A 72,089-nucleotide genomic window follows, 5' to 3' on the forward strand; every position below is an offset into this window, starting at 1 on the left:
TGCTCTGGCGTGCACACCTTGCAAGGTTAAGAGGTTAGGACATGGTTTTGCCTTCTTCCAAAGTGTGTTCAGGAACTTAGCTGAAGCCTGACACTATTCAAATATCCCAAGACAGAAAGCAAATATTTGTTTGCCCTTTCGTTCCTATTGCCGTCACACTAATGTTTCATTTTTAGTCAGACATTTTATCAGAGAAGGATTTCCAGTTTTCTTCTAGACAACGAAAGCTCCCCCATCTCTCCATAATAAACTGACTTTATATAGACATGAGAGATCTGTAACATGATCCATCTTCCTTACTTTTTCTCCCTCCCTTGCCACTTCCTTACTTACAGCTCTTTGCTTTTTTATGAAATAGATAGAAAAGGTTTAAGTCATCTGAAGTAGGCTGATGACCAGCACGATCACTGCTTTACAACTTATCTACTAAACAGCTTCTGTTGTTCTCTTTCCTCATTCGCCTGGGTCAAGACTGCTCACAGGAGAAGCATGAGGCTGCACAAAGTAGAGGGAAGTGTGCTAACAGACATGTCCTCAGTGCTTGACAACATCAGGAGATGTTTGCTAGGCAAAATGGATATTTATTATTTCTGCAGAGACCCTGCAACTGCGTGTAGACATGCACAGAGAGAGTGACTCCTCAGCAAACCTCCAGAATTACTTCCTGAAAGATGTGTGCCTCCTCCTAAGTCACACAAGAATGGTTAAATCACTGCTTTGAACAATTGTAGCTTGACTGTGCTTTACAGGATCAATTGCCACTGAGGTAAGTGGATATTAGTATGTCTGTGAACCTACAGTTGTGGCTTCAACCAGTATCCTTTTTTAATATTTTGAAGTCATATACTTCAAATGACTTGTTTTTCAAACCAGTTCCCCTACTTCTTGTTTTCATTATCTTGATTATGAACTTGATTTAACCTTGTTGCTATCTTCATTCATGGCATGGAAACCTTTTCACTCTGTTTTTTTTTCCAAATACGTGTTTATTCTGTCCCACTTCCCTCATGTCAGGCTCACTCATGGATATTTGTGCTCTTTCTAGGTCTTCCTAGCATCTAGACTTTGCATTGCATTTCACAACATGCTTTCTGTTCACTACCACTCTTCAGTTTTCCTTCATCCACTGCCTGGAGTCTGTAGCTCACACATTTAGCTAGCCTGACTGTTGCATTTTCCCATCAGGTTGTGAGTTCTTTGCTGCTGCATTCAGACCTGCTCAGCTCTGCAGAATGACCCTTTCATACATTTCTGTAAACTATCTTAAAACTGACCCTTGCCCGTAAAATTCCCTGGCTAGTCAGAGAAATGCCTTTACTCCTCAGGACGAGGTATGCCTCCACCTCAGGCTACCTCTGAGGTCTGACGGAAAGATTGCTTGCTCCCTTTCAACAGGTTATTATCTTGCATGCACTGCACATCCCTCCCTTGGCAGTGGGGGACATACTCCTTGTTTCTGGAGAGGAGGGCAGCTGTGGATTGGTTTTACTGTCTGTAACACTCTATCTTCATTGGATTGCCTGGAGAGTCTCAAAGTTTTACCTATGGCGGTGTAACACGTCCAGAAAAAGTTCCTGACTTGGAGACCAGCAGACACAGAACAACCCATGCCTGTACCACTGAAGTCTCCTAGGCTTGAGATGGGGTGGGCACATCCCCACCTGCTGGTGATAGTCCTGGCCGGTGTTCACTTCCAGACTCTGCCTGGAAGTTGTTCAGTAGAGTAGTGGGCTGCTTGGGCCAAAACCATGCCACACACCAGTCTGTCAATTTAACAATGTAGACAAATATGTCCCAGCGTTCAAGAACATTCAAGACCCGCCTGGACAAGGTCCTCTACAGCCTACTGTAGGTGACCCTGCTTCGGCAGGAGGGTTGGACTAGATTATCCCCAGAGGTCCCTTCCAGCCCCTACCATTCTGCGATTCTGTGATTCTGTGATTCTGTAATTCTGTGATTCTGATACTGTTGAATTTAGTAATAGAGCCTGATAATTCTTGTAGGACCTTGCAGCTTTAAGAACTCTTATCTTTATCTTCAGATGTTTATGGAGTCTTTTCAGGATCTCCGGCATGGTGGTTTATAGGCCTCTCATCTGGGTTTCACGTTTTACTTCCCCTCTTAATACAAAGGTCATCAGTTATCATCTCTGTATTTAGGAGATCCAGGAGACACAACTGTTCGTTTGATTACATAGCAACATGGGGCCTTGCCCTCCTTCTAGTATATCCAGTAGCACCTCCCACTTTGGGCAGACACCAGTGAAACACTGCCATCCAGCAGAGCATGCTGAGGAGGCTGGGCGTGTTCTTATATCCTGACAAGTTTACTAACTGTATTAACACTGCTGTCTACAGCAACTTTAAGCCAATTCAGATTTGCTTACCTGCAACTTTCTTATGCTGCAGTGCTACCTTACCTTTGTCGTCCTGACAGCTCCTTTTCCACTGATACCAGCAGATCAAATGCATCCAGCCATTTCACCAGGCTCGAACTGCACTATTTCTGACTCAAATTTGTCCCATAGATGCCCATTGCTTTGAAAAATACATTTGTAGACAGAGACCATTCTGACACTGAGACTATTTCTGGTGTCATATTCCCTGGTGTCCCACAGTAGCTAATAATTCTGCATGTCAACCAGTATAAATGACAAGCTACAACATGTCTTGTTTCCTGGGCTTTTTTTTTTTTTTTGACAGTCTGTATTTTCCTTTTGGCTTTTATCTGTGATCCTCAGGCTTTGACCATGTGTCTCCAATAGAATTTTGCTCTTCATTATGACTGATCCACTGTTTAGCTGCGATTAGGCTGGTTTGGATGCTCATGTACCAAGAGAAGGGCTGGCATCCTTCATCAGCATCTATGCAGTGAGATCATTAGAATGTGCTATAATCACAGAATCATGCCACTGATCTTTCCTGATCTCTAGAAATCTCCGTATCTTTACAACCAGTCTATAGGATCATCTAGTTTTTCTGCCTGGAGTACCTGGGTGCTGGGATATAAAAGATGTTTGTGTGATGCTGAGTTGTTCCCTGTGGTAAATCTTCCATCTCTGAACAGATAGACAGGGTGTCAAAAAACAGTTAAACTATATTAGTGCAGTACTCTACTGCAGATAACTAGTCCTGCTGAGAACTATACTACACTTGATGTTCCCACAGCCTCCATGGCCCTGCATGTGTGCCTGGAATCTCTTTTCTGCCTTTCATGGTGCACTGTTAATGTACTCACTGGACCATCCTCAATCAATTTGCTTGTCATGTGTGTCCCATTACTTTAGTTAGGTACTTGTATTCTTATTCTGCACAATGGCTCTCCTTGCATTGATGCTTTCCTCACAGATGCTTTTTGTACTTACTATTTGATAGAATTTTTATAGAATCATAGAATCAATAAGGTTGGAAAATACCTCTAAGATCATCAAGTCCAACTGTCACCCTAACACCACCATGCCTACTAAATCATGTCCCAAAGTGCCACATCTACACTTTTAACACCTCAGTGATGAAGCTTGTAGACTCTTCATCCTTATTAACACACTTATGGGGAGTTTTGATCTGGAAATTGATGAACCCTGGTGATCAGGATCATTTCATGGTATCTGTTTGCTGTACTTGTAGGTGGTGCTGTGCTACCTTGTTAATTGTTGTTGCGTTATCTGTGCAACATTTCACATCACAGACCTTGTAGGAGAAGAAAATGCCCTCCTTAATCTGCCACTGGCTGTGCATGATGCAGTGCCAGGTTTTCACAATATCTGCTGTCTTATTCCTTAAAGAAAGAACAACAAACTCAATACCTAGCCGCTTCAGTCCCAGCATAAAGGAATTAACAAGAGAAAGGTGTAAACCCCTAACACACAGTAGAAGATGTGTGATGTTGTTCAGCAGAGTTCTGTTCTCTACAAGAGGAACTTTCAACACACAAATATACCTCCATGTACGTCAGAATTCTGATATCAGATGGTTGTAAATGATTGCAAATGTTGACTTTACTAAAGTCTCGTCTCAGATGTCCTGTATACCCAGTACTTCCCCTCTATGAAGGCTACTTGGGAACAAACACTTTCTGAAAATCAGAGTTTGTTTTGGTGCCTGTCAGTGGATTTTATGAGCTTGGTTCTTAGCACCATTTCTTCTGCTCAGTGATGTATGCAGAAGTCCTATGGGGCAGCTGGGATGTCAGGTTCCGTTTCTGCTGTGGCAGTTTATAATTAAGTGCATTTTCATGCAGATCATTTTTCTTTGGGCACAATCTGTTTCAGGCGTAATCGCTCCTCAGAAATCAAATGCTCCCAAACCCATGTAGCAATTAGAGTGACTGGTCATCTGGCACTTCACAGAGTTCATAAAGACACAGGGCAACTGCCTCTGAATTCCCCACTTATGCAAATTGGACATGCAGGGTTTTCATCTGTGATATTTGTTAAACTCTGAGACACAAAATGTAGTAAATGCAGTCACTGGTTGTCAGTAATTTGAAAACCAAATTGTGTGTTTCAATGTGCATAAAACAAATGGAGAGGGAGAGCAGGCATTTTTAATTTGGACTTCATGTTTCTTTGAGAAGTGCAGGGCATAGTGAGGGCTGACTGGTCAGGCCATGGTTGTGGCCCAGGTAGAAGCAGTATATGGGTAAAAGTGTATGAATAGGGATTATGAAGGATTAATGACAGGACAAGGAAGCAACACGTGCATGAGGAATTGGTAGCAAGAGGGAAGTTTCAGGGCTGGGAATGTGAAAAAACAGGTAAATGTGGTAGAAAACCACCATTTTGTGCTGAGTGAAGTGAGTGATGGTGAGGTACAGGACCGATCTTGAATGTGACTGCATCACAAACTACACTTTGCAAGGTGGTAAAGGCAAGAGTGCAGAAGACAAACTTGTCCAGCAAAGAAGGGAGCAGCAGTAATGCACCCGGAGTATTAGTGCACAGCATTTTCCTCCTTTTCACTCCTCCTGACTCCTTTCTGCTATGTGAAGAGAACAGAGTCAGAAACCTCCCTTGTCCTTCTTTATTCCCCCAGTGCAGATTCTAGAGAACTCAGAAAAGGCAGTTTCATGACCACAACTTCTCCTTGCAAGTAGTGGTAAAAGCAACATATTTTGATAGGTCTAAGAGGCGGAATATAAATAGTAAATACTTGAATGGTACCATGCATATTATGGAAATTGCCCAAGCTTGTAACTGGACATGCAGAGGCAAGTTGCTAGAGGTAACTTTATGTGTTTTCTCTGTCCCCTGAGCATTGCAGAGCCTTGTAAGAACATAGATTGAGATATCCTGCAGAACAAAAAGGAGTGAGTGGTACATCATGTTTCCCAGAAAGGTTTCTCAGTGGCATCTTGACTTGGCATATCACAGAATGGATCACAGAATCACAGAATCACAGAATGGTAGGGGTTGGAAGGGACCTCTGTGGGTCATCTAGTCCAACCCTCCTGCAAAAGTAGGGTCACCTTCAGCAGGCTGCACAGGACCTTGTCCAGGCGGGTCTTGAATATCTCCAGAGAAGGAGACTCCAACACCTCCCTGGGCAGCCTGTTCCAGGGCTCCGTCACCCTCAGAGTGAAGAAATTCTTCCTCATGTTCAGACGGAACTTCCTCTGCTTTAGTTTGTGCCCATTGCCCCTTGTCCTGTCACTGGGCACTACTGAAAAGAGCTTGGCCCCATCCTCCTGACACACCACCCTTCAGGCTGAACAAGCCCAGCTCCCTCATCCTTTCCTCGTAGGACAGATGCTCCAGTCCCCTCATCATCCTCCGCTGGACTCTCTCCAGTAGCTCTTCATCTTTCTCGAAGTAGGGAGCCCAGAACTGGACACAGTACTCCAGATGAGGCCTCACCAGGGCAGTGTAGAGGGGAAGGAGAACCTCCCTTGACCTGCTGGCCACACTCCTCCATTGGCCTTCTTGGGAGCCAGGGCACACTGCTGGCTCATGGTTAACCTCTCGTCCACCAGGACACCCAGGTCCCTCTCTGCAGAGCTGCTCTCCAGCAGGTCCACCTCAAACCTGTACTGACGCATGGGGTTGTTCCTCCCCAGGTGCAGGACCCTTCATTTGCCCTTGTTGAACCTCATCAGGTTCCTCTCTGCCCAACTTTCCAGCCTGTCCAGGTCACTCTGAATGGCAGCACAGCCTTCCGGGGTATCTATATATCACTGTGATGTGGAGAATACAGGAGGAAGCTCCTTTTGCAGACTGCTTGTTTTTTTGTGGAAAGGAAGACAGGGAATATCCGGTGTCTCAAAGGAGAGTTAAGTAGAGGCACTTCACCCTCTGCCTGCTCTGTGCGCATACAGTTAGAGTGACAGTGCCCTAATTGCAGCCCCTCTTTCCAGCTGTCACAGCTGCAGTGAGGCAGGTGCTGGTTAGGCAAAGGCTCCCCAAGGGTCGGAAAAGTAAGTTTGGTGTGGCTGAAAACCATCAAAGCAGGTACTGGACAGCACTGAACATCGAAAAACTAGGCAGGTTGTTTATATTCATAATATGGGTTCCCTCCATGATCAACACAGAGAAAAGGAAACACAGGGGGCAACTTTGCCAAATAGCTTCTCCTGCTAATTACAGAAGAAAATGATGTGACTGGTTTGCATAAGGTGCCTGCTTTACAGGTGGCTGAAGACAGGTGAAATAAAGCCCCAGGTCTTGTCAAGATCCTGAAAATTTACCTTCAGAGAGCAAAATTGCTTGGGAGCATTTAGACAAGAATCAGGCATTGACCTTTAAAGGTAAAAATAAAATTAGTTTGACTCTTTTTGTACTCTGTGCTTGTTAGAATAAAAATGCCCGATACTTGTCTGCGTAAACAACAGTCCCAGTTGTGCCTGGTCGTTTCTTTATTTCCTTCTATAGCCTGCATACCTTTGTGTTAAGACTCTGTGATTCATAAGGCACACATGAACAACAGTCAGCTACTATTTAAAACAGGACAGAGTTTGCTGCTGGACTTTCTGCAAATGCGTCTGACTAGAGTTACACAAAAGGACAGATTTACAGCCACCAGCTGACCACTTGTCTTTCCCTTCAGTCTGGTGATGAATTTCTTGAACATGAACTTATGAAGAGAAGTGTAAGGTATATCATGCCGGTATATCTTTTACCCCGGCTACACTTTGGGCTCATTGAACATTTTTCTTTCTTCTGGAAATAAATACACAGGTACTTTGAAGAAAAAGTAACAACTCCTCCACCCTAAACTAGACCATGAAATTTTCTCCAGTAACTTTGCAACGCTCTACAAGAAACAAAAGACAAATTCTTCCTGTTTCTGGGGTGGCTAGGTGTTTGGAAAAAGTATTTCCTTTATCAAACTCAGTATTATTATTACAGTTTGTGAAAGTAAGAAGGATTCTGTACCTGTCAGATTTCAGACCCAGTCACACCCCCACGTTACAAGGTAAAGTTGTCCTTAGATTCATTATTCATTTAGTAAAGTTTATAGTAGACCTGCTGAGATTTCTTTTTGGTGGAACCCTGGTCCTTATCTTCATTTGTACTTCCAAAATTTCTTTCAAAATTGTTCCAGTTAAAGTGGATTTAACTAGGTGGTGCCTATGGAAAATCAGTAAAAGAAGTCCCTAGTCCAATGCAAGGATCATCTCTACCTACCAGGAGATGTGACTGCAGGAGAGATGCGCAGCCAGGCTAGCACACATCTAGCTAGACCAGGCTGTAATTAACAGTCACTCTGACATCCAAGGTGCCTCCAGGTGCCCGGCCACACTGAGGTTTGTCACGCTCCGCCTTGGTTGGGTGTAGAGTCAGTGGATGACACCAGCTAGTCGTGCAGACACTTCTGCAACAAAGTTGTAGTTACACTGAGCAACTTTTAGATCAGAGAGGTATCCGGTCCTGTCTGCTGTGCTCACATCACTGCAGTCAGATCTTCCATTTTAATGCGGATAAAGCCCCATGTGGTACCCGGATACCCAGAGGCACAAGTTAAAACCATGCAGACTGCTATGGGGACACTGCTCTTTCCTTTTAAACTAAACTGCAATAAACTAGTTGTTCATCCAGGGCTACAATAACAGAATTGCCCCAAGATAAAGGACAAGACTCTAAAGGAAATTATTCATAGGCAACCTCCCCAGCCAAAACTCTCATGGCTGAAGAGAGATCAATTTAATGTAGTTTAATATTTTTTAGTTTTTGAAAGATTTAATTCAGTTCAGTCACATTATATGTGAGAGAAGCAGGGTTTTTTCCAATGAAACATCCTCCATCAGTCAGTGTTCTAGATGACTTAATCTAAATTGAAATAATAATATTTACAAGAGGATTTCTATTGGTTTAAATTCATACTTCCAGCTAAGCTATTACAGTTTCAGAGAGTCTGAGTCCTCATTTTATTTTTCAGAGTGTTTCGGTTTTTATTTTACTTTTTTCAGTGCAGTGAAACTAAATTAATTAAAAAGTGCTATAGTAATTTAAGGCTCTCTACACAGAGATTTTTTACTTTACATGGAAAAACTTGAAAGTCTCCAGCTGACATTGACTAAATGGATTCAAGCCACTGCTATGAATTCTGCAACAGATATGGCCATACAGGGATTTGCAGCAAGTGTTTGCAACTATGTCTGCTTGAATTCAAGACTTTTTATTATTTTTGATGCAATTCAGTACCAGGGAAGAGCAAGGCAGATGAGAGACTTGGGAAAAGCAGTGGGGAGAAGGCTCTTGAGTTTTGCCAAGAGCCTTCATCATCTCCTTCCCTTCCTCCCTCTCTGTTATCTAATCCCCTTGGAATGTAGCAGTTCTCACAAAGCTCCTATCTGGTGAATTAATGGGATTTTCATAGAACAGGAAAAAGGAAGGGGGAAAAAAAAGCCTTTCTGATCCAGTACAAGAAGAGAAATGCCACTTTCTGTATCTTGCAGCGTATCTGCTTAGAAGTTAGGCTGGTTATGCTGTAGCAGCTCTCTTCCTTTAAATATTTATTTTGATCAGAGTAACTATACCCATGTATGGATACAGCTCATCTGGAATAAGAGTCTTCATCTTGTTCACCCTAAGACTCTCTGGTATTGAAATACTAGCTAGTAACTGGTATAAACTGTATCTCCAGTGGAACATATGCTTCACTCGCCAGAACAAAAAAAGCACCAGCAATGGTTTTCTGGTGTACGCAGAAGCATTTAGATTCTTTTTCTGCTACATAAAAAAAAAAAGTTTTTTCCCATAACACATTTTATCCTCCCTATTTTGAAGTTTTTAGGCAAATCCTGATCTGATTTTAGCTGAGCCCTGCTAACTATTCAAAACGCGACGGCAGTTTCTCCCAGGAACTACCTGAGCAATCATTTACCCTGTTGTATTTCTACAACGGAATATCTCTGATACGTGTGCTACTCTGGATTCAAGCCCCTTTTTCTCCCCCATTGCCAAGAAGGCTATGACTTCAGACCCTGCCCTCCAGCACGTGTCCCCCAGCTCTGATTTCCCCAGGTTAAGCCCCGCAGAATCCGCTTCCCAGGTGTGGGCAAACCCATCAAGACTTGTCCCTTAGCCCTAGAGTGAAGCTCTCAGCCTTTTCAGAGAGGCAACAGAAGTTTCCTTAGCCTTGACTCTGGCTACAAGCCTGACGTTCCCCACATCCTAATGTGGTGCTGATAGCTGGTTATCTAAGGCAAAAAATGAAACCGGAATTAATAGGCATTTTCTACCCCAAAATTTATAGTGAGACCAAGCAAGTGCACTTCAGAGTGCTTTGTTGAATGAACCGATCTGCCAGCAAGAGATAAAATGGGAATGGATTCAAGCAAACAGCCCCAGCGCCTGCACACGGCCTTATGGCTCCGTCTCTACTTCTGACAGGGACCTGCAGACCCTTTTATATGCTGGCAATGTTTATGCAGTTTGTCATAACAGTTAAGTGTTCTTGAACAGAGAGCACAAATTACACACACACACATGCTTCACCCTCACTGATCTCGCTGCAACAGCACCACTGAGAAAAGTAGATAGGAGGCTCCATTTTGTTGCCACAGGACATGAATAAATGTCATTGATTTCAGTGGGAGTTATGTGTATCCTGCAGCGGGAGACTAGCACCCTGGTATCACTGCCGCTCTCTGTTTGGCTCTCGGTAGCCGGATCTCTGCAGCAATAGCAGGGCTAACCCTGCTGCCAATTTTCTCTCTGTTTTTGTTGTTTTGTGCTCTGCTTTTATTGAACCAATCACTGGCTATTAGGGACAAACTTTCTCTGTGGCCTGTTATTCCATTATCGTTCATTATGAGGTTTTTTGCACTTCACCTGACACATTTGATGCTAGGCTCTGTCAGAAATGAGGCTACAGACTAGAGGACTTCAGGGCTTCAGGACGCACGGAGAGCTTGGAGCTGCAGAACGGGGAGTGCTGCAGAGGCAAAAGCAAGAGCAATACAATATGCACATTCAGCAGCATGAAATACCATTCCTGCATTTTGCTCACTCTCATTTCTGCAGCTGACAGAGGGGATCTTTATGTCCCTCTGTGATTCCACAGGCCTCAGAGCTTTCCAGCCGTTTCCACTTCACAGTACTGCATTCCCAGCTCTCTTTTCATCGATGTCCCAGCATGCAGGCATGTGCTAATCAGTTTTAGCAGGCTCATCATTTGACTTCAAAGCCGGAAACCCAGTTGCTGCTTCTCTTAAAAGATAAGACAGGCCAGCAGGACAAGGGTTGTTTTTCCTGCCTTTAGTTTGTGCCTGTCCTTTGTGGGTAGGTCAAAGCTGAAAGGTGATCTGTTTCATGTAACATTTGTCTGATTTCTTTCAGTCACTGTTGGATTAGCTTCTCACATCTTTGTCCAGAAAATGTTTTTTCATCGCTTTGTAACAAAACCTCTCCTTCCCCGGTATCACACATTTGCCTTTGCTTTTATGTCTCTAAGGTTAAACAACAACACTGATCTGCCATGGAATTTACTATCTCCAAAGGGGAACAAAAAAACAAGGTCCTGCACAAAAAGTACAATCTCCAGAACAATCTCCACAGCCCAAAACTCCTGTGCAATAGGCTCTTTCCATGGCAACGTCTTGCAGATGCCTGAATTTCAGCAGTTATCCGGGCTGACTCGTTCATTATTCTGCACTGGAAGAACAGAATTCTTAGGCGTGAAATGAGCTTATATATGAACATAAGTAATTTTCTGAACAACCCAGAAAAGGAAAATTTTAACAACTGTCTCTTTACCTATCATGAACTCAAAGGTGTGAGTTTTCCAAGGAGCAGTGAATTTTTTATGGCAAGTAGTTTATTTCAAGACTTTTTTCTTCCCTTCTTGTTTGTGAACTGAGTGCAATTATCTCTTATGTATTTATTATTCATGTGCTAGGTGTTTAGCTTTACCCATTTGGTTTTGGTGTACAAGCCATTTTTGCACATAACTTTTTGCAAGTATTTTGCAGAAACCTGAGATTTCTGATTAGGGTTGTAGGGATTCCTCTGAGAGGAGGAATGCTCTCTTTGATGCCTCTTGACTGACTAACTCAGCCAGCTGGAATTGTGGTTGGAAAAGTGGCGCCTATCCTTTTCTAACAAATGCACTCTATCCACACCAGCATGCCTTTCAGCATCTGAGCATAAACTAGTCTCATCATGGGTTCAAGCGCCATAGATTTGCTTCCTGACTTTATTTATTATCATGCATTGAAACCCTCTAACTCCTGGTCTTTTAATCCTTTTGCTTTTGGGGTTTTCAAAGTGAAGCAATCAACCTACACGAAAAGATTTTCCAAATAGCAAGCAGAAAAAATAGAAAATCACAAAAACGTTCTTTGCGAAATGGTGCGGTGATGTTCTTTGCAAAGCAAGAGATTTGCCTAGCATGGAGTAAAGCTGTTTGCATGCAGTGTCCATGTCTGTGCTGGAAAGGGAAAGGTGAGACCAGGAGGTGACTGAAGATTAAGCATCAGAGTGGAAACCAAATTCAAATGAAGCTCAGAGTTTCATAGGCATGAAGAAATGCATAAACCTTTTTGGGCTTGGTGATTCACATGGGTGGAGCTTAATTTTCTGGATGGCAGTACAAAGGAAATACATCACTTCTTTCCTCCCAGTATGGTGCTGGGATTTCTAGTCCCAAGTGGTCCTGAAAAAGAAAGAGCTGAGAAAGAAAGAGACCCAACCTTTTCCCTAGAATGAGAAAAAAACTGTATGTTTTTCTACTATGTATTTTCTTCTCTCCAGCCCCTCCCATCATGCTATCAGCATCAGCATTCACGCCTATATCCCCTCTTTTGGGAAGCTTGCTTTGTGCCAGGATGTTCTGCTTAAAGGTTTCTTGAGCTTAACAGCCTGGCTCGTTAACGATTTTTAAGATTTGAGTCATACGGTTTGCTCAGTGACATCTCTCTTCCCCTCGGCTCCCCTTCCCCCACGCCTCATTTAAAGGTTTCTCGATGTCAATCCACCGGATGTTTCCAATCCAGAGCACAGCACAGGCATTGTCTGAATTATATATGTCAAAGACCCGAGTTCAAGAGAGCTACAGCATATGCTGAATGGTTGGAGTTCAGGGGTTATTTGACACGAAACGTCTTGATGAAGGTCCTCTCCTTTCTAGAGCCTGCTGTTTCATGTCTGCTCGCGGGGTCGAACAGCAATCCCAGCCCAGACGGGGCCCCTCTGTCCGACCACTGAACCAAGCTCCTCACTTATTTCCAGTTGCTTTGGCTAGACAAGAAACAGCAGAGCTAATGGGCAGAAGGGGATATTAATTTGCATTTGAATACAGCCCAACACAGTTACTCAATGTCAGTGCTGGCTAATGGGAAAATTAAGCTAAAAGGGAGTTAGCATATGGAAAAGAAATGTAGCTGATGCTGGGAAGACAGACTGCAGTTGCAGTGAATTAGTGTCCACAGCTGTTACACTGGATGCCTTACTGCTCTTGGGGCATGTAGCATTGCAAAAAGTAAATATTCCCTTTGACACATACTGTTACACAGCGTGGAGTGGCTGGAGAAATAAAATCAACTAACACAAAAAAAAAAAGGAGGAAAAAGTGATGTAGCTGCAATATTAAAAGTCAAGTGATGAAAAAGCCACAGAGGAAAAGGAATGCAAGGGAAGGTATCCTGCCTTCCTTAGAAAAGCAATAAAACCAGTAGAAATGTTTCCTTCCATTTGCGGTGGGCCACCACTCTTTTCCAGGACTGAGCCTGGCTAATCACAGCAATTCTCCCTGAGTCAGACAGAGCCCGGAGCCAGATCTTTGTACACGTTGCTGTGTGTTATTATAGCTGAGAGCAGTACATGGTTACTGTCTCAGAGCTGTTGCTTTCTTTTATTCTCCCTTTTCTCAGGGTCATGGTTTCCTTTCCTGGCTGAGGACCTTCCCGGAGTGATTCCATGAGCAATCTGTTGTACCAGGGAAATCAGGGGATGGATTGGGATTGGAGGGGTTCGCACAAGCATCTTGCCTGCAGCTCTGCGTCTGTCTTTTCATTCAGCCCTGCTCTGGTCTGTGACATTCACTGCTGTGGTCCCACTGTGGCATGGACACACTGCGGAGTAATGTGGAAAGGCACAATGTCCTCCCCCTGTTTTCTTTAAATTCTTTTTTTTTTTTTTTTCCTTTTAAGAAGTGCAGAGATATCCCTGCTGAATAAACTTTAAACATATGCAAACCCATGGACAGCTACCCTCACCTCTTTTCTTACGAGACAGACTCTAGTCAGAGTAATACCTTTCCAAACTTGCCAAAATTTGCATCAATAAACCAACCTTTTTTAAAGGCATTAAGATCCTGGAATGCTCACTATAGTCATCTAAAATGTACAGTACCTTTTGAATTTTACCACATGTTTTCCAGAAAAAGAAAAAGCTGTGGAGATGTTTGAATATTTTTTTTTTTTCCAAAGCAGTGCCTAAGATTAAATTACCCATCTGCCAGCAGTACTGTTGTGTGGTTAGATACGTTGCATGTCTTCGAACTTCTCAAGCGTGACTGTAAAAGGATATTGCCTGTGCTTCTTATTGGTTGTATCAGATGAGTCCCACTTCAATTCTTTGTTTGCTTTGCTCATCTCATTAGAAATAATTAAAGTTTTTATCTGGTTCACATTTAGCGGCTTTGTTTAGCTAGTTTTTTCGGTGTGTTGTTTTTTTTTAACAGAACATTTACTTCTGAAGCCTGTTCCACACTGCCATTCACCCAGCGTTGTTATTACGAAATTCTTTCTGAGGGTTCACTACCTCCCTCATAAATCATTACGTTCCCATTTAGCGAATTTAATAACAGGGTCTGGTTTCAATCCTCCCTGCACGGAAAAGCCACTTCAGCTTTTCATTCGGACGAGGAACTTGATGGAATGTGCCTGGTGCTCAGAGCAGCTCCTGGCCCTCGAAGCAGCTCCTCACTGGGGCCAGTCGTGCTTCCTGGGCTGTGCATTACAGGGATGTGGGCCTTTCTCATCTCTGCTGCTGGAAAAAGAAAGGGAAGGGAGGAAGAGGAAAGGCAAAAAAAAAAAAGCTTTTTTGTTCAGGCTAAAGAAAAGGAGCAAGCATTTAGGTTCCAAGCTGAAAAATCCTGAAAATTCTGAAAATATTGAAAATTTCTAAGTGGATGGATTTTGAATAATTATGGTGGTGCATTAAGATGTGTTTATATACAAAGCCAGCACAGTTACATTATCTGGACATTTGACGCTGCCTGTATATCCTCAGAGGGGAAGATATACCAACTATCACCAGATGGACACAGAGCAGCAAAAAGACTCAGGAGCAGTTCCCTTTGTGGCCATGAACTGTAGGTGTGAGGACATGTTACACCGAGGTGAGGAGGAGGAAAAATTCAGCGCTGAAGTTAGTCCTTAGTGAACATCTCTCCCATTTCGGATACCCAGCCATTATTCATTGCAGGGGATCACCATTCATGCATTAGGGTAAGTGCAGGTTTACAGGCATTTATTAAGGCATAACTGAAATATATCCAATCATTTGCTTACTCCAAAATCATATTTTCAGGTAGGTGTTCCTCTAAAGCTAGTTGATACCTGAATACAAGCATGTACATGGGCTTTGGGCTTGTTCTAACAAACACATGTACCTTTATTTGGCCCATTCTGTCCTTGGCCTTGACTTCAGCTGACCCTAGCACAGAAGGCACTTGGGAGCCCATAAGGTCCCCAATGCCATGCCAGCTGAACACTTCACCTTCTTGGACCTGTTTTTGCCCCTGGGAGTTAGGAAAGAGTATTGTCCCTATTTCTCCCCATTTCTCCTAGAACCTGATCTTTCCACTCTCTCATCAAGCCTTACCTCAGCTAGAAGTGGCGTGATATGAGGCCACCATCCCAGTGCCATTTCTGGGAATGTGTGACCACCTTCACAACACCCTGCAACACAGCTTAGCAGCGATGACAGTGTCCCTCTGGCAGTCTCAGCATGGGCAGAGGCTTGATTTAAAATCCATTAAAGCCAGTCAAAGATCCTCTTTGATTTCAAAGCACTTTGGATTTAGGCTTCTTTCCCATCTAACAGGAGTCCCTTCCAAATCAGCTCCAAGGCACATCAGTTGGATGCTGTGCAATGGGTTTTCTAGTGCCAGTTTGAGGTCTGTGGGTATTAAAGAGCACAACATCATACTTGACTTTCAGTCAGCCACATTCTGCCAGCACTTGCATTTTGAAGCAGAGGAGAGGGGGAAAGGGGAGATAATCTCTCGTGTGAGTGTATGAAATGTGCACCATTTGAACATAAGGACACCATAATGCTATCTTATTAAAACTATCACTGTAATGAAAATGGATTATTTACCTTGTAACCCATAATGCTTTCCCAGAAAGTAGTTTCTGGATATAATTTTCCATTTTCTTTGAAACAGATGCATCCCTGACCGCAGTTGTTCTTGTAGCTCACAGATGTTGCCACTTTCAGGCCACCACAGCAGAAAGTAACACCACAAAGAGCAAAAGGGATTAAAACTGGCTTTTGGCTTGGTCAGGATCACAGTTCTGGTGTCCACGGGCAGGACCAGAGGTCACCTGCCTGTGCAGATGATTGGCTTGCTAAGCACATACTGACATCTCCATCCTGTGCCACTGCAGATGACATGTAGGAGCAGAAACTGGGAAGCACCGGATCTGGCAAGTTTTCTCATTCTACATCAGCATCATACAGCTGTCCTCAAAGCTCTAGTAATATCCAGGAATGAAGAGAGTGGTTGGTGTTAGCAAGGAGGAATGACTTCGTACATCATGCTTCAAACTATTGCTCATGTCTTTGGTCTTTCTCAGAGCCTGGATACAAACAACTAGGAAGTCCACCTGGCTTAGTTGTATTGGAAACCCATGAATAGCCTTCTGAAAGCTCATCTTTTCAGTAGACAACACAAAGACCTAATCACAAGCAAAGTCTCATTCCCTGACATGTAGGCAGCTCTGCCACCACAGCTCAGGTGACACTGCTGTGCCAGGCAAATCGGAACCTCAGAGACTATTTCCTAAGTGCCCTAGGGAAGAACAAGATGATGGAGGAGGTGACAGGAGTTCAGGAAGGAAATTCACCTTGAAAGGTGACCTCCTAAGTCCAGGGAAGCTGCATCTATATATTTCCATGATCGTAGGTGAAGAAAAGTGAGGCAGGACAACTGTGCAAATCTGCATGTTATATTTCAATGCACGCACAAGGACATATTTCACATGCAGTCCCTGGTGCAGCTGGCATTGTGGCACAGTACAGTCAGCCAGAAGAGCTGTCGTTCACCAGTAGCAGATTCCTGACAGCAGGTAACAGCTCTCTTTTGCTACCAGGAGCGATAGGAAGAGCACCGTTATCGTTCCCAGCTCTGGATTGGGTATCAACTGGCTGTCTCACTCTTCTCAGTGCAGCTCACACAGCACTACTCAGGCACTCTCAAGAGGGTTATTTCAAGCCTGCATGGATCCCGACAGCCAAATGAAGCACTGCATGAGCTCATTAGGTGGCAGAGCACAGAGCTGCAGCCTCGTACTGTCTCTAAGACTGGCTTGCTCTGGAAGTGAGCACCCAGCGTCTTTGTGTGCAAAGCCTGACTTGCCTATTTCATATTTCAGCAATCTGAACAGCTGTGTTCAGTCATATCTGACTGTGACGTGGACTCTTGAGTACACAAATGCTAAAGATGATCTGCAATTTCATCATCCAGTAATTGGTAGCCATACAGCCTAAGGGGCTCTAAGCTCCTGACCGGCACTGGCACTTTCCTGAGCTCCGTTCCCTGAAGTGACACTTGCATGTACAAGAACTGGGCACCAGAAAATTCCCTAAAGTATTGTAGTTTAACCCCAGTAGGCAGTTCAGCCCCACACAGCTGCTCATTCACTCCACCTCAGTGGGATGGGGGAAAGAATCGGAAGAGTAAAAGTGAGAAAAATCGTGGGGTGAGACAAAGACAGTTTAGTAGGTAAAGCAAAAGCTGCACACACAAGCAAAGCAAAATACAAGGAATTCATTCACTACTTCCCATCAGCAGGTAGATATTGAGCCACCTCCAGGAAAGCAGAGCTCTCTCACGCCTGGCATTTAGTTGGGAAGACAAATGCCATCACTATGAATATCCCCCCTTTACTTCTTCTTACCTCTAGATTGTATGCTGAGCATGACATCATAACATATGAAATATCCCTTTAGTCAGTTGGGGTCAGCTTTCCCAGCTGTGTCACCTCCCAATTTCTTGTGCACCACTAGCCTACTCACTCGTGAGGCAGTGCGAGCAGCAGAAAAGGCCTTGACTCTGTGTATACTCTGTTCAGGAATAGCTAAAACATCCCTGTGTTATCAGCACTGTTTTGGTGACACATCTAAAACATAGCCCCGTACTAGCTAATGTGAAGAAAATCAGCTTTATCCCAGTCATACTCAGTACACTCATGTACAAGTACTGGGTATCAAAAACAGACCAAGGCTGAGGAAAAGTAGACAGATTCAGTTTCACCAGGTTATTCCAGCTCCAAAGATTATAAAAGAGCATTGCAGAGATGACAGCACATTTTGCCCAAGGCAAGATCACCCCTTCACTGACCATTTGTCACCAGCCGTGTTGGGGCCCTACGTCCCCGCTGCCCTGGTTAGCAAAGCCCCAACTGTTCTGTGAGTATGGCAGCGAAAGGGGAGGTCAACTGAGAGCCAGATTCTGACTTTTCTTGTAAATTCAGAGTGAATTCTAAGTTACAAGAAAGCTTTCAGATTAGGCTGACAGTGTAGCATAAACTTTAGTGGAACTGTGTTATTTAAAGGTAATACAAAAGAAGAATTGGAGGAAAAATTTCATCCATGAAGATGACTGCAGCTGCTGCCTGCTCATGGTCATATGTCAATGGGTTTGTCCCTTACATCTTCTCTTCACACTGCAGCTGTATCCAGGTTTGCACTAGCCCGGGTGACGCAACATTTAGTTTTTCAGTAATCAAGATGACTCCAGAAGTGGCATCTGGTCCATTCACAGCATTTGCGAAGCCCTTGCAAGCCACATGAATCTCAACTCAGGGGCGTGCTTACAGCCTCACTTGAGATCGCAAGCCTGCCCCAGCTCTTACTGCACATGACTGAGTATCTTAGCCCTGATAGGACTTCAGAGACAGGCTGGTGATAAAAGGTGTCATGATACTGACATGCCTTTTCTCTTCTTCCACACTTGTTCCTCTCCTCTGTATGTCTCCATGCAATCAGTTGCACAGACACAGGATGGGTGTGGAGCTTTCAAGGGGGTGCTTTTCCTCACTTTTCACTCGCAGTGTGAAAAGGTCTACAAACCCTTCCATAAACACAGCTCTTGCTCCTCAGCTCTTCCTGTGCTCCCTTCCCAAAGGCAGTAGAAGCAAGCACTTAAACAAGGTGCACTCTTCTACCAGGGTTTGAGCCATCCCCAACTCAAGGTCTGTTAGGTATGTAACCGTGAGACGTGTTTTCCTTATGAATTCAAGTCCATATCAAAAACAGAGATCGTTTTTAGACGATGTGGTACTCATACTTTTGATGTGTGGAACATGTCCTTGTATGAACCCAGTCGCTATTCAAACCTGCAACGCTTTTGTTCATTGTATTTAGCTGAAAGAGCTACAGCGAGAGCCTGTCCCTGTATCCTGCCTGCATGGCTTGCAGCCCTTCCTGAGAGCTCATTAGGCAACTGAATTGCACATGGGACCTGACCGAAAGCCCACGGGAGCCAGTGAGTGATTTCCTATTGATCCAAGCCCTTGAACTGCAGTGGTACAAGCAAAGCAAATTGTGCAAAGTTTAGGCTTTGAACGCATCAGAACAATATTTGAATTTCCCTATTTTACTTTGCCTCTATTTTCTTCTTTCTTTTGTCTCTTTTGGACTAGGAACTAATTTGTTCAGACATATTTCCCCTCTATAAATGTGCTTGCATTTCTAAATGCGGTTTCTAGTAAGGGGAAGATGAGCATCAGGCAAAAAAATTCAGGCAAAACAGCAAACGGAGAGTAAATGGAGCTTCTTTAACACACTAACCGCCAGAAGAGAGGGCGTGAACCACAAACTATTGTAAGAATAGTTTACAATATTAAAAACAATAACAAGAAATCGTAATATATTATGGCTTTTCAATTAAAAGCCATCTTTTATCTGATGAGCTCCTTGTGCTTTAGAAAATTCTGTTAATTAAATCTTCCTCACGCACATGATATGCAGAAGGTGGTAATCTTTAGCAAGAGTTTCAAATGACTGCATTAGCTGGGAGTGAAAAACACACTCTCCTTCCCCAGGAAATGAGCATTTTTCTTTGGAAAAATCATGTTTGCTACATCTGCTCTGGAAAAGCTCCTCCCATTAAAACAGAAAAGCATCTGAGGAAATGCAGGTTTAAGTTTCCTGAGTTTAGACAGGGCAGTTTAGGACAAAAGAACCTCAATTTCTTAAACAGCAACTGTTAAAGTCTGTGAAAAAAATCATGTCTCAAAAAGAAGGAAAAGTAAAGGTTACACAGGTGCTGCATTAACTGCAACATCATCTTGCTTTTTTGCCTCCTGTTTGCCTGCCCTTCCCCTTGCCTGGTTTGTTGAACCAGTGACAAGCTAGTTTTCAGCCTGGAAACAAACTTTCTTTAAAAAAGGAATAAAAAGTGTGGGTGTCTCCTATGCACAACTTACAACAGCAACACCAGTAATCGACTGGGAAATGAATGCTCCTTTAGGTGTGTATGCCAGCTGTCGAGCTTACACTAAACAATGTTCTTAATTAGTGGTAATGAGTTGGCAGACTCCTGAAAGTTCGTAACCAATTATTTTTTATAATTATGATCACTTAAAGACAATAGCGTATTACAAATGATGACTAACAAGGACAATGCAAATGTCAATTAGAAAATACGGCTCTCATCATCCCAACTTGCCTTAAAGCACAAATCACTGCAAGTGCATTTTTTGTTCACAGGGGGAAAAGCTGGGGAAAGGCAGACCGTGTGCTGCGAAAAAAAAGAGCAGAGCTATTGTGCTTCCCATGTTGGATGCTGAAAGGACGACACAGAAATTAATGAGAAAGTGCCATGAAATATTACACAAAGGGACCCACCCCATGGTGCTGCACTTGGTGACCAGAAACCACCTGCACTTTCAGAGCAACCCTGTATTTGGGGAGGCAGGTGAGTGGTCTGCGCATCCGCGTGATCACCTGCAAGACTCCGGCAGTGACATCCAGTTGCCTTGATGAGGGTGGATAGTGCCTTTTAATACACCTCAGGATATTTCACCTAATTTTCATCTGGCTATTTCAGACTTATTCAGCTATCCTATATATTCACACAAGGCTGGCAAATATGGCATAGGACCCGCTGAAAAGCTGTGTCCTCCTGGAGAGGCAGCTGGAAGGCAGATGGGCTACATGAGGGAGCAAGACTACATTAAATATCTGTGTTTAGGAATCTGAACCAAGCAAGCAGAGATTTCAAGTCCTATCAGCCTTGTGCTGGCCTTGCAACATCACACCTTGACTCTCTAAGTATGAACCTTTCTTACCAGCCATTCTCTGAGAGTTGCCAGACATGGAGGTGTAGCCAAGAAGAAAGCTCTGAGCTCAGAAGTACATTGTACAGTTAGGCAATGCCATGTCACAACTGCCTGGTGATTGTCTGCTTAAGAAGGAGAAGAAAGAACTGTACTGGTGTTTGGAATAAAATGGCTTTCTCTGTGAAGAGTGTATACTTCAGATCAGGAAGCAAGTTCAAGGGAGCTAGTGGCAGAGAGCAGGGCTCTGAAGGAGTAGCATCTCTGAGCTTTCAAAACTTGAGTTGCTGTTTGGGTGGTGACTGAAGGCAGAAAAGGGTTTTAGGTTTCAGGAGTAAATGTAGCCATGAAAGTGCTTTTGAGGTCTCTCTTCAACTTCTTGTATGTTGTTGGCACTACTGAAGATTGGAATTCTTTAGATTATTTTTGTGGGGTTCATTTGGGGATTTATATTTTTCCCCCCTGCCTTGAAAGACATAGAAGAAAACTATCTCCCTGGAGCACAAAGTAAGCATTGTCCAAATACTGTTAAATGGAAGAGATTAACCTTCAAAGCGAGGGAAGGAGATGTCTCCCATCCATCACGGTGACACTGTTGAAGGCCGGGAGATGAAGGTTTGATTTCGTCTATTCTGACAGCACTCATTCAGCCAGTGAATCTCTGCCACGTTGCAGATAGCTCTGAAAGGTAACTGGCAGCTTATACATGACTTATAGACACATGGACACAAGCAAACACAATGATAAAAAGATCAGCATAATCTAGAAAGCAAGGGGTAGGGAGCGATGAGAATTATTCTCCCCTTAGAGTAAGGGTGCTTGAATCTGTCATTTGTGCTGTGCAAAATCACAGAATGGTAGGGGTTGGAAGGGACCTCTGTGGGTCATCTAGTCCAACCCTCCCGTCGAAGCAGGGTCACCTACAGCAGGCCGCAGAGGACCTTGTCCAGGCAGGTCTTGAATATCTCCAGAGAAGGAGAATCCACAGCCTCCCTGGGCAGCCTGTTCCAGCGCTCCGTCACCCTCAGAGGGAAGAAGTTCTTCCTCATGTTCAGGTGGAACTTCCTATGCTTCAGCTTGTGCCCATTGCCCCTTGTCCTGTCGCTGGGCACTACTGAAAAGAGTTTGGCCCCATGCTCCTGACACCCACCCTTCAGATATTTGTAAGCATTTATAAGGTCCCCAAGGTACCAACCAAGAAAGTAAGCACAGCCTGTGCTCAACATACAAATCTTGCCTGGTAAGTCTTGGTAGGTTCAAGGTGGATTTCACCAGGGACTAGAGATGTCATACCTGTCCCAGTGTATGTGTGTCTGTTATAGGGGAGAAGCCTGTATTTGACAGACACCACCCTCTCTCCCGGCCCCAGCTTGAGTGGTTTCCTCCCTTCCTTCGATACCTAAGCAGAACTTTAAAATCAGTATTCCACACGCCCCAAATTTTCAAATATTTCAAAAGTATCATGAGATAAAAGGAAAGTCACTTTTGTTGGTCTCCCTACTTTTTTTACTTTTTAATCTTTTTTACGGTGGCATGACTGAGTGCCTCCATCATTGACCACAGCATAATGTAGTTTTAAATACATTAGCTTAGCTACTAATAGCAGTCTGGCTGCAACAGCTTGGATTTGGCACAGGCAGAAAATCCTATTTGACAAGCCTGGCAAATTAGGTCAGAGCTCTGAGCTCTGTGCTGGCAAACCCAGATTGCTGCCACACCAGCCCAGAGAGCTGGAGGACAACTCTAACTTCAGTTTACTTGAAGTCACCACCAGGCTGACAAGATGATTGTACAGCTTCAGGCTGAAAACTCATTCTTTAACCTATATGAAAATACAGTTAACTGATGGGAAACCCCTTTCTAGATGTCCCACAGAAAACAGTAGATAGTAGATATATTACTGTGTTTAGTGACAACGAGACCTCTGGGAAGACTGCCAGACTCTTTTCAGTGGTGCCCAGCGACAGGACAAGGGGCAATGGGCACAAACTGAAGCACAGGAAGTTCCGTCTCAACATGAGGAAGAACTTTTTTACTCCGAGAGTGACGGAGCACTGGAACAGGCTGCCCAGGGAGGTTGCGGAGTCTCCTTCTCTGCAGATACTCAAGACCCATCTGGACGCGGTCCTTTGGCAGGGAGGTTGGACTAGATGACCCACAGAGGTCCCTTAAAACCCCTACCATTCTGTGATTCTGTGATTCTATGATTCTGTGATTCTGTGATTCTGTGAATGGCAGACAATTTATACCACACAGAGACTGAGGTGGTTGGAGGTTCAGTACTGGCCATCTAGCTGTCTGCTTTGGTTGCAGGTCAGTGCTTAAATTCTACTCACTGGCATCTCACAGATATTACAATGAGAGTGGAGGATAAATCAACTGTGAGCTCCTTGTCTGGGGCGTCTTTGCATCCTCTCCTCATCTGCCTGGATATGTTACCCATGTTTACAGGTCATGTTTACGCTGGGGAGCTACTTGCAGAGATACCCAAGTTCACCACACCTAAGCTGTTAGTGGAGCAGGACACTTTATATAATTATTTCTGCAGATCTCTATCCGAACAAATTAGATTTGGTGAGAGGTAGCTGATTATAAACCCAAGAACTCTTAAAGGTTACACCACTTTCCACATCACAGTTAGACTCTCTGTACTGTGTGGATGCCCCAGCCCTCTTGGTGCTGTCTCAGAGCTCTACCTATTGGACTCTTTTGTGCATCTTCATGTAAAAGGTAGGCTACGATACACTGGGAGCCTAACAGAATTACAGAATCACAGAATCATTTGAGTTGGAAAAGACCTTAAAGATCATCAACAACCATAAAATAACTTGCAAGAAACTACAAAGTCAGGGGGGAACATGTTCGTCCAGAAAGAGCTTTGCACAACAGCTGCTCACACCCAGGCCAGCCTGGAGGAGTTAAAGGATCGCTGCACTTCTCTGATGCTGACGTACACTCTGTTTTCACTTGTGCAGGAAGGTAGTTTGGTAGCTAGCACATGTGTATTATTTGAATTGCTGTTTCAAGTAGTCACAGGAAACTATCAGATTCAAGTAGTGTGTTATAACGACGTACCTGTGCTTTCCAAAACCTACATGACCATGTGTAAAATGTCACTAAAGCAAAGAGACATTGTCAAGAAGTTGTGCCGTTTCACAATAGCCAGTGGCTAGCCAGTGTAGCTGGCTGTGTACCTAATACCTTCCATATGGGAATATAAAAATAATTAGGTGGAATCATGTCTTTTAAGGCATTTTGCTAGCTGGAACATCCCCCCAGCCTGCACAAGTACCCAAAGCAGGGTAGGGACTGAAGCACACATTTTGGCTCGATGCATTTCCTACAGGCTGAGAGTGAAGGAATTGAACAGCTACTGATATTCTGGCTGCAAAGATTTATCTGAGATCGGTTGCTGCCCCTAGAGTGTCCCTGCAGCTCTACTGTATTTGCTGCCATTGCCTAAACATAATTGAGAGTGGGAATAGGACCTCCAAACCCCGTTTTCTGTTTTTTACTTTTTTGTTTAAGCTGCTGCTGCTGCAAACCGTCATGCACTGATTAAAGACAAAATGTGCAACTCTGAAATGGTTTAAATTGGTTGGGAACAAAAAAGACAAATAAAAGTAGAGTGAAAAAACGTGAATGTGCCTGAAAGAAATGTCCGTCTTTTTCAGAATTGCACTTAGTAATTTTATCATCATTATAACAGAATGCAATGTTGTAATATGGGCATTGCTGTGATTCATATATGGTTTCATAAAAGTGACAGAAAGTGTGGCTCATGGTGCCTCCGAAACAAATAAAAAATTTAAATGCCTCAATAACATTTGGAAATTTGAGATAAAACCAAAGTTCCTTGTCTTATATTAACAAATTCCTAGCGCCTAAAGCAGGCCTGTATGTCCTATTGTACAATTAGTGACAAATACGGTGGCTGTGACATATTTAGTGCATGGAAAATAGAACTGGTCTGTATGATGTATGATGACTGGGTAATGATTGTAAGTGATGGTCTGTTTGTACATCTCAACAAAGCAAAGAAAGCAATTAGCCCTTCCCAGAAGCCCTCCATCACTGATGGGCTGTCATCCTTCTCTAGCTTGCTTGAGATAGAGGAGTGGAGAGCAGAAAAGGAGTTCCTAGAAAAAAAGACAGAGAAAGGTAGAAAGGAAGGAGAGAGAAGCAGGTTGTTCCTGACACCCCAGCTGGGTAACTTGGGTGCCATATTCCATGCCCTGCTTTTTCTGATTCAGTGGAACCTCTCTCCCACCCAGGTTCATCACCTGACATCCTGCCTGTCCGCTGGTCCCTTCCCTGGCTCCTTGGCAGTCAGCATGTCTGGTCCACATCCCTCACCCTACACAATCTCATTTCTGCACTTCCTTCTCCCTACTGGCCCTTGCTCATGCCCCAGATCATAGATAATTCTGTGGAAAAAGCTGCTTAATGCTAAGGAGCTGCCCCCTTCTTCCTCTTCTCCCCCCCAAAAAAAATTACCAAAAAGAAAAGACAAAAAAAAGAAAAATGAAAAGAAAAAAAATGTAGAATTATTATAGAAAAAAACAGGAAACACAACAAAACAGCAAAGAACATTGTTATGGTAAAACACAGATCCACCATGCACATTTCAGTAGAGATGGCAAAATTTTACTAGGAAGTGGAGAACGTTCAAGGGAAAGACAATGTGATTTGAGGAAATGAACGGCAGCTAAGAAGATTAGTGCTCATCAAACTGCAAGTATAGAAGAAACAGTAAAGGGGGAACTATGAAAGATCTATAAAATCATGAGCCCTATTGAGTTGGTGATGACAGAAATATTATTCCCAGTCCCTGCCAGTTGACAGCTAGGGATTTTCAAATAAAGCAGCTGTCAGGTCCAGACCAAAGCAAAGCAAAGCAGCATGTTTCTTCAGACAACATATTAATCTGTGGAAGTCCCCACTCCTGCCATCTCCTTGTTTAACTTTATGTTTTATTTCTCCCCCACAGTCCAGACAATATGATTTTCTTCAACTCCATCCCCCTGCAGACCTCAGAAATCCTCTCCATGATATTTTCCTTAGGCATGTCCGTTTGAGCTCCCATTATCATCACTGTAGCTAGCTGGGTTTGATAATTGCATTTACTCTTCTACTAATTGGCATTAATGTATGAGGCAGTATCATAGAAACATGTCCCTTTCATCCCAAAAGTCATGTACAGGTTTTAGAACAGCTAGAATCCATGAGTCATGTTATTCCCTGTATGTTATAAATGCAGAAGATACTGACCTGCAGATAGTAGCTCACACAAGATTCATATCAGATTTCTGCTTCTGCTCAGAGTGGGAGGGAAGTTGTAAACTGGTCAACTGTGATTTTACTTCTGAATTGAGCTTCTCTGCAGATCAGGAGATATTAGATTCGGATTCAGGTATTTCGAGTATGTTATCTGTCATCTTGCTTTCTTGTCTCTGAATGTATCAGTAACTTTCTCAGGGTCACTGGGACGTCATCACAGCCTGTAAATTCTGCAAAAGCACTCATCTCACTTGGGTGTACAAAGGGCAACACCAAAGAAACTCCAGGGGCAGTTTCTCCTCTTGGAAGTGGAGAGGGCACAGATGGCGAGACTGGCATGAGAATATACTAGAGGCATTTGCAGATTTTCACACTCTTGTTACTCAACACAGCACAAAAACTAACCTGCTTTAATTTTTAGTAAAGAGCAAGCTGGCTGAGGACTTCACAGGGAAATGCAAAATGCTTAAGGATATGGTGGAAATAAATGATACATTTGACCTCAGGTCAAATAGAAGAGAAAGAGAGTGAGCTTCAGAGAAGAAAGCTGTAGGTAGAAAGGAGTTTAAAATAGGAGAGGAAAACATAGGGCCAGGTTAGAAACAAACAGTAAAAATTCTTTCTTCTGGAACTTTCTTTTCTGAACTGCTGGTTGAAATTTGCTATGAAGGAGGATGTGCGTGATTTAGGTTTGGACCGGTTTTCTGTGCTTTTTTTTTGTTTCAAGGAATCAAGCAACTTCTGTAAAGTGGTAGGTGATTGGGTGTTTTTTGAAGTATATCTGATGCTTATTCGAAGGAGAGGGGGAATTCCTTGGATTTACATATGATAAAAGAAATGTTTCATAAAGCTGTGGTAGATTGCAACATTTCAGTGTAATTTCACTGGAGAAATGGCCACTCAGATCCTTCAGATGCTTTAACATCTGTGCGTATGGTGTTTTAAGATGTAAAGCATGTTACTTATTGTCAGTCAAAACATTTTCATTTCTGCAACACTCAATTCTGAGATTATCCCACCTGCTACCCAATGAATATTCTTGCTTTTTTGGCAGCATGATATCTATTAACTTTTATTTAAAGGAATAGGAAGACTGAAAAAAAAAAATGTTTTATGGTAAGAAATCATGAATATTCAGGTAGACTCTCTGATTTTCCTCCCTCGTACAGTGAAAGAATTCGTTATTACAAAATCTACCTGCAAGAACTGTAGATTCTTTGCCAGATTTTGATGTCTTGTTGGGTTGTTGTAGGGTCAACAGCCAGGGATGGCATGTATGCAAGACCTGGATGACGCAGTTGGGCTGGGCCAGGGATGGACTTGGCAGCTGCCACAGTTAGGAATGAGCTTGTTAAGAGATGCGATTCTGTTCCCACTGAGGGCTGGGCAGGAACTGGGAGTTCCCCTCTCACGCAGACACCAGGTGCTGCTGACAGAAACGTTGTCTTCATATTACTTCTGAGAATGATTATACTGCCTGCCACAGAACTTAGGCTAGCGTCTTTAACCTCTAATTTGAGAAAGAAAACATGATCCACCCATTGCCCTTGCCAGCCATGCTTGCCACAAGTATCTCCTTGATAACCCTCACCTTGCTCAAAGAACTAACCAGCTCAGTGCAGAAATTACTGTGCAAAAAGGCCTCATAATTGGTTTTGCAACGGTTCAGTGAGGTGACTCTAATGGTCTCTTCTGGCTACTGTGTTTGTGATTCTTTGAATATGTACCCGTGCCATCACAGGCAAACAGGTCTGACAGAGACAGGGTTAGAAACGAGGAGGTCCTGCATCCCGCTCAGTTCACAGACCACTAGGTCAGCCCTTTCTCACTGTCTGTTTACATAATGGTAGAACCATATTTAACACAATTTTCAGATTGGAAGGAGACAGTTGTGTCATAAGGAGTCTTTCACTGGTTTACTTATCTTTTTATCTTTGTCCAGCTCTTTATGCTCAAGTCTATTAGGTGATTCTAGTAAACAAAAGCCCAGTGAAGCTAAGATCCTTGTCTTAGAAAACTAAGTATTTCTCTTGCTCCTTTTTCCATTTTCAACAGCAATTAAAGGAAAAAATGTCCCCTTGTTACAGACCATCACCTGCTGAATCATCAGTCGATATCCTGCCTGTGTGTGGGAGGCTTTTTAAAAATACTGGACTCATTATTCCCTGACCTAGTGATTTGTATTGTGATCCTTTGCGGGAAGAAAATGCACCAAGGTCGCAAAGTGGGGAACTGAAATCAAGAGTGCATTGTAATAGATTGAGCAAATGGTACCCTAGATGATAGAAAACTGCGGGCAGGCAGAAGGGAAATATCAGGCCTGTGTGAAATATGCCAATTTAAATTCTCGTGATTTTGACAGATCAAAAACCACAAGGTTTCGTCTGAGGTAGGTTTGCTTTCTCAGAGGTCTCATGGAAGCCACAGCATCAGGCAGAGCCCAGCACCCCATGCACAGCTGAATAAAGAAGAGAAATACCTGACGGGCTAGCCAGCTGCATGTATGCATAGGTGAGACTTACCAAGCACTTTCAGCAAGTCCTAAGATGCTCTTCTTATCTGCACTTGGATATTTCCTGGAGCTGACTAGTTTCCAATGATTCTTTCTTCCAAAGGCCTCGTTCAGATGAGAAGCAGCAGTCTCACTCACCCATCTGAAGGCACCTGCTTCAGACTGACCATTCCTCCAAGCACGGCCTTTCTATCTGCTACACATTCAGCAACACGAATTATTGCAATTCTCCTCCAGGCTCTGCCCATGGGTGGGTACCACTGAAGATCAGAGGTAGGCTGCCTTTGAGAAAAACAGATTAACAGTTCAGTGTTAACCTCAGGGTTTCTGCTCGGTTTAATACGAAATCTTCGAAAATCAGCTTATTTTCTTTAAAATCCTTAAGGCTTCAAGATGTTCAGAGGGTGTGGACCTGGTGTGTACTTTGCAGACTGGGAGCTCTTCCACATTCTTGTGGTGTATGGGTAAGTACCCAGAATGCCTGGATGCTCTCTATACACTCTGCATCTGCCAGAAGGGTCCTCACCGAAGCATTTTCCCCCATCACAACAGCAGGCTGGCTTCAGTCACCATCAGCATTGGAAATGGAGAGTTATTCCAAAGAGGGAAACACATTTTTTGAGCACCTACCAATGCCAGTCTGCTGCATTTCATGCAAACCAGGGCTGATGTGACTTCAAAGACTGAAAAATGCCCTGAGGTGTAATGCATTTTTCAGGTGTTGCACTGGATAATTGTCTCTCAACTCTTTGGAGTTTTCGTGTCACGAGCTAACAATAGAACCAATCCCATCTTGCCTATGCACGTTCAGTTAAGATCAGCTGAATTAATATCTCTTAATTAAGACAGTTATTACTTTGCCAGTTGCCTCTGGACTTTTACATCCTGCAAACCCCAACTGCAATGTGTAGTGTCGTTCTGAGCATACAAAGAAATATTAGCTGAAATTTGCTGCTAAAAATAGGTAGGAAACCTCTGTGGAAATAGGTCTCATATTTTTCCACACCAGTTTCTCCAACCTTACTGCTGGTAAATCTTCAGGGAAATATTTGTCTTCATTTTGAGCTTCTTTAAAAGGAAAGTTTTAGCTGTTTCCACTTTCGTTCATCCTTAGTTAATCTTACGGTAAGTAAAACAGCAAAGTTCAAGCTCAGTCTGAGACCAATCCAGAGAAGCACTTAACAGTGTGAAATGTCCTACTGACTTCCAGAGGAACTGCTTGAATGTTTGAGCTTGTGCTCCTGCTTAAAGTTCTTTGCTGCTGGGCAGCTTCTGATCTCTTGATCTGAAAACATGACCTCAGGAAAGTATTCCAGCTGGGTGCCAGTTTGGCTCCCGGGGATGCAGGGGAAAGGAAGGTGGTGCATCATCTCAAGGTGGCTGTTGGCGCTCAGCTGCAGAGATCCAGACACCAACTGAGGGGCTCTGGGAAGTGACCGCTGTGAATGCATCCTTCACCGGGAGCTGTGACTGCCCCGGCTCTGTTCTGCACCTCTGCTGAACGCTGCAGCAGAGAGCAGAGCAGAGACTCAGCTGCCCCACTGCAAAGTCCAGAATATCTTCACAAGGCTGATGTCACCAGCTTTGTGAAAAGATACGCCAGTTGTGAGGTACAACTGATACGGTACAGACACACAGCCTCTTCCCTGACCTTCCTACAGAGAAGGGCAAAGAGGACACTAAATCCAAGCACAGCCCAAAGCTCTGCAGCTGTTTGCCAAGGTGCGAGGGAGTCCTTCCGCAGATGCTGTTGTAAGCACAGTGGGTTGTAAGGCAGTGGTGGGGGGCTGCTGCACAGACCCACCTGGCATCTGTGTGACTTGGGAGCTACAGTGCATTTTTCTTATATAATCAAATCTTTTTTATGCAACCGCTCCTCCAGCGCTGCCCTGCTATATCCGATTATTACGGAGGATGAAAAACATTGTTATTTTTAACAGCTGGATCAAGGCTCAATGGGCTTAAAAGGATATTCAGAAGCAGCTGCTTTCTTTATGCTTTAAAGTCAGTGGTGGCCACTGCAAAAGATTTTTGCCTGTGTTTTGGAGACTGCTTTTCCACGGCATTTGTGTTGCCTTGCAGTTATAAATGAGAGGCTGAGTCCTTTTCCCATAAATGTTGTTAACTACTTGTTACCGTTCACCCAGATAACGGAACAACAGCTTTCCAAGAGGTTCCTGTCCATCACATCAGGAAAAATAAAATAATACTGGTGCTTCTGGAAGGAAATATCTCAATCCAGAGACTATTTTTCATGTAGGACGTCCATCCGTAAACACCTATTGGCAACAGTAGTTCATACATAATGCATTATTAGCATCATTTATCCAATGCCAAGTTAATTCTTAACTTCCAAAGGTTGGTAGTACTGTTACATTAAAGGAAGTAAGAGAATGAGATCCTTCCAACAGTTGCATTCCTGGTGTTCACTACTGTGCATAGGCAATGCTGAGCATACTTTTAATCCACTACAGTACATAGCTTGAGCAGAAAGGGTCTGGGCATCAGAGGAAAGACAAAATGGGTGAAAAAAAGAGTAGTGATTTGTTTCCCTCATCCCCAAACAATAGCAAGGATTTAATCATAAGTTAGTTACTCAACTTCCTGTGTTCCTTCCAGAAAATGAAACTGTCAGGTGAACCTTCATTCTTGAGCTGATCCAGATGCACAAAACTCAGACTCGGACCTTGATCTTCCTAAAGTTTTAGGAGCTGGGATAGTGGTTTGTTTCACTCCAAAGGCAAGTACAGGTTCTGGCTGAGGTCTCCCATGCCTTGTAGGTCAGCGGTGTTGGGGTGGAGTGGGCTGTCTCTCTTCTCTGGTGCTAGCTCAGCAGGAACAAGGCAGGAAGGACTTTGTTTTTGTAGATTAGTCATTTAAAGCATTCTAAGTCTCAAATTATTCAAATGTATTAGACAGCTTGTTTATAGCCTTACATGACTTAATTCCTTTGGTTTTCTGTACCTTCTCAGTGGCTGTCTGACAAATACTGGATAGTCAGAGCACGCTGTGTGTCTTCATGGTTCACTGAGTGTCTGGAAGCATTTCCATTTGTGTTTCTGTAAAAGGTGGGATTCTTCTTATGCAACTTGCACCAACCAAAAGTTGACAGACTGGGGCAAGCCAAGTCTAACTTTCCTTATTGTCAGTCACAAGGAGATATACTTTTCATCAGAGGATGATTTCTTCTACCTCAAACAGCTATTTTAGGATGGAGCAGCTAATTGAATACATGATGTATTGTATTGACCATATCCAGTTCACAAAGACGAAGTACAAATTTAATTCTAGATAGCTGAAGACAATTAAAATCAAGCTTATGTGCAAATTCAAAACTAATCCTCAATTGTTTTAAACAAGTAGAAAAATGCATAAAAGTCAAATTTTGTCCTTGACTGTATGTTGTATTAGATTGAAATTCAGTGCACCAGCATAACTTGACATTACAACTTAATCACACACATCTATGTTAGTCAGGGTGTACAGTGTTGTAATAGGAAGTCTAACATTGGTGTGAAAGGAGAATGCGTGGGGATGGCTAGGTGCGGAGGCAGCAGCAGGATCATACAGCAGGAACAGGGCTCTCAGAATGGACTGTGTTACAGCCTGTGCTAATCTGCACACAGAATAGCAGGTCATCAAGACCCCAACACATCTATCGGAGGCTTCACAAGACACCCAGACCTGGAGATGAAGAGTGGTGGTGGCCTGATTCACAGAGGTGGGACAGGATGGAGAGACTGATGGCTGCCAGACCTGAAGGAGTACAAAAATGCATACTGGAAATCTACAGATGCTGAGAGAAACTCGGATGACCCAAGGGAGTCTTGACAGTTGGTGTTACTTGTTCTCCATGTCATTGGAACGGATCCTGGATCTAATGCTTGAACACAAGCGTTATGATTCCTGGCAGCTGGGCTGATGTTTTGTCATCACAAACATGCTGCTGCTCATGGGTGTGAGATTGAGAGCATGAATTGGTGAAAACACTTTTTATTTCAGTTTGTATTTTAAGAAAAATCACCTTTTCCCTATGGTAAGGTCATGGATATTTCCACGACTATATATGGCATGGATATTTCCTTGCAGTTGTTGATAAAATGTTCTGACAACATGTATATGTAGACTGCATGCAAGCTGTCAGTTTAGAGCAGGAGATATTTCTTCTTAAAGGAAGCAGCATGTATGCCTTGTTCCTGTGAACTATATCTGTTGAAGAGAATTGGTGTTTAGAGAAGTATTTCTTTCTCCTCTTAATTCTTTAAGTGAAAAAAAACAAAAAGAAGAAAAAAAAAAAGGTTTTAGAGGGCTATTTGTCCTATCTCAGAACTAAAGATGCAATGTTTGGAAATGACTGACGCAAGCTGTTATTAAGGGGGTGATATTCATACATTCCAGCGAAGTTAGATGATGATGAAGTTGAAGTTAATTCAATCTTGTAATCACAGATAGCTGTTGTTTCAGGAACAGTATCAGCTAAAAGATCTGGTCCATATCATCTCAATGTTTACAAATAAACATTGAAGTGGAATTTAAACTCTGGCTAAAATGAAATTAGAATGAGAGTCACCTTCTGTGGTGCAGTGAATACACTGCATTGATCATCAAAAAATGATTTTTCCTTTGGTAGTTTTGCACAAATAAGTATTTGCATAGTAACACTGAGCCTTATTAGTACAATTAAGATTCTTTCATTGTGCAAGATGATCTTCCTCAAACTGTAAAAAATTCTGAGCCACATGCTTAAAATAGTAAAATTATCTTTAGAATAATGAAATTCCATTCAGTAGTTGCCAAAATATGTTTTTAATCCAAATGTGACACCCTGTCTTACTGTTTTTTACCTTTGTGGAATATAGAGACGATGCCATGAAAAGTGCCAGCATGTGAAGTAATTCTTTTTTATTCAGCTGGCATCATCTGCCCTTTCCTCTAACCTGCAAATATATTTGCTTGGGAAAAAAGGCACTAAGTTAGATCCTAATGCATAATATCTTCATGGTTTTGAAAGAGGGACACCAGTTAATACCAGGTGAAGACCCATCCTTGGACAGGCTCTGTCTGATGAGAAGTTTCTATTGTCGCCAATGAGTGGTTAGGTTGCTTGAATGATCACTCAGAGGTTTCTGCAAAAAAGATTTTACTGAAAATTTAGAAAATGTGATCTTACAAAGTTCATTGTCAAGGTTCACTCTGTTACTTATCAAATGAATGGAATACAAAATCGAAGGAGGTTTTGAATGGAAAACAATTTATACAGAGTAAAAGAAAAGTGTAAGGGATAAGGGATACCCTCCCGTTAAATCACCAGGTTTGGACAGGACCACCTGGCTTTCTAAACTCCTACTCAGAGAGGAGCCTAGGTGCGGTTGGATTCAGAACCGACCTTAGACCACGACGGTTTATGTCTAAGGAATATGTCTGGCAGTAAATCAGGGTGTGTTCACAGTTTAAGGAGAGAGAGAGAATCACAGGAATTAAGCAGCTGTTAATCACTGGTTAACTTAGCATTTACAGAGTGGTCAGAAGGAATTTGCTGTTACAATCACGGAAACAGAATATTATGTTTTGAGTCGATTCACACACACACATGCAACCAAAAATTCCCCTAGAGTTCAGTGAAATACTCACTTCAAATTGAATGGTTTCTCAGTGGGAGAAAGTTGGGTCTCAAGCAGATCAGCCCAGGTAGTTCACGAGTTACTCTGAGAAGTGTCCCACCCAGAGATGGTTACTGGGCACAGGCCATTCCAGACCAGAAGAGCTCAAAGGGCTTTACTTGGTACCGCTGTTTATAGGGTCTCAAGACGATTGACTTTACGCATCAGTAATTTCCATCCTGGTCACAATCTACATGATTCAGACAGCAACTATACAATTCCAGTACTACCCAAAATGTACAGTTCTGACATTTACCAGGCAGGTGTAAATCCAGGCATCGGGAGTTTCAGGTGCCGTCATGGAGCGCCTGATCGGCCCAGCTCACTGCTCTTGGACAAAGACAAGGAAAGTGCCAAGTTGTCCCGATTCACTGCACAGCAGCTAGCTATTCTTGCAGTGCAAACAAGAATATAGTGTTCGCTGGTTCTGGGATTGCCAGGTGTGTGGGGGGTGCTGCACTACCGCATGCAAGCCTCTAATCTCTTTCACACTTAAAACAAAAATAAGCCTCAAAAAAAAAAGTTTCTGTACCTTTGGTCAGGTCCCAGACAGCTGGAACCAGAGTGAGTGATACACTGTGAGGCAACTTGCTGCCATCTGAAGGGTGGGTGTCAGGAAGATGGGGCCAAGCTCTTTTCAGTGGTGCCCAGTGACAGGACAAGGGGCAATGGGCACAAACTGAGGCACAGGAAGTTCCGTCTGAACATGAGGAAGAACTTCTTCCCTCTGAGGGTGACGGAGCACTGGAACAGGCTGCCCAGGGAGGTTGTGGAGTCTCCTTCTCTGGAGACATTCAAGACCCGCCTGGACAAGGTCCTGTGCAGCCTACTGTAGGTGACCCTGCTTCGGCAGGAGGGTTGGACTAGATGACCCACAGAGGTCCCTTCCAACCCCTACTATTCTGTGATTCTGTGATTCTGTGACTTCTGTGGCCATACAAGAATCACAGTTTCTGAAGGATTAATTGGGGTGGGAATGCCCTCACTGTGCACTGAGAGTAATCAATCTCACCTTTGACATGAGCCCTTCTTTTGCAACTGCTCCTTCTCCTTCTATTTATAGTATTAATGCAGAGAAACAAAAAGTCAGATGCTGTCATCCTCAAGTTCACCTTCTTTTTTACCCCTTTTTTCTTCAAAATAACAAACTCCAGGTTAATTGATTATATGCATGTCTGTGAGATTTCCTGAAGGGCTTAGAGTAATTGGGCAACATTTTGGCTGAACATCCTCTGTTTTGCTCCTGGGGTGCAAAACAGGCAGGAAGTTGGCTTACCCAAATGGATGGAGACCCTCTAAATAGAAGACAATCACCAAGCTGTAAGTGGTATAATTTCTCTTGGCTAAAAACAGTCTCTTCTGCCTGAGTTGGTTATTCTGAACTGCCCAGTGGAGATCCAGCTACTACTGTGTAGATAATTTAAGGTACAATTCCTTTTATTCTAAAATTGTTGGCCAAAACAAGACAGAGGAATTAATAGCTTAAAAGTACTTACTTCTCCATACTGACTGTAAAGGGAGCCAAAGTTGACAAGCTCAGATGGACTTACCTACTGTGGAGATGTCTTAAGGCAGGTGAGATAGATGCCAGCTGTGGCGTTATGGATTATTGAATGCCCATTCGTGGTTTGTGTTGTCTTCAGCAGTGGAAGTTGCAAGGAAGAGATCATGACTGAATTCCCCTGGGCACCGTACAAATAATGAGGAGAGAAGCTGCTTGCTTCAAAGCCTAGATCTGACTTATCTCAGGCAGAGGAAGAAAAGAAGGATCAACAAAGACATAGAGAGATAAAGCAGTTAGCTCAACAGTTTTTGGGCTGATCTGCCAATGAACTGACTGTGGAATATGACCTGGAGATTTAGAAGCTTGCTGAATTCACATGTTTGCATAGGAAAGACGTGCTTGATGTTCTTGTCTTAAACTTTATGGAGTGCCAAATGTTTCAGACTAGTACAATAAAAAGTAAATTAAAAATAAACAGATTTTGCCTGCTATGGCTTCTTACCCTGATGATGCATCCCGGAAAAACTGTGAAGAAACATAACAAGAACAGTCACCCCTAGTATGCATTTTACATAAGAAGCTCCCATATACCTAGACACCCAGACACCCAAGTCTGAAATACAGTTCATGAGGGAGTCACAGAACAGCCTACAAAACATCGGGACTGTAGTCTAGTGACATAAACAAAATTTATTTTTGTTCTCCTAGACAGTGAAGCCTAAGGACATGACTAGTCATAAAATATTAGTTTCCAAGAGAAGAAACCTGAGTGTAAAACTGGTTGGATTTGGTGTGTAAAGTGCTTGAGGAGTGCAATGGTTCAAGAATATTATAACGTAAAGAAGGCCAAGGTCAATGTCAGCAGATATTAATGTCGTCTTCTCCTAGAAAACGAACAGTTAGACATCCCAGATCGCAATGAGCCTAAAAGGAAAAACCACAACAACCAGGGGTTGTCAGTGAGTGTTGTTTCACTGAAGACAGAAATGCTGATGAGATGGGAAAATGATTTGCCCTTTCTTGTGGAGCTGTATTCTATATTCCATGTAGCCTGTTATTATTGTCACGATTCATTTCTCAGTTTTGTGAGGGCTTGAAACTCACTGAGATTGCTCAGATTCGCAATCATGAGCAATTCACTGAAAGAGAATGCTTGGGAAAACTGGAAGACATGTGGGTCATTAGCAATGTAAGCTTCTTCTTAGGCCTGGCAGCAAGTTGTCTAGTGTCCATTCATCCCAACATCCCGCAAGACACAATTTATGTCTGTCCCAAAGGGATTTAGCTGCATAGGTGTTAGAGGTTTCAAGGAATTACATATTCAAATGCCTTTGAGGATCTGGACAGTTCTTAACATTTAAGAATTTCTAATTGAGATCTTGTATTCCTGACATTTAGATATCATTAGCATTCACACAAGTAACATTTTGTCTATAGGAATAGACATATAGTTATGTGGAAAGATTTCAAAGACTGCCACCACACATTTTCAATGCAGATCAGCTGCAGGCCTGGTCAAAGTCAAGTGGTGTCAATGACACCTTTGGTTTGGGCTAAATCGGAAGAGTAAATACGTATAGTCACTGTTTGTGTGGGATGAGTCAGACCATCAGGGTGCCAGCCCACAGCACCAGTAAGCTGCTCCAAACAGCAAAATCCAAGATGAAGGTGCCAGATATGCCCCAAGGGTCTGACCTCGGCACCTGGTGACTTTGCCTGTCTGAGCATATAGGAGAGGGAGGAAAGGACCATCACAAAATTAGCAGATAGTGTAATACAGAGCCAAGATGCTCTCCAGAGGCAAAGGAGAGTGAGTTGAGAGACTGAGATGCTCCTTGGCATCAAATTCACTGGAAAGGTAGGCTTCAGTTTCTGAAACAAGAAGACTGTCTCTCTCCGCTGACTCATGCTGTGTTCAGGATACCAGCATGACGCTGGTATATGTAGGTTGTCTCTTTAGGCTCAATGCTTAACCAGTAAATAGCGGAAGTTTCCTCCAGGGCAAGTTTCAGAGCAGCAGCTTAACAGAGCTGCACTGGTGACTTCCCTCAGTCTTTAATCTGGAAAAAACCTCAGGCTACTATTTTCAGACTCCCACTGATTCCAGCTTAATGTAGCTCCATTTCCTGCATCATGAAAGCTGAAGTGGTGATATTTCTCTGTCATAGAGTCGAGTCTACTTTATTAATATTTTGGAGGCACAGGTACTATGGTAACGAGCACTACAGTCAGTGCCTAGAGAGGAATTTACATCACCAGTGATACTGCCTTTGAACAGCTCTGACACAGCTGTTCACGAACAGCAGTCTGATTCTCTGTCAGCCCACAGGAAAACTCAGCTGAGTTGCAGCTGGATCAGACAATGCCGTTGTGTCGGGATTTCAGAGGTAATCTGAGAGAGAGCCATCTAAAATGCAAGTGAGAATAAGACAATATCTAGACGTTTCAGTAGGCAGCAATATTTATCAGGTGTCTGAAGTTATCTATTCTAAGCAAAGCACTAGGAAAAGCAAAACTTGTGCATAACACAGCATCAGAAATAAAGGCTCACTCCAAACTGAGGGGATTAATGCTCTCCTAATCCCATCACTCTTTAAGGTATTTTGAAATATTGGCAACTTCTGGTGATTTCATTTTCCCAAGAAACAAAAATCCCTGCCTACTTTCAGACAACATTAAGTATGCCAGGAAAAAAATCATAAAATCAAATTAAACTTTGTAATAAGCTGTCTGAAGCTAGCGAGACTACCTCGAGTTGAATATAAATGCTGAAATCTCTTTACTTCACATAGCCATAAAACTTTACTTTGTTTTCTTTTTAAGTAAGTTCCACTGAATTTAACTCATTTATTTTCTAGAAGAAAATGAAAGATTTCGAAACTGTGACAGAATATTCTTTGATGCAACTCCAGCAATGACAGCAGAAAACAGATACAATGAAAAAAAGTGAACAAAGCCATAGTAGCTGAAAAGAAATAAAGAGAAAAGATATTGAAAGAATAAAATAGGCAAAGAAAAATAAAAAGAAGAAAAAAGAGAAACAAACAGAGGGAGGAGATACATAGAAGATATTTTTGAGATTAAAAGAACCAGAAAAGTAATTAACAAAATGCACTTAAACAAGAAGCAAAAACCATGACCTATCATTAGGCAAAAAGAACAGGTACTCTAAGCTACTGTTTTGCTGTCATTAAGAAGAAACAGTAGGAAATTATAGAATCATAGAATGGTTTAGGTAGGAAGGCACTTTAAAGACCATCAAGTTCCAACCCCCCTGCCATGGTCAGGGACACCTTCCACCAGACCAGGTTGCTCAAAGCCCCATCCAGCCTGGCCTTGAACACTGCCAGGGAGGGGGCAGCCACAGCTTCTCTGAGCAACCTGTGCCAGTGCCTCACCACCCTCACAGTGAAGCATTTCTTTCTTATATCTTATGAATGTCAAGAGATCTGTCAGTTGATTTTTAAATTAAAATCTTGACATAAGATTATGGAGGGAAAAGTTCCTATTTCAAATATTTACACTAAAGAAATCTATTTCAGAGGAAAGCAATGGTTCACGTACAGAGAATTAGAAACAGAGTCTTGTGCTAACATAATTCAGGACAACCAGAAAATGAAACTGAGTTGCAAAAGAAAGCAGAAGCACATGGTTAACTTTACTTTCCAGATATTAGCAAAGGTGACATATGGACAACATAGTAATGTGTGTTTTATCGCAAGTGGTCCCAGTGGATGCCAGCTTCATGGGGTGAGGAAGCATGTTATGGTATGCTCAGCTGGTGTTCCAACTCTGCAGCCCCCCCCACTCTTTTCAGTGGTGCCCAGTGACAGCACAAGGGGCAATGGGCACAAACTGAAGCACAGGAAGTTCCATCTGAACTTGAGGAAGAACTTCTTCACTCTGAGGGTGACGGAGCACTGGAACAGGCTGCCCAGGGAGGTTGTGGAGTCTCCTTCTCTGGAGATATTCAAGACCCGCCTGGACAAGGTCCTGTGCAGCCTGCTGTAGGTGACCCTGCTTTGGCAGGGGCGTTGGACTAGATGACCCACAGAGGTCCCTTCCAACCCCTAAGATTCTGTGATTCTGTGATTAAGCTTAATAGTTGCAGTTTGTGGGATTCTGATAATTACAATGAGTGAAATACACAAATAACAAGAAAAAGTTGCAAAAACAACAAATTTTCTTTTTGAATAATTAATGATCAACCTGGGAAAACCTTTGATAAGCCCTTAGAATAGTGGTCAGGAGTCACTGGCAGTAAAAATAATTTCATACAAATGCACTTAAAAATTATCAAAACCCAGTATTTTAGAATCTTGCAATTATTTTGCTGACATCCTCAACACAATAAAAATTTATGTCCAGTGAGCAGCAGAATTTAAATGTTTAGAATGTAAAGTGCTCTGACGGCCTTTCCCTCTGCCATCAGCTGGATTTAAAGACAGAAAGAACAGAAATTGATATCAAATATTATTTTTATGGATGCAATGGCCTGGTACCACTTTAGGATACACAGGATGTATCATCTGAGGTTTCTGGCTGCTTTGAATTTTGTTGACTGTCATAGAATAACATCTACAGATAGCCTTATATATACCCAGACTGAAAAAATGTGTTAAAGGAATCTCTGTTAGGTGTGGAGTTACCCTGCATTCCTTCTCTAAACAATGGAAAGAAGGTGGCGTTTCCTAAACATAGTTCAGCAGTCCGAAGATCTCAGTTGCTCTCTGGAGATACCTGTCCTTTTTCATTCACCAGTGTAGTAGCTTGTAATAACAATAGGACCAAAAAAGGATAAATCTAAGCTTTGAGCAAAAGGAGGCAAACTCCTTCTCTGTGATTACTGCAAAGTCTGTGTGGTCCTTGAATGTTGGATCGTGTCCACTGGGAAGCCTGACATATGTAGAATGAATTGGCAATCAACCTTTGTGTGTGTAACTTTTTACCAGACATGTAACAGTAGGAGTTCTCAAGATAAATAATGACATATTCGTGGGTGGAGTGCCCTGGGGGGTTATAAATTGACCTAAGGGCAACTTCTAATTGGGATGAACCCATTTTTCTTTTGTCTTGCAACAAGGACTCCGTTTTTTCTTCTTTGAGGCCCTCATGTTCTTATGTTCTGTAATGAAACAATCACCCTTACTGTTCAGGGTTTTACTATGTCATAATTTGGCCATGGTATAAACTGGAATGCATAATCCACTACAGTCAATTATTTCATTCTACAGTGCCAGAACAAAGGCTAGATTGTGGTCAGGATAAAAAGACTTAGACAGATCTGGATTCATTCTCAGATTTGAATTACTGAGTGCCCATGGAAGCCAACAGGAGATGTACTTAGCATTTTGGAAATCTGGGGCAGAGATTAGGAGGTAAAGTTGATTTATTCTGCATTCCCTGTGTTCATTCCTTTCTCTGTTTCTTCAAGTTTCATTTGTGATTCCTGTCGTTTTGGTATAAGAGAATACGGTGAATCAGCTCCCATTCCTAGACCCTCAAATGAGAACTTGTTCCCCTTAAAAAAAAAAAAAAAACGGTCTATCTGGGCATATTCCAGGAAATACCAATTAATATAGGAATTCCAATTACATTTCCTGATGTAGATGAAAGATCTGAATAAACATGTGTACATGTTGCTTTTCATTGCACATGATGAGAAAGGTCACTCTGACACCCAGGATCATAGGAAGGTGAACATAATCTGTTTTTCAGCCTACGACAGCACATTAGATCTGGCAGTCAAGGTTAGATTTATCCTTAGAGCAATCCTGTGAGATATAGGAATGTTGTCATCCCTGCTTTACAGTTCAAGAGGTGAGGGTACAGCATAGACTAAATGAAGGAGGGGCAAGTACATTTGAAGACAAATTATCAATGGTTTAGTGTCAAACTCAAAGGCGGCGTTGGATGGGGCTCTGCAAGAATCCATCTGGTCCTGCTACATGCTTTCTTTAATGACTTGGATGAAGAAATACAGAATGTCCTCATTGGATTAACAGGTCATATAAAACTGGAAAATGTTTGAAAACATTTTGGAGACTAGGGTGAGGATTCAGAAAGATCTCAGAAGATGGACAGGATGTACTGCAAAAGTATAGAGCATTATTCTGTAAAGATGCGAACAAAGTCCCATGTTTAGATCGGCACAATCATTTCACAAGACACAAGGTGGTTAGGCAGCAGCCCTGCACAAGCACTCCCACTTGAGATCAGTAATTGTACTTTCGGGCACATCAGTCCTCAGCCTAAATGGAAATTGCTCCCATAGGACTAAAAAAATCACTGTGAATCGTTCTTATCCTACACTCAAAGATGGTGTCTTCAAAAATGTCTGTCAATTCTTACATGCACCTATGGCAGTATTTAATCATGCACCTTTAAAAAGGTAGTGTACAGCATCTGTATTTCCCACTTAAGGAAGAGGAAGAAATAGGCTGCACCATATGAAGGGAACAGATGTGTTACCATATTTTTCAGTGTGCGTATGGAAGGAGAGGTAACAGGGAACAAATGCACAACACAGGCTTCTCTCAGAAGACGCTTCTGATTCTTCTGAATTTCACCAACTGTTTTAAGAATAGTTTCTAGCTACTGTTTTTTTCCAAGAAAACCTCAGAAACGTTGAGTCAACTGTCTGTGATAAGAGCTTCTAGAACAGCAGCTCTGCTTACCCCTGTTGACCCCAGTGAAGAATTACCTCGGGTGGATACTTATTGTCACAGAAATTAATTTTAAGGCCATTCTAGTTTCCATGAAAGATAAAGGAGGAAAACAGGTCTTGTGCATTTTAATGATGGTAGCCCGGTTTGGAATACCCCTTGCATTATATCCCACTTTGTACTCATTCAAAATGTTGTTAATCATGGAGAGTCCCCACTGGATATGTTCAGTCCTCAGTCAGAGAACGCCTGTCTCAGGGAATCCAGTGTCTCTCAGTAACTATTCACAACTAAATCTCTCCATAATGCTCATGAAGAAACTTTGGCAGTGAGTGGAAGAGAGTGAGATAGATAGTAATTGTTAGAGATAGAAAACTGGCTGCAGACAATCCTCCATTTAAAGCAGACCTCAATTTGTAAAAGACATTTCTTATTTTGTCATAGCCATTCCTGCCCTTCATCCCTCATTTCTTCCTACTGCTTCTAATGAAAAATTACAGCAATAGAGTAAAGCCAATATATATGATTTTTCTCTGATACTTTCAAAGACAAAACAAGAATATGCACATTTTCAAGTGATGCTCTGCTGTGACTGAAAGATTTGTCATCTGGTGGGAGTGCTAATTAGAGGCAATTATCATTAAGATTTACCTGCCAATGTATTCTTCCAAAAAAGATTACATTTGTTTACTTTGGAAATCTCACAGCTTTATCAATTTACAGACATTGGAAATGAGCGTAAGATGCGGCAGCTCGCAGCTCGGGAAGGCATTAACAACAACACTCACTTGCCTTTGTCACTGGAGTCACTGTACATCTTTGTACAGGACTGTGCAAACTGTGAAAGCCTGCCAGCAGTTCTAAAAAATGAAAATGGGAGGAAAGCAGTACTGAGAAAAGCAAACTCTCTGAACATCTGAGAGGAGAGAGTAGACTCCCATGGAGATTCCAGAGCATGGCCAAGTTACGTTGCGGATAATCAGAGGCAGTATTCCAGAAGCAAGGAAAACAGCCACACAAAGTTCAGTAGATTCAGATGAAAGGAAGAAAGTAGGTAGTCACAAAGTATGGATTACACTTATTAACATTTGCTCATGGATGTCTCCACATGTTAAAAGAAGGACTAAAGCATTACTTCCGACTCCTGCCTTTTTGGTACTTCCCCAGATGGATTCAACCCTGTGCCACTGAGGAAATGAGGCTAACCAAACACACAGAGATAAAGTGTTTACTGCGAGGCAATAGCAAGGCTTTGTTTCTATATCCAGAGATAAGCAAGGCTAAAACCACAACAGCTCTAGATTTTGCATAGCTTGCCATGATGACACTTAATTTTTAGGTGTTTTCCACCTCATGGAATTCACATGACTCTATCAGACACCTAGTTTGTTATTGCAGGTCAGGAAAAGTTAAACACCTTAGAGTGGGATCCACAAAATCTAGCTGGAAGGCTGCTTAAGTTATCCAGGAGGACATGATCATATGTGTCACAGCTCTCCAAATCAAGGTGTTTAACCTGGGGCTTCAGGGAGGAACTCTCAGGGATCAACATTGCCAAGACACTTCTGCAGTCACTCTGCACCTTTTACCTAAAATACAGGAGAAAATGGAGTTCATCTTCCTTTATCCAACAGCTCACTGATTGCAAAACTCATCCATGAGACTGAAAACCTAAGTTCAAGACCAGCAGTCTAGCTAGACATTCACTGGTCTACAAAAAAGTGGAGAGATAAAAAACTGAATTGATAGCATTCTGCTCTAGAAGACAATCTGGACCCACTTTCTTCTTTTCACCCCTGTTGTGTTGATTGATCTCCTAATCATTACACTGTGCATGTCTTGGTGACATTTGGCATGCGTTAGATGTGCTATCCATCTATCTACATGTGGATGTTTAAAATAACACTAGGGAACTTCGATGCCCCAAACTCCCATTAGAGTTAAAAGAAAACAAAGAAGTGGATCTCAGGTGCCACCTCATCTTAAGGTGGATTCGTAAAACAGATCCACTAATTCACATCCTGAAAATTCCTATTTCTCCCTATTGTCTGAGGATGACCCTAATAAGCTCTGGTGGATGTATTTACATGAGTACCCACAATATCTCTAAGGCATCACAGTTTTTATTGTAGACACATAGCTTCAAAAGAAAAATGTTCCTGAGAACTGACCTCAGACTCACAAAGATCACAACTTTCTCAAGTCCATTTTTTGTTCTCCCACACAAGAAGGTATTTTTATAAGAAAATGATTATGTGAATTTGATTGTCTCTAAATAAATAGTTCACAGTTTTATAGCTTGGAGACAGTTAGTCTCACCAAGCTCCTTTATTGCTCATTCACAATAACACAGTAGGACACCTTTCCTATACAAAGACCTCAGTGCACTCTACACCATTAAAGTACAAAGGTGTCCTATGGAAGAAGAAAATAGTAATCATATTTTAATGGTAAGATATGTGAAACAGAAAGCAATTAGAAGATTTAAACACAATGACAAAGTCAGCAATAAATGAGTGAGCAGAGATAGGTGGGAACTGGAACTCTCTGCACTTTATGACCTCAAGACTTTTTCCTTCTGTTGGTCAAGTAGTGAATAAAATGGGGGCTTATTTACCATATCTGGTTCATTTAAATGCTTTGCAAATCAGGAACACAGAAATAATTCCTCAGCCAACATTACTCTATTTCTTTTTTGTTATGAAAAATCTACTCACATGCTTCAGAAACAGGTTCAGAAACTATTGTCCAATAGTGCTGGTACCACCATGGGGTGCCTGGCAGATGTCAGCACTTTGGAAGCACCTCAGCAATGTGTATTCAGGAACACTTTCAGCCACAGCTTTACTCTTTCATGTACACTCCTGCCATTTTATGTGTACTGGAACATCAAAAGACATTAAAGAACTCACCCAAAGATGCTGCTATTCACTTTAATTTATCCTTTGCATTAAATCCCAGGAGGCTAGCTTGAAAAGAAAATATGGAGGTGGCAGGTTATTAAACCATATTGCCTTTTAAAGAATTTTTTCTCTCTTTTGCAATGTGCAAATCCTGTCATAAAGCAGGTATTAAAAACAATTAATTTAATTTCCTGAAGGGTGCTACATTAATTATTCAGATGCATCTCCTTGCAGAACAGACAAGGTCAGACAGCAACAAGTGCAAGGGGAAAAAGGACTAAACATGTCCAGGTGATCTGCAGAAAAAGAGGATTGTGCTGTGTTTCTGAAGGCAAAGAAAACAGCGATGTCTCCAGTAAGAGAGGTGGGACATTAACACCCCTAATGCCTTCTCTGCCCTAGCCACAGCCTATCTGATGGGCTTTCTTACTTGGAATCTTACTGTCCCTTGGGAGGTGACACATATAACACGTCAGATTCCTCCATGTTCCTGCTTTAGATACCAGTCCTCTTAAAACTAATTTGATACATGCTATCAGCTCTAATAGCCAGAGGAGCATAGATCTCATTGTCCTGTAAGTGCTCCTTGCCTTTTCTACCTCTTTTTATGATACTTCTTTCTAAAGCACCTCAAATAGTCTATGAATTAAGTAAACTCATCTTATTAGAAGAGTGTCCAGGGTGCCTTCAGTACTTCAGCTTCTAACTTCAGACTTGGGACACAATCAATGAATGAATCAATAATAATCAATGCACAGAGCATTTCAGCAGGATTAATGACTGGCTGGGAGGCGCTGATGGGCAGAAATTAAGTCAAGGACCATTAATCCCAGCTGGTCATTTGTCTCTAGGCAGTGCTTTGTGCCAAGGTCATTACTGCTATCCTCAGAATAAAATAAAAGGCAGCTGACATCGGCACATAGATATTTTTAACCCGGCTGGTGCAGAGTCAGTTGTTTTATATGATTCTTTCTATTAAATGTGATCCACCCTCTGTCAGGCATTTCCATTGCATAAAGTATCCCAGCACCATTTTCTCCATCTAGTGAATCAACAGGCATTTTCAACCACCTACAGGTTGCATAGAGGTGTCCTACGATTCATGGAACCTGGCAGACCACGGTCACCTGCAAGGAGGATTTACTCATACCTTCTCCCTACAGACACTCAGCTGTGGCTAGGAAGACAATGGGGAAATGTGCATCTCTGCCAAGGTGCTAGAAATGGTGTCAGCCACACATTGTGTCTATTGGGTCCTCAGGAAATCCTATCAGCTCAAGGCAGAGAGGGAGCACAGAAGCAAATGGACTTCTAAATATCTTCTTGGATTAAGTCCCAGCATGTTCATCTAACCACACAGCTACACATACACACACACGGATGGGATGACATTAGAACTATAAACTTTCCCAAAGTATCCTATGAAGTACTGACCCATGACGCATTGCAGCTATATTGTGTCTACAAAGTATTTTAAAAGCCAACATTAAGGTGAAGTCAGGACCGTATTTGTTGATCAGCTATGTTAACCACTAGAAAGCAATCAAAGCCGGTTTGGTAAACTCAACTGCTGCACCCCAGAACACCTTGTTCTTCAAAGTACAGAGTATTGCGGTGTGCCTGATGTATCCTGATGCTCTGAGCCTGCCCCTTTTCCATCTGCGCTTGCAGACTGTGTCAATGGTGATAATAACATGACCAACAGTGAGTGGACAATTCAATTAAGGTTCCTTCACATCAGGATCCAGCTGCGTTTTTTTGTAAGACACATACAGTATGGATGGTACCAACTGCTCTCACTAATTTGCTAAGAAGGAGCTAGACAGTCCTAATCATGCTAGGTAAACCATAATGTAACAGGGGCCTGCAGATTGCCTTTTGTTACTTACTATAAAATGCACTTAAGTGCATACTTCTTGAAATTTCACCCCATTTCCAACTGGTTTCAGGTTTTATGTAATGCAAACAGGAAATAGATCAAATTGTGCTTCTCCATTCTATGAAAAAATCATTCAACTGGTAATGAAGTCTGAGCATCCTCATGTGCTCCATAACCACACAGGTGGACTAATTTTCCTGTCTAAATGCAAACATGAGACCTCTAAAAACATCTTGAGTGGAGATGCATTGTTTGAAGGTGCAGATACTAGATGAAAAGTACTCCGAGATTCTTCTGAGACAGCAGGTGAAAATAGCTTCTGTTCTACTTCCTGATAATTGGGCAAAATTTTACCGGATGAGTTACTTGCTTTCTGGGAGTTTTGGAAAAATTCTGTCCCAGTGGACACAGTCAAGACTTGCAGAAAAGGACAAGTAAACAGTATTTGGATGAAGACAAAATGTGAAAATTCCCATGAGAAGGATAAATTTTATTTTGTCTCATTTGGACAGAAAAAACGCACGTGAAGTTTGCATTCAAGGAAAACAGAACAGGACAGATTCTTCTGCGTGCAAACATGTAGTTGCCTGGGCTGTAAAGGAAATTATCTGTTGTAATATTCAGCTACAGAATGGAGCTCCTCGGCATAGATATATGCTGTGTGAAGTAGCAGTTACTGTTTTTTACTCTACTTCTCCATAGTGTTATTTGATGTCACCCATTTTTTGCTTAAAAAAATTCCCTAACAACCCACACCTGAACAAAGCAGCTCCTGTTTGCTTTCTGTAGGCCTTTAATGTTTTATAGGTATTGCCTATATCCTTCTTCTGGGCTGCCATAAGACTGGTGGGAGAAAGAGCTATATACATGTATATTTTTCTACATAACATCTAAAACAAGTTTTATGCTGAAACATTAACAAGGCAAGCTAACTGTGTGTGGCAAGAGAAGCTGATCAGGTGCTATTTTAATGCTTGAAAGAATTTATGGTTAGCAAATGAAGCAGTTCTCTGTGCACAGTTTGTGTCATATTGTTTAATGAAACTAACAGAAAAAATAAATGACTTAATGACTCAAAATCCTGAAGAAGTCATGCAGAACTAGATGGAAATCTCCTAGAGACTATGGGTTGGAAAATGTAGTCTCTACCTTGTATTACAGAAAAAGAGCAAAACTCTAGAGAAGCAATGGCAAGCTTGTGTTGTCCTAATTATATTCACTAATAACAGGATCATTTTCAACCTATGGCTACAGCCATGCTATAAGATGCTTCTGATGTGATTTCAGAGTTGATGTTGACACCATTTAATCAGCAAATTGCTGCCTCACCCTGTACAGGCCCATATTAAAGTACAAATGTTTATCTCCACAGTGTTCCTCTGGGTTTTCTCAGTGCTTAAGCTCAAAGTAGATATATAGACAGGCATATTCAATTAGATATGGTGTTTTCTCGGGGCTTTCTGGAGTATAAGCCCTCTCTTGTTGGTGCTACCAGGTCACACAAATCCAGCAGGTATTGTAAGCCAGATTCTGTTTCAAAGGAAAATCAGTGTGTTTTCCATGCATACGTGTCCGAAGTCAAAACAAGAGAATGTGGAGAACCTAAATGAGAAAGAAGTCTCCAAGAAAGAGGCACAGAGGTGACTGCAGCTGCCAGAGAGTCTCAATGGAGAAGACTGTGCGAACGTTGTCATTAACCTCAGGCTATACGTTCATGGCTGTGCTGCGTGCTGTGTTACAGCTTGAATTTTCTTTCATACCAGTGGAAATGACAAGCTGCTGAGCTGCCTGTGCTTGTCACTGTACTTTAACCCAGGGCTCAGAAAGCCTTTGGCCCGTGATGGGAGCAATGCCCATGCCTAAGCCTCCTCTCCACTGCTGCGGTCGCTCCTGGGAGCAGGGTTGTTCTCAACAGACTGCAGAGAGTGGAAGACGTGGTGGCAAATAGTCAAGATAGAGTAGGTGACATGGGGCAGGCATTACTAGCAAGGATGGGAAAGCTGAAATAGCCAGCCAGGAAGCAGAGTCCAGCAACCCAAAACCCGGTTAAAACATCCCCAGAATAATTTCTTACCTCACAAATGTTTGAGGTTGCTTTCCATGAGGGCAGATTTGAGACCTTTTGTGTTGTTTCTGATAAGAGAGGAACTCTGTTCCTGGCTGAATAAACTGTGTTTGCTTAGAGAGAGACAGAAGAGACTTTTAAATCCAAACTATCAATTAAATGTGCAGCAATTCTGAACGTATTCATAAGGGTAAATGTTATTGACATTTTCTCCCTGCTCTTTCCAGTAGAAATAAATTATTAATATCCTATTGTTGCAATAATGAGCTCTTGATAGACATGGAATTTACTTTTTCCTGTGTTGGTTTAGCCCTGAATCAGTTTTCACCAGCAACAGAGATCATTTTGCTTTAGCATACTGACAACAACAGAAAGAGGAGCAAAACATGGGAACATCATGAAATGCATGACAAGGCTCTTCTGAAATCAAGAAATACATGACATCAGTGCTGGCTTGCCACCTACTGCCTCAGTCACTGGAAAGTGCTGATCTGGGTAAGCTGCAGAAGCAGTGATTGAAATCCTGAGCCCAACCTGCTAATGAGCTAGACAGCAGCTTCAGAAACCCCTCCACGCCTACTCCAGGTATTTGGGAATGTGCTAACATGGAGTTCCTAGGTCTACTGCCTGTAAGGCACTTTGGTATGTGAGGTGTTCTACAAATACCTGTCACACTTGTCTCATGAATGATTACAGGCTTGCTTACTCCTTTGCATTACTGTTTGGTTTTTTTTTCTTTTCTGGAATTTTCTAGAAGCAAATCCTTTAGAACATTTCCTAAAGGACTCTAGAATTCTGGATAACTATTACATTAGATTGCTCAGCCTCCCTCCTGTTTACCACTGATTATGTATCCTCAGGATGCTCTGGGGCAATTATAATAATAGGTGGGGATTTTAAGAGGAGCTTAGTCAAAAATACTTCTGTGCTGGAAAATGGCTCATTGCTGAGCTAGAAAACGAAACGAAATAATCTGCTAATGTTTTGTTATACAAAAGGAAAATAAAAATGTTTAAAATAAAAAATATACAATTCAGCAGTTTGATCTTAGCAGAAAAAAGCATACCAGGGTTGAAATGGCTTTTTTTGTTTTGAAACATATTTCATTTTATAGTGAAGAAGGATTTACAGGGAGAAGCAATATCTTCTACTGCATTGAATGATGCAGGTGGAAAAAAAATAGAATCTCACAGGCATGCAGTCCTCCCTTTTCTTTGAAAAATTATAATATAAAGTGAAAGAAATGTCAAAATCTGAACAAATTATTTCTATTTTTTTGAAACAAGACATTTAAAATGAGCTGATTTTTCCTTTTTAGTCACAAAGGTTACCTTGCTTGCTGCTTTGGAAAGGAAATGAGTCTTACGTGGAAGAAGTGTTTTGAATGTGGCCACCCCAGCATATCAAGAATGAAAAATTTCATTCTCCCGCAGACACCAGATTTGAATCTAAATGGGGCCCACTGCCCGACCACTGGTCAGCAGAGCAGCCTCCTTGTGCTTCAGTCTATTTCATTAAGAAGTTGGTAATCATGGTCCTATGATCCAACTGTAACAGAGAAATACAGCCCAAGAGTAGCACAGGCGTAGCGGCTGTACCCTCCTGGAGTGATATACGTGTCTTGGCACAACGTGCACCCTGACACCTCCTCACGTTGGCCACTTTACTGCCTACTTGGTTCTGCCCGGGGGCAGTGCTCCCCTCAGCTGCCATGGGGTGTTTACACTGTCATTTCAACACAGTCCCTAAATATTTATCTACACAACCAGAAAAGAAGGCAAGCAAATAAAAAAAGAGTCTGTGAAGATTTCCATCTGCCTTTGCCCCAGGCCACCGGGCACGCCACACGTAGCACAGCTGAGACCTGCTGCTCCTGTTACAGTCTGCTGGGAACAGCCAGTCTTGCAAGGGCTTCGAGCTATGGTAGGAGGTGGCACACATCACACAGAAATACAAAGCCCTTTGTGCTGAATCTGTCACTGTGCCTGGCCTGAAGACAAGTGGGATTTGGAGTTCGTTTGCACAGGAAAATGCAGTGTTTTCTTTGATAATAGTCTGTATTACGTGCATTATATTGTATTTTGGCATGTAAAAATCCCAAGTAGGAACTTATTGCTCATTTGCGCCGTCTCTAAATAGCAGCCTCCTTAGAGAAAAAAAAGCCTGGGAACATTATTCTCTGTGCACTGGACATTTGCTGGGCGCACATAGGCATCAATACTTGGTTACTTCAAAGCTGCGTTCGTTGACTCCGATTTCCTATCTAGTCCAGGCTTTTTTTAGGGCACACTGGAAAGAGCCAGGCCACTAGAACAGCTCTCAAGAATCACAGAATATTTTAGGTTGGAAAAGACCTTTAAGATCATTGAGTACAGCTGCAAACCTAACACTGCCATGTTCACCACTAAACCAAGTCCCTAAACACCACATCCATATGGCTTTTAAATAACTCCAGGGATGGTGACTCAACCACTTCCCTGGGCAGCCTGTTCCAATGCTTTACAATCCTTTCAGGGAAGAAGTATTTCCTAACAGTCAAACTAAACCTCCCCTGGTGCAACGTGAGGCCATTTCTTCTCGTCTTATCACTTGTTACGTGGGAGCAGACTGACATCCATGTCACTACAACCTCCTTTCAGGTAGCTGTAGAGAGCAATAAGGTCTACCCTCAACCTCCTTTCCTCCAGACTAAACAACCCCAGTTCCCTCAGCCGCTCCTCATAAGACCTGTTTCTAGACCCTTCACCAGCCTCATTGCCCTTGTTTGGACAAGCTCCAGCAACTCAATGTCTTTCTTGTAGTGAGAGGCCCAAAACTGAACACAGTACTCCAGGTGTGGTCTCACCAATGCCAAGTACAGGTGGATTATCACCTCCCTACTCCTGCTGGCCACAACTATTCCTGATCCAAGCCAGGATGCTGTTGGCCTTCTTGGCCACCTGGGCACACTGCTGGCTCATCTTCAGCTGGCTGTTGACAAACACCCACAAGTTCTTTTCCTCCAGGCAGCTTTCCAGCCACTCTTCCCCAAGCCGGTAGTGTTTCATGGGGTTGTTGTGACCCAAGTGCAGGACCTGGCACTAGGCCTTGTTAAATCTCACACAACTGGCCTGATGTGAGACCTTGGGGGTTGAAGGCAAATTGAAACCATCTTTGTTCCATGACTTCTTGGCTCCTCTGCATGGTCTGTCTCCTACTTACTTTGTTTTTTTCCATGTACTTTGAAAGTTTTCTCAAGATATGCCATCATCAAGAATATGTCAGAAATAACTATTAGCTTCAAAGTGATGTACATTTTGGATATTAGCAATGCAATGTTCGAACTGTATGTAGGCTTTGAATGACACTTGCCTGCCCATAGATTTCCTCCCAGAAGCAAATGACAGAATATTGTGTGCAAACATTGCATTGCTGACTATTTCTGTGGAGAAGAGATAGGGACATGCTTGAAGAAGCAGGCACATAGGAGAAAAGGAAATTGTAGCACAACTTGAACTGAAGCCTTAATGGTCCATTCATTGATTTACACTTGAGACCCTGCTCTTAGCTTTGTCATATAGTGTTAATATGAAGGAAGACAGGTGCTAGAACTTAGGGTGCTAATATTCCTACTTCTGTGTGGAGATGTGCAGCTTCTTGTTCTCCGAGACAACTGGTGAGCATAGCAGTCAGCAGTTTCGTCTGGAACAGACCCACCACACTAAAGGGCACAGCCAGAAAATATTTGTGTTCCCCTTCTAAGCTCCCAATCAGGACACACTAGCGAAACATCAGTGCAAAATGCCCTCTCATCCATAGCACGTCAGTCATTTTAATAAGTAACCGAAGGTATCTGCTGTGTGATGGAGAGAAAAATACTGTAGAATATGCTTTACTAAAAAGACCACACTTTTAATATGTTGGTTCTGTTTCTGTTTACTTAAAAGAATAAAACCTCAGGGATAATGGAGACTGCTTGCCTGTACAGAGTATTTTGTGCCTAATTAATTTTATGTATGGACAAGAGCTGCTTTATCCACTAGATTAAGTAGCAGTTCGAATGTAGCATTTCTTGCTTGTAGCTTGGAGCACAGGGCACTATTTTATTAGTCATTTTAGAGTGCTTGTTGGATTTTTATACTTCAATAAAACTTCTGGCATAGTTCCCCTTCTCTCGTAGTTGAACAGACAACAACATAGTTTTAAAACAAAACCCTGGAGGTTTCACTGAGCTCCCAAAACATAGGAAAGAGATGAGCACAGTCAGACCTGCCAGTAGAAGTTGTTTTGTTTCAATGATCACTCCACCAGCTAGAATTCTTGCTGCATGACAAACTCCAAAACAGCATCTCCCAGGACCAAAGCACACACCAGAAAAACGTTGCTAAGCCACTGATGTAGGTGACATTTGACTGGTATCCAGAGACTGCTCCAAGAAGTACCGTAGGAGAGGTGGAACAAGAAATGAATGGTTTATACCTTACCTCTGAAAGGCAAGACCATACAAGACAATAGCAGCCAAAAACCTTTCTTCCTGTTGCCCACCCCACAACATTTGTGGCAGTACCATGTAAGGATAGACCAAACACTGCAACTCACTAGAAGCACTGAAGAGCTTGATGACAGCTTTTTCTTGAACTCCAACACGTGGAAGAAACATGCATGAGGACAGCCTAATGTCCAACATCACACGGTAGGAGCAGAAAAGTCCAAAAAGGCTGCGACCAGTGGGAGGACTGCCTGCATTCAAGCTCGGTAACAACTCCCTCAGAGCCACACTAAAACCGCTCTATAAACTGATCAAGGAAAGAGCTTTGACATCAGTAGAGCTTAAAGGCTTGGACTGAAACTGAGCTGCAAATACTCATCTCTCATTTGTGAGTGATAGGATATTTTGGGGAGCAACGTGAGCTTGAATATGTAGATAACTTACGGTATAGACATAACCTAAGAAAACCAGAAAAGCAGCAGAACTCCCACTGTGTACAAATTACCGACTCTATATATGCCAGAGTATGACCTCCAGCTAGGATATAATAACCAGCTTTCATGAACAGCACTCATTATATTGTGTCCATTATAAAAGTGCAGCTACATGACAGTGCCATAGGCTATAATGTTCTCAGAAGAGTTTCAATTTTCTTCCAAGAGACAGTATCTCCCCTTTTTAAGCTTATTTTTGTGGGTCCTGTGCTTATTTTTATTTGATGGGTTTTTTTTTGTTTTACTGCTAATGCAAAAAAGGAACCACACACAAAAAAACTATATTCAACTGAGAGATACAGCAGGACAGGCATTCAGCTCGTGTGAATCAATGTGATAAACAGCAGCTGAGGACTTTCACCAGACCACTATAAATTTGCTGGGTCAAAGTGTTTATCAATGACCAAAAATATCTTACAGAAATGACCTGGCTGGGCCTCTGTTGACACAACAGAAGACATTGCTAAGTCAGCAAGAAAACTTGGATTTGTTGTGTGATGGCTTAAATAAGGTTTTCTCAGTGTTGTGGTTTTGCTTCAACTTGCAACAAAGAACCATGCAGTTACTCTCACACTCCTTCCCCCTACCCAATGGGATGGGAAGGAGAATCAGATGGAAAAAAAGGCAAAAACTCATGGGTTGGGAAAAGGACAGTTTAACAGAATGGCAAAGGGAGAAGAAAACAACAGTCAATAATACTGCTAAAAAGCATATACAACATGCAGTGCTCTCACCACCTGACACTCAGCCTGCTCCTGAGTAGCAAAAAGCCTCTCCTTCACCCAGCTCCCCACTTAAATACTGAGCATGACATCACATGGTATAGAATATCCCATTTGATTGGGTGTTTGGGTGAGCCCAACCAGCTTCTTGTGAAAATTAACTCTATCCCAGCTGAACCCAGGACACTCAGTTATTCACTTGGCTCTTTTTACTGAATACTAAGTGTGAGAGAACTCAGGGAGCATAAGTATCTGACTAAGTAGCAAGAGAAACACCTGTGGTTTTGTGTAGAAACACCTAAATGGCATCGGCAGATCAGGCAGAGTCTGACAGAGTTTATCAGCTGCGAGTAACTGCACTTCATCTGATCCAACATAGCTAGGAAACCGTAAAGTTACCTCCACATGTTGCTAAACCTGTCCTAAGACAACCTACAGTTCTCGACCATATAGAAAGCTCCATCTGAGGAAGGCATCCTCAGCACCCTTTATTCCACTGATGTGTAGCTAGTGGAGACAAGGGGGTGCAGCATGCAACTCATCTAATCCTGCAGTACCTGAAAACCACTGAAAAGAACGGCATCCCTCCAGTGCCCAGTTCCTTCTTATTAGCCGTAAAGGAAGTGGAGCGCAATAAACTCCATCAGTTTTGGTATCTCCACAAAGATCTGAGACTTGACAATCACTTTCCCTAGAGACACGCTAGCCTGGGTGAGCTGGCTTACCTTTTCACAGAGGTATGGGGAAACACACAGCAAAGTCACACAGGAATGTGCTCCCAGAGAGACAAGACAAACAAGTTTCCACTCCAGGTGCAGTAGCTTTTATCTTTCAGATCATGCAGTTATAAACACTTTGTGACGTGTCACACACTGAACCTGGAGAGCACTATTGAGGGCTCTCTCTAGGATACTAATATTTTCCATGCAGTCAAAAAACTTTGTCGGAGGCTGTCGTGTGCACACACACTCTTGCAAAATCCAAAGCAGAGTTAACACCAAGCCCTGTCTTGAATGTCACAGTAGGGAACTGGTGCTTCTCACAGCCTTGATAGAGACAGTAGCTGCTTTAAGTCTGAGAAAAAGGTTGATTTCCCCAGGCCAGTTCAGTGTGATGTCACCTGAAGTCCCCACTCAACCTGTCTTCTCTGTGTGGCTGTACTGGGTCTGCTGAGTTGGAGTTCACTTTCCCCACAGCAGTCCTCCAAGTGCTGCACTTTGTTGCTAGCATAGTTCTGATAACACACCGATGTTAGGGCTGTTGCTGAGCAATGCTCACACAGCATCAAGGCTTTCTTTCAAATGCCCCCTCAAAGACCAGGAGGCTAGGCGTGGGCAAGAGGTTGGGCAGGTACACAGCCAGGACTGCTGACCCAACCTGACCGAAGGATATTCCATAACATATGACACCATGTTCAGCAATAAAATCTGGGGAAAAGGTGGTGGTTAATTTGTTATTAAGGCACTTGTCATTAAGGCATTTGTCTTCCAAAGCAACCACTACCTATATTAAGGTCTACGTCCCAGGAACTGGCTGAACATCACCTGTTGATGGGAAGTAGAGAATAAATAATTTTAGTTTGGGGTTGTTTTTTTTTGCTTTGCTTCCTTGCACAGCCTCTGCTTTCTTTCATTAAACCTCCTTTATCTTGACCCAAGAGCTCTTCATCTTATTTTCTCCCCCTGTCCTGCTGAAGAAGGGGAGTGAGAGAGTGGCTGGGCAGGCACCTCGCAGCCAAAGTCAAGTCACAAGAATGGCTGACACAAGAGATAGCGGCAGCTGCTGGTGCCAGTGCTACATATGAAAGAGGGCTGTAAAACCCAGAGGGAGATGACCAGTCGTAAATGAACCCATCAAAGAATCCAAAAATCACTACATAGGAAGAAGGGAAGACCTAAGGAGGGCAGAAACACCGGTAACTCATTGCTAGTAAGAGCGATTAATGGAGACTTTGCATTCTCCCTGGGTCATTGCTGATTGGGGTGTTGCAAACAGGCATGCTAATAGAGACATGATGTTGTTGTCTTCTCCTTACAGGGATGAGAACTCTTCTCTGCCTACTGGGCAGTCTTGCTGGCCTCCCTCTGCCTGGCTTGCAGGAGGTGGTCCCAGATCAGGTTTATCTGCTCTGCCCTGTGCTACTGGCCCTCGTCAAGGGATCCCAGCAATAAGTGTACAATCTTTGGAGGGTAATGGGAAGACAACAGACATGATCTCACACTCCTTGAATAATACCAGTTCTCTCTTTCTGTTCCAGCTTCCAGACAAACGCTTTTTTTTGCCTGTCTTTCTCTTTATTTAAAACCTACGTTCACCAATGTGATTGGATTTGTCTGCTAAGCTCTGTGTGTGTCCGTGCGATCCATACTAATAACCTCTGAACCTGCTGGCCAAAGACATTGACAGATGTCAGAATTGTGAAGTTCTACCACTTTACGAAAATAAATTAACCCTGTCAGTCCTGCCAGTGAGAAAAAAATGGCGTGAGGTTAACCTCTAGTGAGTAAATGCTTCAAAAATGCTTTGCTAGGGCACTGCGGGGGTTTTGTTCCACTCAGGCCGTCTCTTTCTGTTTTTCCAGGGTGACTGGGTGGTTTTTTTTTTTTTCCAATGAGCTAAGGTCTTGCTTGTGCAAGCGACTCTGAAAACATTTAAGTTACAGTTTCCTTGATGGTGACTTCCTGAAGGAAGGATACGTTAAAGACACCCAGTACTCTTTAGAGGTGATGCCAGAAATGCAGAAGCTTGTATTATAATTTTTGGTTGGTCTACCCAGTCTCCTTCACACAGAAACATTTTATTTACAGACTAGGTGTGATCATTATGGCGTATGCCATTAGGATTCACGGTTAGATGATACAGGATCATATTAAAAAAGACTGCCAAAATTCCTGATCTCTACTTACCCTGTATTTCCCATCATGGCTGCTACAGCAATACCTGTCCTAGTAAAAGAGCATCAGCAGGGGATTTGCCAATAAGTTCTAGTGCCCAGGAGAGGTGTGGGAGGATGTTCTTGCTGCTGATATATCCTGTCTCCAGGGGGAAACATACCAAATGTATTTTAGAAAAGGTCTGTCCACGCATTAATTAGAGCAACACTGAGTCACCCATCTCATTACACTGCTGATAAAGATCAGCAAATACTTCCTCCACAAGATTTTGACATCTTCCAGGGGCTGCAAGTAACAGCACAAAGAGATCTATATGCCACCTCTTTTAACTGAGAACTTCTGTGAACTGTTTTCAGACGGATCTCAGTGTTTGCTAGCAGCTTGTGGAGGATTTAACAGAGAGGCTGGATTCCCTTCCCTCTCTCCAGGACAGAGTTTTGGGAGGTGGGAACTTGATACTCTCCCCATCTGGCTCGATGTCCCGAGGATCCCAGTGTGGTGAGATGGCTGACTGGTGATGCTCAGTACCTGTAGATTATTTCAAGCCAGTAACAGAAGCAAGGACTCCGGCTCTGCTCCCTGGCCATCCTCATCTAGCATCATGCTCTGTGTCATGTGTAGTATGAAGCAGCAGATGAAAGCTGAAAATGGCATTTCCGTGCAGTGGAAACTGTTCTGGACAGGCAAAAAAAAAGAAAAAGCCAACAAACCAATAACATCAACAACAAAAAACCCTCAATATTTTTTATGGGACAATATTTCTCCAGAATTCAATTCCAGCAGAGGTCAAACAGCAGTTCTGTGGGTCCCAGAACTTGCTGATGAAAATGAAAGCTAGCAAAACTTTCAGGCTGGCCAGAGGGTGAGGGTACTGCTTCCTCACAACTTTTCCTGCTGCTGGAAGGGGAGTGAAGGAAGGAGATTCACTATCCCTTCTTTAATCCTAGTCTATCTGCAGTTCCCTTAGCTGAAATGTTCATGACAGTTTTTCTGCCCCTTTGTGATAGCTGTGGGATTGTAAAATAGCTTTCCCTGGGGAAACATCAAAATGGCTTGGAAAAACTGATGTTTTCCAATGGAAAAAATTTCATTTGACCATTTCTATCAGAAATTTCTTAAACAGCTCTACCAAACGAGAAGCTAGAGTCAGTGATTTCAATTACAACATTACTTTTAATTTTTTAAACAAGATTTCAGCACTCATAACTTACAGGATATGTGATGTCCTATTAGGCAGAAACTGAGGACTGTGTCATAGTTCATTTGAGATTTGGCTTAGGATTTTAGGAATCATGAAGTGGACAGTATAAGAAAAGAGTATTTGCATAATGGGCAATAGTGTGGACCAGAGTGTCACAGAGAAGCGGCTGCACTTGCATTCTCCCACATTTTTTTTTTCTTTTTATAAGTCAAAACACAAGGTAGAGAGCCTAACATACTTTTTAGAGCATCACTGAACTCCTTTTACCAGACAACTTATTCACACTGAAGAAAAAGCACTTTGCCAGGTTCAAAAATTAATTGAAAGTGCCTAGTGTGACTCTAGAAATCACACATTGAACCCCTGTGATACATTTTTAATGAAAAATACTCCTGAAATTCATTAAATTTTACAGATTTATACCTTCCAAATAATTCAAAGCAGCATCTTCAGAACTAGCAATTATCTAATCCCCCAAAATGATAATTATGTGGAATGACATAAATAAGGCTTTTGACATGCAGTAAATATTCCCAAATACTGTTGAACTAAAAAAAACAAAAGTACTGCTAATTAGGAAGACTGAAAGGAAATATGTCATTTGATATAAATCAAAAATGACAGTTCACAAATAATTCAGATTTTCCATTATTGCACTTTATGGGTTTTGTAGGGTGTACAGTATTGCTTGCTACCAAATTGCTCTACCCAAAAGACAGGTTTTTGGGCTAGCAGGTATGGAGTTTCTATGCCTATTTGGTACAGGATGACAGCAGTTATATAAAAGCAATAAAAGATCTGTAAAGTGAGTTGAGATCCAAATTGACTACATTTTTTGATGAGTGGCTTGAGAGACCTTGGAGGAACCTGAGTTTTAAGGATTCACAGCACTCAGTGCTCTCTCAAGTGCTTCTGATACAAGAACTAGTGTACACAGAATTGTTAATAATACTTTGAAGATTTAGGATAGAAATGTGCATATTAATGCTTAAAAGAGCTCTGTTTTGAAGTCTGCCATAGCTGGCTCCTTCTAGAGAAACATCTACTTCTTATCCTGAAAGATTACAGCAGGACGGCTACGACTTGGTCGCCATCACAGAAACATGGTGGGACAACTCGCATGACTGGAATGCTGTCATGGATGACTACAGACTCTTTAGGAAACACAGGCCAACAAGAAGAGGAGGTGGAGTTGCTCTGTATGTGAGGGAGCAACTGGAATGCATTGAGCTTGGCCTGGGGGCAAATGAGGAACAAGTTGAGAGCTTGTGGGTTAGAATTAAGGGACAGACTCACAAGGGTGACATTACTGTGGGTGTGTACTACAGGCCACCTGACCAGGAGGAGGAGGTTGATGAGGCCTTCTACAGGCAGCTGCAAGCAGCCTCACAGTCACAGGCCCTGGTTCTCATGGGGGACTTCAACCACCCTGACATCAGCTGGGAAGACCATACAGCTAGGCAGGCGCAATCCAGGAGGTTCCTACAGAGCATCGATGATAACTTTCTGATGCAAGTGGTGGAGGAACCAACAAGGAAAGATGTTCGGCTGGACCTTGTATTAACAAACAAGGAGGGACTGGTGGAGGATGTGAAGGTTGGAGGTAGACTCGGCTGCAGTGACCATGAAATGGTCGAGTTCAGGATCCTGCATGGAGGAAGCAGGGCGATAAACAGGATCAAAACCTTGGACCTCAGGAGGTTTAACTTTAGCCTCTTCAAGGAGCTACTGGGAGGAATCCCGTGGGCCAGGGCTCTCGAAGGCAGGGGGTCCAAGAGTGCTGGTCGCTCTTTAAAAGTCACTTCTTCCACACTCAGGAGCAGTGCATCCCCCTGAGAAAGAAATTTAGCAAAGGAGGCAGGAGACCTGCATGGTTAAACAAGGAGCTTCTAGTGGAGCTCAGGTGGAAGAGAAAGGTCCATGGAATGTGGAAAGAGGGGCAGGCCACTTGGGAAGAACACAGGAATGTGGTCAGAGCGTGCAGGGATGCGACGAGGAAGGCCAAAGCCCACCTGGAATTAAAGCTGGCAAGGGATGTCAAAAACAACAAGAAGGGCTTCTTCAACTACATCAGTAGCAAAAGGAAGGCTAGGGACAATGTGGGGCCGCTGCTGAATGAGGCGGGTGTCCTGCTTACAGAGGATACAAAGAGGGCAGAGCTATTGAATGCCTTCTTTGCTTCAGTCTTCAGTGCCAAGGCAGGCCCTCAGGAATCCCAGGCCCCGGAGGTAAGAGAAGAAGCCTACAGAGAGGACGACTTTCCCTTGGTCGAGGAGGACTGTCTGAGGGATCGCTTAAGCAATCTGGACACCCATAAATCCATGGGCCCCGATGGAATGCACCCACAAGTGCTGAGGGACCTGGCAGATGTCATTGCTGAGCCACTCTCCATCATCTTTGAGAGGTCCTGGAGGACAGGAGAGGTGCCCGAGGACTGGAGAAAGGCCAATGTCACTCCAATCTTCAAAAAGGGCAAGAAGGAGGACCCAGGGAACTACAGGCCAGTCAGCCTCATCTCCATCCCAGGAAAGGTGATGGAGCAGCTTATCCTGGAGGTCATCATAAGCAAGTGGAGGAAAAGAAGGTTATCAGGAGTAGTCAGCATGGATTCACCAAGGGCAAATCATGCCTGACCAATCTGATAGCTTTCTACGATGGCATGACTGGCTGGGTAGACGAAGGGAGAGCAGTGGATGTTGTCTACCTAGACTTCAGCAAGGCTTTCAACACGGTCTCCCATAACATCCTCCTAGGGAAGCTCAAGAAGTGTGGGCTGGATGAGTGGTTCATGAGGTGGATTGAGAACTGGCTGAATGGCAGAACTCAGAGGGTTGTCACCAGCGGCACTGAGTCTAGTTGGAGGCCAGTAACTAGTGGTGTCCCTCAGGGGTCAGTACTGGGCCTAATCTTGTTTAACTTCTTCATCAATGTCCTGGATGAAGAGTTAGAGTGTACCCTCAGCAAGTTTGATGATGACAGCAAACTGGGAGGAGTGGTAGATACACCAGAAGGCTGTGCTGCCATTCAGCGTGACCTGGACAGGCTGGAAAGCTGGGCAGAGAGGAATCTGATGAAGTTCAACAAGGGCAAGTGCAGGGTCCTGCACCTGGGGAGGAACAACCTCATGCACCAGTACAGGCTTGGGGTGGACCTACTGGAGAGCAGCTCTGCGGAGAGGGACCTGGGTGTCCTGGTGGACGACAGGTTAACCATGAGCCAGCAGTGTGCCCTGGCTGCCAAGAAGGCCAATGGGATCCTGGGGTGCATCAAGAAGAGTGTGTCCAGCAGGACAAGGGAGGTTCTCCTTCCCCTCTACACTACCCTGGTGAGGCCTCATCTGGAGTACTGTGTCCAGTTCTGGGCTCCCCAGTTCAAGAAGGATGAAGAGCTACTGGAGAGAGTCCAGCGGAGGGCTACAAGGATGGTGAGGGGACTGGAGCATCTCCACTACGAGGAGAGGTTGAGGGAACTGGGCTTGTTCAGCCTGAAGAAGAGAAGGCTGCGAGAGGACCTTATAAATGCCTACAAATATCTGAAGGGTGGGTGTCAGGAGGATGGGGCCAAGCTCTTTTCAGTGGTGCCCAGTGACAGGACAAGGGGTAATGGGCACAAACTGAGGCACAGGAAGTTCCGTCTGAACATGAGGAGGAACTTCTTCTCTCTGAGGGTGACGGAGCACTGGAACAGGCTGCCCAGGGAGGTTGTGGAGTCTCCTTCTCTGGAGATATTCAAGACCCGCCTGGACAAGGTCCTGTGCAGCCTGCTGTAGGTGACCCTGCTTCGGCGGGGGGGTTGGACTAGATGACCCACAGAGGTCCCTTCCAACCCCTACTATTCTGTGATTCTGTGATTCTTTGTATTTATGCCAGTTGGAGTTCATTTCTCCATATCTCTTAAAGAAGCTTCCTGACATAGAAATATTCAAGTTTATAGCTGCTTGAAATCCCCCTCCCCAAGTAGAAATACATCATTTTAAAAAAGCATTTCCTTTATTTTGAGACCTCTGTGGGTTTTACAAACACACCATGAGTTTAAAATAATTCTTTCAATGGTTAGCATTTTTTACTGAAGCAAAAGTAAATTTTCACAAATCAATAAATGTCTGTAGTCACTCAGGCTTGCTAATAATTTCCAAATATCCCAGACGGTAGTTAAAAGAAAGGAATTTGTTTTAAATCCCAACACGTGAAGACAGCTGCAGGGATTTTTTCACATTTTTCGTGAATCACTTGGAAAAATAAACTGGATATGTGCTTTCGGTGTATTTCTCAAAGGATGTATCTGCATACAAAGTGATAATGGATTAACCGTTGTGGAAAATTCAAGGCAAACTGGCACTTTGACAAAGTTTAATTAGGTCAAAAGGTCATAACCTGGAGTCAGATAATAGCCAAATATATTGTTTAGTTGGCACCTGATCCAGACAGTGAATGAATGCTTGTTGTTTTGCTGACAAACATGTGTTATTTCCAGGATGTAATCATGCTGTGAAAAAGCAAAAGTCTCCACATGGGATGGGGTGGGCTGTGTGATAAGGGATGCTGACACAGCTCAGTCTTGTTGAGCACGGGCTGCAAAGGCGTGAGGAGACTGAGCATCCTTCCAGATGACTATGGAGATGTGGTGGGCAGAGAAGACTCCCAAGAAGGTTTCACCTGAGGGCCCTCATTGAACCCCATGCAGCTTCCTCTTCACCTCGGCAGCCTTAGGGAGCAGGGAGATGCACTTTCCAAGAAAAGCAGAACTCGCTGCAGGTGATCGACTCTGGGCTGTAAATCCTGTGAATCCTGCGATGGTCTGTCGCTTCAGCTCGAGCATTAGCCTAGAAATTCGAGTGATTTATGGAAGTTCCGTGCACAAGACGGGGACCGGGAGTCTGAGGCGCCTTTCTCTGAAGGAAGCTGGGATAAGTGCAAAAGCTGCTGGGGGATGCAGACTTCTTCAGAGCAGATGTTCATAACGCTCACTCACAGCATTACCAATCCGCAAGCTTTTCTTGAAGCGCTGTGAGGGTTTAATGACATTTTTACTTTGTGTTATTCCTTCCTGGGAAAACTGAGCTGTAAAAGCCTCTTTTGTTGAGACCAGCTGCCCTGACTTGTCACTGCAGGGAGAGCCCTTTGAGATAGACCAGCACGTGATCTCTACTCTGGGCAGACATGAAGTTCCCATATCGGTGCCCGTCACTGCCACAGCTGGACTACATCTGCCTCCACCAATGTCCTGCAATCTGTTGCCTCCAGCACACCAAACAGGCCAAGAGAGGCAGGGCAGACAGAGGCTTCATATGACCTTGTAGCAACAACTGTGCGTGGGTTGGGCGGGTGCTTTGTCTCACAGACGTTCATGACTCCTCTTGAAGAAACTTGCTACTATCTTCACTACATGTGCAATCAATTTCATTATTGTTTCCAGCAGGCAGCTCCCTGCTGTTAGCCCAGTGCTGCTGAGCCGACAGAGCTGGCCACGCTGCACCAACCGTTTTTGCAAACTGCACAACTCAGCAGAGAAGCCAAAGCCTGACTGGTCACGGAAATTGAATTGCTCCACCAACCCTGAAGCATGGAGGTGTCCCTCGCAGGCATGGGTGTGAGGAGGAAACTCTCCACCTCTGGGAATCTCAGGCTGCTACCTTTTCATGAAGGGGTTTTTTTTCTTTTTTTTTTCCTCTTTAATAAAAGAAAAACTACAGAGCAGCATATGCGTCTCTGCAATCTGAATCACAGAACCACAGAATGGTTGAGGCTTCACAGGACTTCAGGAGGTCATCTGGTTCAAAGCCCCTGCTCAAGCAGGGCCACCTAAAGCCAGCTGCTCAGGACCATGTCCAGATGGCTTCTGAATATCTTCAGAAAGGGAAACTTCATTACTTTCCCGGGCAACCTGTGCCAGCCCTCAGCCAGCCTCACGGTAAATGAGTGTTCCCTGATGTTCAGACGGAACGTCCTCTGTTTCAGTTTGTGCTCATTGCCTCTGGTCCTGTCACTGAGCACCACAGAAAAGAGCCTGGCTCCATCTTCTTTGCACCCTCCCTTCAGGTATTTATAGACTTTAGTAAGCTCCCCTTGAGCCTTCTTTTTTCCAGCCTGAACAGTCCCAGCTCTTTCAGCTTTTCCCCATATGAGAAATACTCCATTGCTTTAATCATCGTCACGGCCCTTTGCATGGACGGTATGTCCATGTCTCTCATGTACTGGGGAGCCCAGCACTGGACACAGCACTCCAGATATGTCTCACCAGTGCTGAGCAGAAGAGTAGGTACACCTCCCTTGACCTGCTGGAAGTGCTCTGCCTAATGCAGCCCAGGACACCATTAACCCTTTTTGCTGCAAGTGCACAATGCTGGCTTGTGTTCAGCTTGGTGCCCACCAGCACCCCCAGGTACTGTAAAGTTGATTCCCAGCTGTGATTTCCATGGTGATTTCCACCATGCACTGTGCATGGGGTTGTTCCTCCCCAGGAGCAGGACTTAGCACTTCCTTTTGTAGAACAACTGATCCCATCTTTTAGCAGTAAGTTCCTTAAGTGATTTTCAAATGGAAAAGAAGCTCAATCAGAGGCAAAGTGAAATTCCAAAATATAGGAATAAATGGGGCAGCATCAAGGATCTCCCTGTAAGAGAACTGCTTAATAGAGCAATGAGGAGCGTAGAGGAAAAGGGGCTGTTGCCCTGTCCCGGTCCTGCCTGGGTCCTGTCCAGTCTGCTAGGTTATGGCTGCAGCCAGACCGCACACGCACACTAAATGACATGAGGCTTGCTCCATGCCAAAAGACTTGAACATAGCGAAAGCTGTTGAACACCCTTTCACTGCATGCTGGGATTTTCAGGGGGAGGGCTGTCTCTGGGCACGCAGCCAGCACGCCAGACCCCGGGGAGTGCAGAGCGTGTGTGCCTCTGTGTGCAGGAGGCGTGAGTGGGTGGAAAAAAAACAGGGAGAGCTGTGATTTCTGTCATGGCTATTTCTGCTCAGGAGAGTCCCCCTTGGAGTTGATCCTTGAGGAGCTGTGACAATACAACTTTCCTAACAGAAAAGGCATTTCTTTTCTAATTAAAATATTTCACAAGTAGTCATCGGTTTAACAAACTACCAATTTTGAAAATATTTTTAGTGGGAGAAAAACTGAAACAAGTTTCAGATTTGTAGTTTTTATTAATTTTGTGTTGACAGATGAGTTTTTATTACATTTTATTGTGCTGTGTATGTGTAATAGCAATATTACCGTAATCTGGGCTACCAAACTTTTGGTCTATCTGGTTTAAAGTCCTGCATCTTCTGGGACTAGAACTGTGATTTTAGTCCAGTCCAAACATTTCCAGTTAGTCTCAGTACATCCTGTGGGAATGTTAAATGGAGCGAAGGGAAAGGAAGGAAAAAGAGCACAGAGCCAGGTATAAATGTAGGATGTCTGGTTTTCTTTAACTGTGAACCTTTACACAATAAATGGTGTCTTCTGAGTCTGGTTTGTTTTATACTGGGCACATATATTGTCAACAAGAGGAACTTGGAGAGAGCTTTCCACAGGGAATTCCTCTGCTTTTATTGAGACTAAAAGAAATTAATTTATAGCTATGCTTAATTGGCTGCTGTCTTGACATAACCTTTGGAGAAGAGTGAGGGTCGCTCTTGCTTTCCAATAGCAGGGCATGCCCAGAGTCTCTTACCATGTGTCCCTCACCTGTAGAGGTGCACTGAGCAATGAGGATAAGAGTTTTTCAGTGTCAAGCTATACTGTGAAGAAGTTGAAAGCTGAAGACTGATGAGGCTTTGGGAGAATAACCTGTGCCTTCATTCATAGGTCTGAAGGTCTAAAAAGACCTAAATCTCTTGCTAAGTAGGCAGATGTGGCTCGGTTGGAAAGGCAGAGGGCCCAGGGATGGTCTGGGAGACATGAAGCAATTGTAATTTCATCAGTTACCTCCTCAGCCTAATAAATGAATCTCCTCTTTGACTTTCCATGTGTGGTGTATCTTCTGGTCTCCTTCAGAGACTTTTCCCCAGAGCTCCCTGCCTTTGGTCAGCATCTCTGCATACTCTCTGAGAAAAGTTTTCACTAGAAAATTACCTCTTTTCAAGGACACCTTCTGCTCAGGGAGGGTCTTTGCCATGCCCATGGTCCTAGTCTTCTTCTGCGGCATGCTCCTTTCAGTTAAGTGTCTTCCCTGAGAGCCAGGCAGACTGAAATTCTCTGCAAATGTCCCCTTTTGCTCCTGATGATGCAGGGGTGGAAGGAAACAGGCTGCTCCTACCCACAACTCCTAGGGGAATGGTCCAAGGTGCAACAGGCTAAGAGACTCTGAAGCTATAGATCAAACAAGGAAAGCTGCAGTAGTTAAATAAGTACCTCTGGTGACAGCTTAAATAACCCAGAGACTCAAGTCTCTGGAGGCAATTGAAGTGTCTGCTATCACAAGCGAAAATATCTAAGTCTTAAGATGTCTTTTACATCAAACTCTTATCTCCGGCTCCTGCATGGAGAGGTTAGCACTGTTTCAAGCCAGTAGAGAAGCTGCATCAGCAGAAAGTGCTGTGCACTAGGGGAGACATAGAACATTAAAAAAGAAAAGAAGCAGCAATGGGGATTGTGCACAAGACAAAGTTGATAAAGGGTGGTGGAAAATCAAAGACGAAGTGAGGGTAGGGAGGAAGGAGGACAGCAAACCAGGACGAGAGACAAAAGGCAGCCTGGTAGAAAATGAGAGACAATTGAGAGAAAACAGAAACTGGGGCAGGAGAGAGGGGTAAGGAAATGAAATGGAAAAAAAGTTTGAAGGAAGCAGTATGAAACAATGTTGCATAAAAAGGAGATGAAAGAAAGATGAAGAGCTACTGGAGGGAGTCCAGCGGAGGGCTACGAGGATGATGAGGGGACTGGAACATCTCCCCTACGAGGAGAGGTTGAGGGAACTGGGCTTGTTCAGCCTGAAGAAGAGAAGGCTGAGAGGCGACCTAATATATACTTACAAATATCTGAAGGGTGGGTGTCAGGAGGATGGGGCCAAGCTCTTTTCAGTGGTGCCCAGTGACAGGACAAGGGGCAATGGGCACAAACTGAGGCACAGGAAGTTCCGTCTGAACATGAGGAAGAACTTCTTCCCTCTGAGGGTGACGGAGCCCTGGAACAGGCTGCCCAGGGAGATTGTGGAGTCTCCTTCTCTGGAGATATTCAAGACCTGCCTGGACAAGGTCCTGTGCAGCCTGCTGTAGGTGACCCTGCTTTGGCAGGGGGATTGGACTAGATGCTCCCCAGAGGTCCCTTCCAGCCCCTACTATTCTGTGATTCTGTGATTCTGTGAGATGGGGAAAGGAGCGGAACACAGTGGACCAGAGAGAAAAACAAACAGGAATTTCAGAACAGCAAACGTATCCATTCAAAGAAGATGTAGGTGGAAAGGGGTATGGACCCTCCCATCTGTCCAAGCTGAATTTGTATAACGATATGCCCTCCCCAGGAAAAGTCGATCAGCAGGTAGGTAGCTGGGATGAAATCACTGAGTGTGCTTTCCTCGTGCTACAGGAGAGACACTGCCTGTCCTGGGACCAAAGAAATCACTGCTTGGACACACATGTTGTAGCCTCATATTTCAAAGGAGAAATGAAGATCTGAGAGGGAGGGAGAGTAAGAAATTAAAGACCCGTTTGTGCTCAGCAGGAACTCACAGACAGCATTTCCCCTGGGGCCTTCATTTCCTTCCAGCTCTTACACACAGCTGGGGTCATAGTGGCAGCAGGATGAGTAAAGTTGATTGACATCCGTCACTGTTCTTTGTCAGGGATGATTTAAAGTCTTGCAATCATTTTTAATCAGCACAGATAACATTGCTAGCTTCAGTAGTTTAAGTGTTAGTAATAATATGTATTCCCTATAACTGATGCTATTTCTGTTCCTCCTTCTTGTGCACACACATTTGCCATCTTTTTGCCCTCCCCTTTCTTCATAGTCCTGGTTGGCAAGGTGAAATAGAGACTTCTCTATTTGCCTTTGGGGGCATTTCTCCCATCCTACCATGCTCAGATAAAACATGTGACATCCTTAAGCTCTCTAGAGAACAAATCTCAAACATGTCAGCCAAGCACACTAACCTCCCATCTCCATTTCCTACTGTCTTTATGCTCCTTGTCCCTTTCAAAATTGCAGCCAGGTATGGGAACCAAGTCATGACTGGTACCCCTCAAGATGGAGCCCAAAGCTTGGGAGATCTGTCAATCCTCTTCCCTGTGCTGCCCAGCTCTGTGAACTGGGGCAGGGCACGTTATTGGGTTAGAAGTCAAGAAACTGTCTCCACTGTTAATTAACTGATTAATACTGTCCAGCACCAAGAAGTAGGGCAGTGATGGCTACCCACTTCTTCATTCAGAGAGGGTCTTTCATACTAATTACAGAATCACAGCATCACAGAATAGTAGGGGTTGGAAGGGACCTCTGTGGGTCATCTAGTCCAACCCCCCTGCCGAAGCAGGGTCACCTACAGCAGGCTGCACAGGACCTCGTCCAGGCGGGTTTTGAATATCTCCAGAGAAGAAGAATCCACAGCCTCCCTGGGCAGCCTGTTCCAGTGCTCCGTCACCCTCAGAGGCAAGAAGTTCTTCCTCATATTCAGACGGATCTTCCTGTGCCTCAGTTTGTGCCCATTGCCCCTTGTCCTGTCACTGGGCACCACTGAAAAGAGCTTGGCCCCATCCTCCTGACACCCACCCTTCAGATATTTATAAGCATTTATTAAGTCCCCTCGCAGCCTTCTCTTCTTCAGGCTGAACAAGCCCAGCTCCCTCAGCCTCTCCTCGTAGGGAAGATGTTCCAGTCCCCTCATCATCCTTGTAGCCCTCCACTGGACTCTCTCCAGTAGCTCTTCATCTTTCTTGAAGTGGGGAGCCCAAAACAGGATGCAGTACTCCAGATGGGGCCTCAGTAGGATAGAGTAGAGGGGGAGGAGAACCTCCCTCGACCTGCTGGACACACTCTTCTTGATGCACCCCAGGATCCCATTGGCTTTCTTGGCAGCCAGGGCACACTGCTGGCTCATGATCAACTTGTCATCCACCAGCACACCCAGGTCCCTCTCCACAGAGCTGCTCTCCAGCAGGTCCACCCCAAGCCTGTACTGGTGCATGGGGTTGTTCCTCCCCAGGTGCAGGACACTGCACTTGCCCTTCTTGAACTTCATCCATTTAGGACATTTAACTTGGATGGCAGGTGATGATGCTGGGCACTGCAGTTCAGATGAGCTTCTCAAGGAAGTTTTGTTAACACACAGTGAGGATCATCTGTCCTTGTGAGCCTTTGCCATTGCTGATGTACATTCAGCACGCTGAAGGCAAGGCTGGAGCAACTGTCTAGTTACCAGCTCAGGGACCAGGTTACTCAAACCCTCGTCAGGGGTCTCCTCTCTCGGCTGAAGGTGGATACTGTTAGGACCTTCCTGGCTCATCTCCACCTCACCTCCAGACATATTACAAAGCTGCACGACAAGGAATGGTGTGAGAGTCTTGTATAGAAGCTGCATGTTCTTCCTCCTTTATCTATCCATTGGCATTGATGTGCCTGAAGGCTGTCTTTCCAGCCCACCTCACCCTGAATTGGCAGATGACATTTTGGTGATTTCGGTCACGTATGGCAAGCAAATCCAAACTGTATGCCTCAAGGACCAAACTAAAAGCAGCATTTGATACTGAAGGAGAATATGTGACTGCTGCCATATGGGTCTTCAGAAAATGAACGTAGTGCTGAACGGGCAGCAAAGGAGACTTAGAGACCACACACAGCTGGGCAACAGGAGAGGACATGTCCTTCATATTATGCCAATAAGGTCCTCTCATTTCTTATTTAGAGAGACTACTTCCCTAATATGCCTACCTGAAGATAAATTTCCTCTAGTTCCCTTCCCTTCCCTTCCTTCCCTTCCCTTCCCTTCCCTTCCTTCCCTTCCCTTCCCTTCCCTTCCCTTCCTTCCCTTCCCTTCCCTTCCCTTCCTTCCTTCCCTCCCTTCCCTTCCCTTCCCTTCCCTTCCCTTCCCTTCCCTTCCCTTCCTTCCCTTCCCTTCCCTTCCCTTCCCTTCCTTCCCTTCCCTTCCCTTCCCCTTCCCTTCCCTTCCCTTCCCTTCCCTTCCTTCCCTTCCCTTCCCTTCCCTTCCCTTCCCTTCCCTTCCTTCCTTCCCTTCCCTTCCCTTCCCTTCCCTTCCCTTCCCTTCCCTTCCCTTCCTTCCCTTCCCCTTCCTTCCCTTCCCTTCCCTTCCTTCCCTTCCCTTCCCTTCCCTTCCTTCCCTTCCTTCCTTCCCTTCCCTTCCTTCCCTTCCTTCCCTTCCCTTCCCTTCCTTCCCTTCCCTTCCTTCCCTTCCCTTCCTTCCCTTCCCTTCCCTTCCCTTCCCTTCCTTCCCTTCCCTTCCCTTCCCTTCCTTCCCTTCCCTTCCTCCTTCCCTTCCTTCCCTTCCCTTCCTTCCCTTCCCTTCCCTTCCTTCCCTTCCCTTCCCTTCCCTTCCCTTCCTTCCCTTCCCTTCCCTTCCCTTCCCTTCCCTTCCCTTCCTTCCCTTCCCTTCCCTTCCCTTCCCTTCCCTTCCCTTCCTTCCCTTCCCTTCCCTTCCTTCCCTTCCCTTCCCTTCCCTTCCCTCCCTTCCCTTCCCTTCCTTCCCTTCCCTTCCCTTCCCTTCCCTTCCCTTCCCTTCCCTTCCCTTCCCTTCCCTTCCCTTCCCTTCCTTCCCTTCCCATCCCTTCCCTTCCCTTCCCTTCCCTTCCCTGTCCCTTCCCTTCCCTTCCCTTCCTTCCCTTCCCTTCCTTCCCTTCCTTCCCTTCCCTTCCCTTCCCTTCCCTTCCTTCCCTTCCCTTCCCTTCCCTTCCCTTCCTTCCCTTCCCTTCCCTTCCCTTCCTTCCTTCCCTTCCCTTCCTTCCCTTCCCTTCCCT

Source organism: Opisthocomus hoazin, chromosome 3 (genome assembly GCF_030867145.1).
Source record: "Opisthocomus hoazin isolate bOpiHoa1 chromosome 3, bOpiHoa1.hap1, whole genome shotgun sequence".
Classification (NCBI taxonomy): domain Eukaryota; kingdom Metazoa; phylum Chordata; class Aves; order Opisthocomiformes; family Opisthocomidae; genus Opisthocomus; species Opisthocomus hoazin.